Source organism: Chenopodium album, chromosome 7 (genome assembly GCF_948465745.1).
Source record: "Chenopodium album chromosome 7, dcCheAlbu1.1, whole genome shotgun sequence".
NCBI lineage: Eukaryota > Viridiplantae > Streptophyta > Magnoliopsida > Caryophyllales > Amaranthaceae > Chenopodium > Chenopodium album.
This window is the reverse complement of record NC_137840.1, coordinates 7725319-7797407: the sequence shown is the minus strand read 5'-3', so window position 1 is coordinate 7797407 and position 72089 is coordinate 7725319. Positions and strand designations below refer to the sequence as shown.

Below are 72089 nucleotides of genomic sequence, written 5' to 3'. Positions count from 1 at the left end.
TTCCAACGGATAATTAATACGGTCTTCATTAATCAAATTGGGAGGAATGTGGAGGCGTACATTGATGACATGATAGTCAAATCCAAGCTACAGACGGATCACCTTGCTGATCTCCGAGAAACATTCACCACCCTCAGGCGGCATAAGGTCATGTTAAATCCAAAGAAATGCGTCTTTGGTGTTGAGTTTGGAAAGTTTCTCGGATTCCTGATTGATCAAAGGGGGATAGAGGCTAACCCCGAAAAGATACAGGCGGTGATTGACATGAAGTCACGCCGTTCTATCAAGGAAGTGCAGAGACTCACCGGTTGTCTGGCCGCCTTGGGGAGGTTCCTCAGCCGGTCAGGCGACAAATGCCTCTACTTCTTCCAAGCTATCAGGAAGAAGACCAGATTTGAATGGGGGGATGATGCTGAGGCGGCATTCCAGAGGTTGAAAGAGCATTTGCAGTCTCTACCTAGGTTGGTCAGTCCTTTGCCTAGGGAGACGTTGTACATGTATTTAGCCGTCTCAGATCATGCCCTCAGTGCCGTTCTCCTTGCTGAGCGAGACGGCGTGCAGCTCCCGATTTACTTCATTAGCCATGTTCTTAAAAATGCTGAACTCCGGTACCCCATGGTTGAAAAATTTGGCCTTGTTTTGTATATGGCATTCAAAAAACTAAAGCCTTACTTTTTGGCACATCCGATGGTGATTTACACCGACCAGCCACTCAAGCAGCCAATGTCTACCTTGGAGTCATCCGGCAGAATGTTGAAATGGGCTATTGAAATGCAAAGCCTTGAAATCACTTACGAACCAAGAAAGGCAGTGAAAGGTCAGGCGTTTTCCGACTTCATTGTTGAAATGACTCGTCCGGTGGCTCCGGATAATCTTGATCAGGTTTGGAAAGTATACGTAGACGGGAGCTCCACAAAGAGCGGCTGTGGTGCAGGCGTAATCTACGAGTCTCCGGAAGGGGACAGATTTGAGTATGCACTACGCTTCAAGTTTCAGGCTTCTAAATATGAGGCAGAATATGAAGCCTTGCTAGCCGGCATTCGCATGTGTAAGGCGGCAGGGGCCATGAAAATTGACGCCTACTCTGATTCCCAGTTGGTTGTTAGCCAGTATGAGGGAAGCTACGAGGCTACTCATCTGGCTATGATCAAATATCTTCAGGCAGTCAAAGAAGAGGCCGGCGCACTTGAGGAATTCCGGCTGAATTAAGTGCCTAGGTCGGAAAAAAACCAGGCGGATGCATTGTCAAACCTGGCGTCTTCCGCCCGCCATGATACGCCTCGGTCAGTCTTTTGGGAAGTTCTTGAAAAGAGAAGCATCTATGAAGATCCCATTGGACTTCTAGACCGAAGCTCTACCTGGATGGATGGCATCCGGGCCTATCTTTCAGACAGTACACTTCCTGATTCGCCACAGGAGGCAGCCGTCCTGAAGAAGCGAGCTGCAAGCTTCGAGTTGAAAAATGGAGAACTCTTCAAGGCGGGGTTTCTTAAGCCCCTGTTGAAGTGTGTCAACCCTGAAAAGGGGAAGGAAGTTCTCGAAGACCTGCATTCGGGATTCTGCGCCTCCAACATAGGCGGTAGGTCCCTAGCCGTTAGAGCCAGACGACATTATTTTTGGCCTACTCTTGAGGCAGACGCCAAGGAGTTGGTAAAGAAATGTGACAAGTGCCAAAAATTTGGCAGACTTATTCACCGTTCGGCTACTGATCTGACGACCATCCACAGCCCTATCCCGTTTGCAAAATGGGGCATGGACATTCTAGGTCCTTACACGCCTGCTCCAGCGGAAAGCGCTACATCTTGGTGGCTGTGGATTATTTCACCAAGTGGGTGGAGGCTGAGGCGGTTAAAAATAGCAAAACCTCAGACGTGATTTCCTTCATCTGGAAAAACATTATCACCCGGTATGGGGTACCTATGTTTATGGTGTTTGATAATGGTCCTCAATTTGAGACGCCTCAGCTAAAAACTTGGTTGGGAGATCAGGGGATCTCAAGCTATTTTGCATCTGTTGGCCGGCCCCAAGCAAACGGCCAAGTTGAAGCCTTCAACAAACTTATCTCAGACGGCATTAGGAAGAAAATAGAAAGAGTCGGTGGCTTATGGGCAGAAGAGTTAATCCATGTCCTATGGGCCATCCGGACAACAGCGAAGGGGGCAACCGGTGAAACCCATTTCTCATGGTTTACGGTGCTGAAGTCGTCTTGCCCATCGAACATTACGAGCCGACTCTTAGAGTCATGCTATATGATGAAGAGGCAAACTGGGAAGCAATGCGCCTGGCATTGGATTCACTCCCAAAACGCAGGGGCAATGCCGCCTTGCGTCATGAGATTTACCGTCTGAGAATGACTAGAGCCTACAACAAAAAAGTACACAAGCGTCCTTTGAAAGTTGACGACTTAGTGTTACGGAAAATGGAGGCAACCGGTAGGGCCAATGAGCTGGGAAAGCTGACTCCAAATTGGGAAGGCCCCTACCGGATATACGAGGAAGTAAGAGACGACACCTACCGCCTGGAAACTCCAGACGGCAGGCGCCTGCCTAGAACTTGGAATGTAGACAATTTGAAAAAGTACTACTTCTGAGAATGTAAGTTTTTGTAAACAGTAAGTCAATTAATGAAGATTCAGACTTTGTTTGCAAAATTGTTTTGTTGTTTTTTTATTATCCGCCTGGGAAATACTCAGACGGATTCTTCATTTACCTAACTAAGTTTGATACTTGGTAAAGGTTACATTTGTTTGACCGCCTAGGTAATACTCAGATGGATCCTTTGTTTATTTAATTAAGTTTGATACTTGGTATGATTTAATAATTGCCTGTCCGTCTGGGTAATACCCAGACAGGATTTTTTGCTTAACCAACTAAGTTCGACACTTAGTGTAAATTCACCGATTGAAAACTAAGCACAAAAACGCTTAGTGGCTATACAACCGGTCCTAAACAAGACCAAAGGCTAAAATGACCGGATGGTTGCTCATTTTATAAAATCGTCTATCCCAACATGGACAAAGGCGTCCGGCGACACCCCTCCGGGTGCAATCGTCGTAGAGAACAGACTATTTGTCGGTTTTATGTACCTATGAAAACGGCAAAAATTGAATGACCGAATCGGTCAACTCATAGCCGTCTAACCAGAATGATTTGTGAAGAACGATCAAGTTACCGAATACCGGATGCCCTGGGGCATCAGTCGGTCACCGACTGAAGTTCTCACTTTAAACCAATCACTCTCTATCCCAATTGGGGCAAAAGAGTTGTTCAATGGCTATGAAATCTCTACCAAGACGGACAAACGTCGTCTGGGTAGTGACTGGAACGCCTATTGGTGTTTGGCTGTGCACTTGGTTTGGGGCAATCACTACTGCGATTGATTGAATTACAAACGTATCATGCTCTTTGCAGCATCAGACGCTTCCAAGTCAATCAACCAACTTCACTTGAAACCAATCACACAGCCGTCTAGGGGCAAGGACAGCCAGGCTTTTGATAAGTTAGGCAACAAATCGCCGCATGCTTTTGATAAGTTAGGCAAGAATGAAAAAATTAAAATCCGCAAAAATTGAAAATCAGACGCAAACGCAAAATGATCAAAACCGACTTAGTCGGTGCATTTCATAAAAGTCCACCCAACCAAACGGTTGTGGTGGATCAAATGTTAACCGGACCCCGTCCGGGAGAAAAGAGAAATTGTTAATTAACCCGGCTCCATAGCCGGTAAATACAAAGATACTCGGCACGCAGGCCGGAAAAGCAAAGTTATTGGCATACTGCCACAGATTAAAGAAAAAAAATAATAAAAACAGAGATTGGCATACTGCCGCTGAAAGGTCACTTCTCGCCTGCAGACGGTGCCTCCTAGTCCTTCTCCTCATCATCTGAGGGTATCTCTTGTGCTTCACCCGGACCAGGTAGCTGAGGCGCGGCAGGCTCATTGTTAGAGTTGACCCAGGCTTCAAAAGAGTCAGGCTCTGGCTCGCCTCTATCCCTTAAGTACACCACATACTCGGCATAGCTGTGAGCCAGTGCCCAGATGCTGTGATCCGCGTCTGGGTACAAGGCAGCCCAGGCGATCTTCATACAGGCATCATTGTCAGCGTCACTCTCAGCAACTAAGCGGTTCTGCTCCGCCTCCAGGGTTGCTGCAAAGTTTTTCTGAGCCTGAGCAGCCTCCTTCTCTAGCTTCTCAACCTTGGTCTTCAGGTTGGTGTTCTCTTCAAAAACACCCTGAAGTGTGCCAAGGTCCGCCTGGGCCTTCTTGAGCGTCTCATCAGCCTTCTTGGCGCTCTCATCAGCCTTCTTCCGGGCCTCCTCTGCCTTCGTCTGGGCCGTCTCAGCATCACTCGCCCGCTGTTTGGCCGTCTCCAGATCCGCCTCCAGCTGCTGGATTCTAGACGCTTGTGTCATTATGATTGCTTTAGTTTCAAGTTCATTTACGATAGTTGAGTGTAAAGCAATATTATCAGCATCTATGGCGGACTTCTTGGCCCTTTTTACCTCTTCCCGTCTGCGGGAATAAGGACGTTTGAGCCCGTCCACCCGCAGCATAGCCTGCAAAAAAAGCAAGCGGTATGAGTATTGCAGGCGGGATAAAACACTTGGAAAAAATAAATTTGACAAGTTTCTTACCTCAGCCAGAAGAGATAGAATGCGTTCCATATTGAACGTCTCTATCCCAGGGATGCTGTCTTTATCCCTCTTCCGGACGGCGTCAAGCATGGCCTTGGCATGCTTCTGGACGTCTAGCCAGCGGAGAGATTGATCTGCACCACAATTAATACGTGATGAGTGCGAAACTAAGGCAGCACCTATTTGTTGCCGACCGTATGAAGATGACGTCTGTTGAGAGTGGGATTTCACCCGCAAAGGCCACCCCAGCCCAAGCGGGGATTCAAAAGGGTTCTTACCTTCAGAGCCGGCCAAGCGGGAACCGCTTGCAGGCGTGGTGAACCCCCCGGCTGCTTATAAGGGGTTGACGAGATCGAGGCACAGACTGCCGCCTATCCTCTCATTTCGCCCCGCTATCTGCATCTGTTGATTCCCGGCTGAGGCGCCAGGAGTTGAGGCGGAGGTGGATTTTTTGGTTTTGTTGAGAACGGTGGGGGTCTCCTCCCTAGCCCGTTTGAGATGCTTCTCAAACGTCTTTCCAACCTCTCCCCCCTGCGAAAATAACCAAGTTAAAGTTAGCATCCGGGAAAAATAATCATTAAGACCAATTCAAGAAAGGGCCAGGCGTTTATTACCTTGGCCTTGACCTCAGCCGCAGCCTTTTCTGCAAGCTGCTTGCGGATGAGTGCAGAGGATCGCTGGGGAGTATTCTCCGTCTGCAGCATGTTTAATGCTTCTTCTGCAAAAAAAGAGAGATTGGTCAATATCATAAATCAATTCTGATACAAAAACACTACAGACGGATATAAACTCAGGCGCATACGTTTGGTAAACATGTGCCCTAGCCCGCAGGCGGCTAGAAAGCGCTCATCCCTGAACCAGGCGCTTTTGGGGATCCAGTTCTTGGGAACTTTTATTGTTTCCCCGGTTGAAAAAGGTCGCGTGTGTGAGGCCGAAAAAGTATACCTCAATTATCTTGTCAAAATCCTCCTCAGGGATCCGGGGAAGAGCGCACTTCTGGCCCATCAGGTCGGGCTTCTTATTATATTGGCGGAATTCATAATTCTCCCGCCTGCTGGGAGCCGACATCAGGTAGAACCTGTGATTCCAGGCGTCAAATTTGGAGACCTTGTCCAAGGTCATCATGTATTGAGGATGCTTGGGCTTCGGCTGAGATAGTGCATGCTAGCAAAAGCCTCCCAGCCGGGGTTGAGCCCCTGAAATTCACAGGCGGCAACGTACCCCAAAATATTTGTCCAAGAGTTGGGGGTAAGTTGCCAGACTCCGAGGCCGTAGCCTCTCAATATTGCCATCACCGCCTGGTGAAGGGGAAAGCGAAGACCGGCCTTGAACGCCGCCTCATAACAGCCAAAGTAGCTGTTGGCGTTCTCTTGATCATCCTCCCAGGCGATGGTGCCATTCTCAGGCGGCATTCTTATTCTATACCCGTCTCCTAACGGGTGCATTTGCGTAAAGTTCTTTAAGTTCTCCTCCATTTGGAGTCGGTCTTTAGCAGAGACGTGGATGTTGAAGGGGTCGTCCTTCTCTCTCCACTTCTTCCTCTCCTCCTCCTCGCTATCCTCAAGCGGGGGCAGGTCATCGCTGCTTTCAGAGGTGGAGGCGGAGCTGTCGCTCTCCGTCTCCTCCTCATCTTGGGCCAAAGGAGCTGAGACGGCCTCATCGCCGCCTTGATCGCATTCTTCCAAAAAGGAATCTGCGGGAGTTGAAGGGGCGCGCGGAGGGGATCTCTCCAGAGCCGTCTGGTCTTTCTGACCAGACGTTTCTCCCTCAGGCGTTTGGCCGCCTGAGCCCTCGCTTCTGTAATTTGGATATGTGGCCGTCTGCATAGTCTGAGCCATTGTGTCCTTCACAGACACATAAATGGTCGGAATCCAAGGCAAAGGGTGGTCCCAACACCCCGAGACGACACTCCCAGTCCTAGACTCAGCCGTCCCTGGTGACCGGCTGGACTCTAACCTAGGCTGTGCCGTGTGTGTTGGTGATGCATCCATTTATTGCAAGAAATATGTACAAGCGGTGAAACAAGAAAAAGAGCTGAGAGAGGTAGAGACGGTACCTTTGGATGTAATATTTGAAGATAGGCAGGTCCGGCTAGGTTGATGGAGAACGAACTTTCTTGCTTGCGCCTAACTCAAACGGATGACTTCTGCTCTATCAAAGTTTTCTCTCTAGAAAATTTTTGTAAACGTACAAAATTATGAGGGTAACCGGCTATATATAGAGGGTAAATACGGGGGCATTTCCGTAATTTACTCGGAAGGTGAACGGTTACTTCTTTATGGTAAAATTACCGCCAATCGGAGCGTGACACATGTCACAGATGCCACGTGGCGTGCCACGTCACATCTGTGAGGGGCAAATGTTTAGGGTAATTTTACCCCGCCACGTGGTCCAACCAGAGGACGACACGTGTCAGCTTCAGGTTGGCTCAAAGTGGACCAATCTCTGCCTGACACGTGTCACTCCAGAAATTAAGGGAAAAAGGCGGCCTTCAGGCCCAAATCCCGAGAAAGCCGCAAAGCGGCGCAGCCCACCAATGATTATGGTTCAGTGACCTAATCAGGGGCACAAATCCCAAAGACCCTATAAATAGGGAGAGGTCCCTCTTTTTGAGGGCACGTTTTACCATTTATTACACCTGCATTCTCTCACACCAGAGAAAGACTTGAGCTTGGAATCTGAGCAGATACCCACCTAAATTTCCGTTCTCTTTATTCTTTTTCAAGTTACTAACTTGACCGTCGGAGGCGGAGCTCCTACCCCCCGGAGTCTCCGTTATTTTGCAGGTACAGCTCAGCCGGATCAGACTTCGTGTTGTAACTCTCCCGAGTGACAAAAACACCCAAAACAGCTGATTTGGTGGAAACCTCCAAGGAACTCACTGCATCCTTCCAGCAAAGCACTTCTACTATCTCTCAAGGTCAAGCTGATTTGTTGAAGAAACTTGAAGAGATGGTCCTTGAAGCAGTTCCAGATGATAATGCAGTTGATGAGCACCAGTCGTCAGCACCTAAAGCCTAATCTTGTTTTTTTTTTTCTGCCTATCCTATAAAACTATTTCTTTTGAACTTGATCTGGATAAAACTTTGTTTTATTTTGCTTCTTTTGGTCTGTAAACAATTAAACAAGGTATTTTGATTTTGTTGATGTTCTGGAGGAACATCAGTTTGTTTATATGGATGTTGCTTGCTTGCTTTATGACTATTTGCATACTATTTCTACCTATATGTGCTTTGTTCTGTGCTTTGGACACAAACCATTAAAATGGTGCTGTGTTTAGATATATATGTGCATTAATTTTGATGAACGCCAAAAGGGGGACAAGAAAGGCAAACTCAATTGTTGACAAGCTCTCCATATCCATCTAAATAGAGGTATATTTTCTTTTCAGTTCCTTGTTTAAAATTGTCTAGTTCATTTAAGTTTACTTAATTTTTTTTACTGATTGTCTTCTATTTATTTTAAGTGAGTTTGCTTAGGTTTGTCATTCATAAAAAGGGGGAATATTGTCGACCTTAAGTTTTGATGATGACACAAGGAACCTAAGCAAACCCTAGGTGTTTTAACTTCTGTCCATTAGCCTTGATTTATTGACAGGTTCATATATGCAACGAAGTTCTAGAGTCAAAATGGAGCATGGAACAAGGTCAAAGGATAGGCTATGGATGAACAAAGAAGACAATCAGAAGTCAAGTTCCTTTATTGAGGAACTGAAGCTCCAGAGTCGAAGCTTCACAGTGTCTCAAGGAGTCTAATGTATTTTATCTTTATTTTAGGCTTCTTGTATTTATGTTAAGTACATTGTCAATTGATAGGATTTAAGTGGATTTAATTTTATTTGATAAAGATTTTATTTTCCATATTTTAACTTGTTTTAATTTAATTTCGAAAAATATATTTTTGAGTTATAATATCTTGTTAATTAAAAAGATTTTCTGTTTTGATTCTATCCTATTATTTTGGAAAATCTGACTCGGAAAATACTCTTTTAAAAACGGCTGTTCTACTTGGTCAAGGAAGTTGAGAGAAAATAGGAAGCAGTAAACCACTTCCTTATAAAGTGTTTTAGCTTGCTGCCCAAGCACCCACGAACTGCACTTCCTAGTTTTATGGAAGTTGTGGCTTAGTGGGAGTTAAGGCAAACGACAGTGTTTTAACTTCCCTTTTCTAGTATAAATAGGATTGGTTTTCTGTTGGGAAAGTACACTTGAGCATTACAGTCTTTTAGCTTTTAAAAAGAGCCATAATCCACTTGAGTCCTTGAGTGTCTTTGTACTTAGTAATTTAGAGTTTAATCTTGAGTTGTATTGAGTTAGAGTTTGGGGAAACTCTAAGAGTGTTTTATTGCTTTGAGTGAAGCAAGGAGAAAGAGAGAGTTAGAGAGTTCGACTAATTAAGAGATCAGTTGAAGGGAACTTAAGTTCATTGAGGAACTTGAGTTTAGAGTCTTAAATTGTAATAGGTTGTTTGCCCTATTATTATTAAGAGTTGAGTTTAAAATCCCTTGTGGTCGTGGTTTTTCTTCTTGATTAGGGCCAAGAAGTTTTCCACGTAAAATCTCTCTTTGCACTTTTAGTTTTTATTCGAGTTCCTTTATAAATTCCGCAAAAATTACCCTAGTTCCTCTACAATACAATTCACCCCCCCCTCTTGTATTGTTCATTCAAGTCAACACATTCTAAAGCAGGGCCAGTAAGAGTTGCTCCGAAAGATTTGCAGAGGACAGGCTCGAGCAGGTTGCGCGGGATGGAATATTGCCACATCCGCTGCTTGTAATGGTTGACATGCTCCAACGGACAGGTGCTTCCATCATAGAGCTTTGCTGGTGGCGGAATGTTGAGTCTGCGAGGGATATCGGCCATTGCAATCTCGTCCACAAACGGCGACGCGGCGTATCCATCAGGCTCTTCCGTCACGGTTGGGACTGGTGCTCCTGGCAACTTCTTCAGTAGTCAAAGTAGCTTGGCGTTCTGGGCTTCAATCTGCTTTAGCTTTTGAGCCGTTGGATCGGTTTCTTCATCATCGAAGGCGTCGTCATCCTCTTCCTCTTCTTCTTCTTCACCATCCTTGTTGCCCGAATCGTCTTCTGAACCCAGGTTCATCATGGTGGAGACATCTTGAGTATCAAGGCGCTTGCCCGGAGTCTTGCTTCAAACGAAATCCAATTTCTTCCACAAGGAATCCACAGTCTTCTGACTTTCAGTTGCGAGACACTTGTTTTCATCCTTCTACTTTGCGAACTTCTTGCACAAGCTGCTCCAACGTCATATCCCCTGAAGAAACCATGGTTGCATAAAGGGTTTTGTTTGGGAAGATAGTATTTTAGGATTTTATGAACGGGAGCTAGTCGTCAGCCCCACGGTAGGCGCCAAATTGTTAATGCTAAAAATCGTCAAGGAACGACGTTAGGCTGGGACGTCGACGGCTAGACAGCCATGCTATAATTAAAAGAATCCGAAATATAAAAGTTGAACAAAAAGATATTTTGTTGACGTGGAAAACCCAATGAAGTGGGAAAACCTGCGGGTGGGAGAGATCCACCGATTGCACTATGAATAATCAATTGTTACAGTGTAGTTCTTAAGAGCTTAATGAATACTTGAGAGAGAGAGTAGTTTGTATTCTATAGCTAAAATACATCCCTATTTTTAAAAAGAAAACGACAGTCTAAGTCTTCAAGGTATCCGTTGAATCTTAATGATTATCTTTTCCATGAAATAAGGAGGTCAGTTTATTGACTCATTCTTCTGATCTTGCTAGATCTAAACAACGGTATTATATTACTGAATATACCGAGATTCTTGGGTTGTGGAATTAGTCCAATGATTCCCTGGATTATAGGGACGTCAGTTGTGAACTTAGGATGACGCTTCTGCGCGGCGCCTGAACCTTTCGTCATGAAAATTCTGCACTAACATTTACTTTCTCTAATTATGAGGATAGTTTTTAGGAAATCCACTCTTTGTAAAATGTTACGGAGTACTATTTTCTTTTGGAAGTAAACTTTTTAATGAGATATGAATGTATCTTGATTATATTGTGATACTAATTTTGGAGATTATCTTGTGAATTTGTTAATGTGTTATATTGTAAGAAGTTGAGATATTTAGGAATATTAGAGTTTGATATTCCTATTGTCTATATATTGTAATATAATTTGTCCAATTATTATAAAGGAGACATTTAGATAATTGATTTGAGACCTAGAAACTAATTTAACAATTTTTTATTTACATATAATAACATGATTTTGAAAATGTGGAAAAAGTAAAAAGAGACATTTCCCCTCCATTTTTGTTATACAATAATTGTACAAGGTTCATGCTATAATGTTAATACATAATCAAATGATAGTGCACAATATTAGTGTTGGTTTTATAAATTACTGATGAGAATTGTTATTGAGGTAAACATTAGTAATAATTGGATTTTATTTTATTAAGTGATATGTTGAGTCAGAGACCTGAGAGTGTACCTAACGTACCCCAATGGCCGAATCAGCTTCGTCTGGGTTGTTTTCTAGCTACTGTACTTTCGAAGAATTATATGTCACGAGAGACATTGTGTCATAGTGTCTGAATCAACAAGTCCCTAGCAACATTAGAAACATGCTTGAAACAATTTTTACTCTTTACACAGCAAACAGTCTTTCATAAACTATATAACAGATTCCTGACTTGTATAAAAGCCCAAGTTTAGTTGGTTAAGTACGAATACTGAACAAGTGAGTGTATTGAAAATGTTAATGTAGAGTCACGTTTGTTGTTTCAGTAATAGATAATCAGGCTTCCAATTACTTAATCAAGCATATACTGTTAAAGAAATGACCAAATTATTTAAGTATTGTACATAGAATTCATTCTGTACAATGTAAACAGCACTAGAGAAGAAAATTAACATTTTTCCTTGAGATGTAATAATCAACAATTAAAAATATCTCTCTATCAGTGAACTGAACAACATGGAAATACAAATGAAACATACTTGAATAAAAACTTCAAAAAAATTAAACAAAAACCAGTACTTTCAGACTTTGAATACAGAAACTTCTAGAAATGAATCTAAGCACTGGAGAATTGAGGAAAATTTTGATCAATTAATTCATAATGCAATAAGTAAATAAACTTCTAGAAATGGTGTGGATGACAAAATCAAGAGAATAATACAGTGGATAATTCTTCATTTTGATTACAGAATAAACATTCATACATGTCAATGAGTTTGCAGTCAAGCACAAAAACTTACAAGCTGATCAAACACCAGTAGAAAAAAGCTGCATAACTTGCCTAATTATATGCATTACCAAAGCATTCAGCTCTAGCTACCCAAAAAAAGACACAGAAATTTCAAAATACAAAAGGCCAAAAGGGCATACAATTAGCAGACTACTAACATAGGTTTAATGGGACATACTACTTCCATAGTTCCATTCATTTACATACTAGTGGTTATAGCAATTCTGTCCATGATATTAGCCAGCACATCCTTGGACTCCTTTGAGCAACTTTACACTCCTGCTTAGCTTCTCCCTTCTGCCGGCCACAACAGGCGACTCCTCTAACAACCTCTCAATGCTGCCACCGTGACCTTGACCGCCCAACAACTCACGAATAACCTCGTTTTCGAGCTCCTTATCAACCAGGTTATGAATACTCAGTAGCAAATGCAGTGCCATGAAGTCCACTAATCTCCTTAGCACAATCTTCCAATAAGCTGTCACCCTCACTTTCATTTCAAAGGCAGGCTGCAGAATATTGACAGACGTTCGTAAATGATCTGACTGCCTCTGTCCCAAAGCCTTCGATATCTATATAACTATCCGCAGTATCATTCACGACTTTAGTTAATTCAGCTAGACTGTCCATAAGCTTGTTACACATCACCATGTACTCAGGGTTGCAAGTATAATCAGCAACTTTTTCCATCTCTATTATCTCTTGTACTCTACTCAATGTTTGTTGCTTCATTTTCAGAATCAGATTCTGAGCAGCTCTCCTTATTGATGATGCAAGTTGGGGGTAATTCTCTGATTGTTGCCCTAGAACAGAGAGGACAATCTTCTCGACATAATCCCAAACTTTGCAAGCAAAATCTTCTGGTATTACTGATATCTGGTTGATCTTGTTTTGCATAATGTTGAGGAAAGCTGAACGAGGGACAAAGTTGGGGAGCCCGATTCCTTTCGCCTCCTCAAGAACTCGAATCTCTTCCTCCAAGAAATTAACATCCTCATCAATAAAATTACAAATTTCATCATTCATGAGTTCATCGGAGAAGTCGTTAAGGAATTCTGCAAGACGAGCAGTGCAGTGCATTTCTTTATCATCAGGGTACTCCTCATATTCTCCTCTGACAAGAATTTTCCTGAGGGACTCTTTAGATAATCCCAGCACCCTCACAAACGCTGTCATCGCTTCTGCAGGAGAAGACAGAGAACCCAGAAGCTTATTCAGCTCCGCAACACTCGAGTTCAGCTTGTCATTGATCTGCTTAACAATACCCGGCAAGCATTTCGCAATGCTAGCAGCCTGAATCGCAGTAAGCTTCTCAGCAAGTACAGGTACACCCACCATCGATTTTTCGATCCTCGAAAGCATAGGATGAGACTGAAACAAAGCAGCTTCTTCTGCTCTAGCTTCAACATAACTCTCATCACCAATCCTGTTTCGAACACAAACATAACCCAATCCGATTCGAACATCATCAGTCATAACCTTCTCAAGCAGCCCTTCAGGTGCTTTATCAGCCTTGGTTACAACTGCTAGAGTTCTCTCCCCTGATTTATCCACCTTCTGCGACATCCGAATGGATTAGCAGGTGGCGAAATCGACAGCAGCGGAGAGCACATTCAGAATGATGCTCTCCGCTGGAGTAATGTGTTTAGGGTAAAAATACCCTAGACACGTGGACCAATGAGAGGAAGCCACATGTCGAGCTCAGGATGGCCCACGTGGCCTAACATCCTCTTGACACTTGGCGCTCTCAGATATGCCTCTGAAATGGCGGCCTTCAAAGGCCCAAATCCCTAGAAGCGCCGTAAAAACGGCGCAGCCCACTAAAATCTAAGTCAAGTGACCTAGGTAGGGGCACATTATCTAACGACCCTATAAAAAGGGAGATATTTCCCCATTTTGGGGGGACACAAAAAAATCATTAATTACTCCTTTATTCTCTTACATCAGATAAAGACCTGAGCTTGGAATCCGAGCAGATACCCACCTAAATTTCCGTTCTTTTTATTCCGTTTCAAGTTACTAACTTGACCGTCGGAGGCGGAGCTCCAACCACCCGGAGTCTCCGTTATTTTGCAGGTGCAGCTCAGCCGGATCAGACTTCGTGACGTAACTCTCCCAAGGGACAAAAACACCCAAAACATTTGGCGCTGTCTGTGGGGAGAGTACCTCGAAGATGGTTCAAGAGTCTGTACCACCTCCTAACCGTCTGGGCGAAGACCCAGAAGTCTTTACAGACCAAGAGGATGAGGATCCTCAGCTCGAAACCTTTACAGCCGAGGATGGCTCGCTCAGAATCAAGAGCATCCGGCCTAGTGATATTCTGGAGCGGGGTGCCTCCCAGGCGGGTCCAAGCCGACCCACTGGGCAGCCGGAAGGGGAAACCCAAACGGCCGCTGGATCAGCCCCTGTCACCCGAGACGAACTCATGAGATTCATGACAAGTTTCAAGGGTGAAATTAAAGAGCTGATCACCAAAAGCCGGGCTGGCCCAAGTAAAGGTCAGTCGGCGAAGAAGACTCCTCCAGAGAAGGGGAAGTCAGTCAGAGACCGGCAGCCCACTACTCATCCAAAGGAGAAGGCAGCCGGGACCATTGATTGGTCAAAAATTCTCCTTCCTAGGAAGAACACCAATAACACTCGCCGGACTCAGCAGCCGGTAAGAAGTAAAAAATCAACTCTTGATGCCCGGGAGATCATCAACCGGAAGAAAAACCAATCGCTGTCTGAGTCGGCTTCAACGTCGAACTTTCCAGACAGCTTCAACAACATTTCTGCAGGGAGTGCACCCTCCTTGCATGAGAGCCAGACAGGCGGTAATACCGTCCATTCTGGCCCTCACATGATTGGAGCTTTACCGTATGTGCCTACTCAGGCTTACGGACAGTATCCTCCTCACTTCATGCAGCCGGCCTTCTTTGGAGGTCAGGCGGCGTATCCAACTGTCCAGCCATTGGACTGGCAGCTTCGTCTGCTACGCCTGGGTGAACAGCCTTCTGCGTTCACCCGGGAGATAACCGAGGCGGCCCAGCCGGCCAAGGTTAAGAATGTATTGGTTGGTACCTATGATGGTACCACCAATCCGGAAGACCACCTCATGGCTTACACCAACCTCATGTATCTGCAGGGGTTGGATGATGCCACTTGGTGTCGATGTTTCCCGGCTACATTGAAGGGCATTGCTCAACAATGGTTTGGTAATCTGCCAACCGGGTCCATCGATAGCTTCAGGAAGCTAGCCTTCCTGTTTGCTTCCAACTTCTCAATGAACATCCCTGCTAAGAAAACAAGCCTTGATTTGAGCACTGTTAAGCAGGGAGAGAGAGAAGGGCTGCGCTCATATGTCAGGCGGTTCAATCTGATCAGAATTCAGATTCAAGGACTGTCTGATGAGGTAGCTTTTACAGACTTTTTCAAAGGTCTAAGAGACGGGTCTACCTTTAAGTTCGACCTAGTCTGAAAAGGGGCTTTCACCCTACAGGCGGCCCTGAGGGAGGCGGAAAGCTACATTCAAGCTACCGACCTCTGCTCGCCTGGTAGCCAGTCGGACTCTAAGAAGTCCGACAAGCAGAAAGACAACCGGCCTGCTCAGCCGGCTAAAAAGAAAGAAGAGAGCAAAAAGAGAAAAGAAATCTGGGCGGTTAGTTATTCTGACCAGCCGTCCTAGAAGAAGAAGAAAGAGTTTAAACCGTACGTCCCCAAGTACAAGCTTAACAAGGACTGCAATTCCATCCTCATGGAAATTAAGGACCGACTGTCCCTAGAGAAGCCGAATCCAATGAAAAGTTCCATTCAATCAAGGAACAAAAATAAATTTTGCCAATACCATGAGGAAGTTGGCCATGACATCAACGACTGTTTCATCCTTCAAAGGGCGTTGGACCGTCTGGCTGACAAAGGAATGCTGAAGTCCTATATTTCTAAGTCCCCAGCCGGGGCAAAGAAGAAGAATAAGGGTTATTCCTCTAAGACTACCCCCCAGCCTGCTAGTAGCTCGGATACCGACAAGGAGCCGGTCTACACAATAGCAGGCGGGTTTTCCTGTGGTGGCCCTACCATCCGGGGCACCAAGAGCCATCTTCGAAAGATGGACAAGGATGATGATGAGCAGGCGTCTGCAAGCACCTCCTTCCCATACGTCTTGATCACTGAGAAGGACAGGGGCAGCGTTCGTCGTCCGCATGATGACCCGGTCGTCATTGAATGTAAGGTTTCCAACCAACTGGTTGGAAGAATCCTTATTGACACCGGCACCTCATCAGACATCATCAGCCTCCGGTGCTTGCAAAAGCTGAAATACAATGTCAGCAGCATACATCCGGTCACCCACCCCTTGGTTGGTTTTGGGGGTGGGATGGTCTACCCAGCCGGAAGAATTGACTTACCCATCCGGTTGGGAGAGAAGGGCCAAGGACGACACATTGTCGTCAGATTCTTGGTCGTTGAGGAGTTGACCGCCTACAACATTATCCTTGGAAGGCCAACCCTCAACGTAGCCAAGGCAGTAATCATCCCATCTCTCATGCTCATCAAGTATGAGAGGGATGATGGCCCTGTTGGTTCCCTGAATGGGGATCAGAAGACGGCCCGAGAGTGCTATCTCTCAGCCGTCAGAGACACTGTAACCGCAGGCGGTCAGGAACCAATAGACCTTGACAATGTCAAGGATGCTGACCCAGCGCCTGCCCCACCAGCCGCCGGAAAGAAAAGAAAGGCACCTATGCTGGTGGAGGTGAAGAAGGAGAAAAAATAGCAATCACTGACCGGTGAACGGTCAGATGAGCTCCGTCCCCAACTGGCTGGTGAACATATTGACATACCTCTGGACGACAGCCGTCCGGAGCATACTGTGAAGGTGGGGACGGTTGCCTTTGCTAAGTTAGGTGCAGACTTGCACCTACTGCTGAAAGAATTCAAAGACATTTTTGCCTTTGAAGTGGAAGAGATGCCAGGCGTCAGTCCGGATCTTGTTGTCCACAAACTCGCCGTGGACCCTAAAAAGAAGCCCATCCAGCAAAAGAAAAGAAATCACGGCGAGGAAAGAAGTCAGGCGGCAGCTGCCGAAGTAAAAAAGCTGTTGGATGCTAGGTTCATTCGGCCATGTAATTTCCCCGACTGGGTGGCAAATGTTGTGCTTGTAAAGAAGCCGAATGGTACCTGGCGGATGTGTGTTGATTACACAGATCTCAACAAGGCATTTCCCAAAGACAGTTATCCGCTTCCTAAGATCGACAGTCTGATCGATTCAACAGTCGGGCATGCCTTGATGAGTTTTTTGGATGCCTACTCTGGCTTCCATCAGATACCCCTGTGGAAGAAAGATCAAGAAAAGACGGCCTTTGTCACTGATCAGGGGCTATTCTGTTACACGGTGATGTCGTTTGGCTTGAAAAATGCGCCGGCTACGTTCCAACGGATGATTAATACTGTCTTTATTAATCAGATTGGGAGGAATGTAGAGGCATACATTGATGACATGATAGTCAAATCCAAACAGCAGACGGATCACCTTGCTGATCTCCGAGAAACCTTCATCACACTCAGGCGGCAAAAGGTCATGTTGAATCCTAAGAAATGCGTCTTTGGTGTTGAGTCTGGGAAGTTTCTCGGATTCCTGATTGATCAAAGGGGGATAGAGGCTAACCCTGAAAAGATACAGGCGGTGATTGACATGAAGTCACCCTGCACTGTCAAGAAAGGACAGAGACTAACCGGTTGCCTGGCTGCTCTGGGGAGATTCCTCAGCCGGTCAGGTGACAAATGCCTTTACTTCTTCCAAGCAATCAGGAAGAAGACCAGATTTGAATGGGGGGATGAGGCTGAGGCAGCCTTTCAACGGCTGAAAGAGCACCTCCACTCTTTGCCAAGACTTGTTAGTCCACTGCCTAGGGAGGTGTTATACATGTACTTAGCCGTCTCAGATCATGCCCTCAGTGTCGTTCTCCTTGCTGAGAGAGACGGTGTTCAGCTTTCGGTCTATTTCATTAGCCATGTCTTAAAAAATGCTGAGCTCCGGTACCCCATGGTAGAAAAATTTGGCCTTGCCCTGTATATAGCTTTCAAGAAATTGAAACCTTACTTCCTGGCTCATCCGGTGGTAATCTACACCGACTAGCCCCTTAAGCGGCCAATGTCTACTTTGGAGTCATCCGGCAGAATGTTGAAATGAGTTATTGAAATGCAAAGTCTTGAAATCACTTTTGAACCTAGAAAGGCAGTGAAGGGTCAGGCGTTTGCCGACTTCATTTTTGAAATGACACGACCGGTGCAACCGGATAATGTTGACCAGGTTTGGAAAGTGTATGTGGACGGAAGCTCAACAAAGAACGGCTGCGGTGCAGGAATTATACATGAGTCCCCTGAGGGTGACAAATTTGAATATGCACTGCGGTTTAAGTTTCAAGCCTCAAATAACGAGGCGGAATATGAAGCCCTGCTAGCCGGAATCCACATGTGTAAGGCAGCAGGGGCAACTAAAATTAACGCCTATTCTGATTCACAATTGGTCGTTAGCTAGTATGAGGGAGCATATGAGGCAACTCATCCGGCTATGATCAAATATCTTCAGGCAGTCAAAGAAGAGACTGGGGCACTTGAGGAATTCCGTCTGAATCAAGTGCCTAGGTCAGATAACAACCAGGCGGATGCATTGTCTAAATTGGCTTCTTCCGCCTGTTGTGATACTCCTCGGTTGGTCTTTTGGGAAGTTCTTGAAAAGAGAAGCATACATGAAGAGCCCATTGGAACCTTAGACCGAAGCTCTACCTGTATGGATGGCATCCGGGCATATTTAGCAGACGGCACGCTTCCTGATTCATCACAGGAGGCAGCCGTCCTGAAAAAGCGAGCTGCAAACTTCGAGTTGAGAAATGGAGAACTCTTCAAGGCAGGTTTCCTCAAACCTTTATTGAAGTGTGTTACCCCAGAAAAGGGGAAAGAAATTCTCGAAGAATTGCATGCCGGATACTGCGCCTCCTATATAGGCGGCAGGTCCTTAGCCGTCAGAGCCAGACGGCATTACTTTTGGCCTACTCTTGAAGCAGACGCCAAAGAGTTAGTTAAAAGATGCGACAAGTGCCAAAGGTTTGGTCCACTGATTCGCCGCCCGGCTACTGATCTGACGGCAATCCACAGCCCAGTCCCATTTGCAAAATGGGGCATGGATATCTTGGGTCCATATACGCCTGCACCAGGCGGAAAGCGCTACATTTTGGTGGCCGTGGATTATTTCACCAAATGGGTAGAAGCTGAGCCGGTTAAGAACATCAAGACAAAGGATGTCATCTCCTTCATCTGGAAGAACATCATCACCCGGTTTGGGGTACCTATGTCTATGGTGTTTGATAATGGCCCTCAGTTTGAGACCCCCCAGCTCAAGACTTGGTTGGGAGATCAGGGTATCTCACATTGTTTTGCATCAGTCGGCCGACCCCAAGCAAACGGCCAAGTTGAAGCCTTCAACAAACTCATCTCAGACGGCATAAAAAAGAAAATTGAAAGAGCCGGTGGTTTATGGGCAGAGGAATTAATTCATGTCCTGTGGGCCATCCGGACTACTGCTAAAGGGGCAACCGGAGAAACCCCATTTCTTATGGTATACGGTGCTGAAGTCGTCTTGCCCATTGAGCATTATGAGCCGACTCTCAGAGTTATGCTCTATGATGAAGAGGCAAATTGGGAGGCCATGCGGCTGGCATTGGACTCCCTCCCGGAATGCAGGGGCAACTCTGCCCTGCGCCATGAGATATACCGCCTGAGAATGACCAGAGCTTATAACAAGAGAGTGCACAAGCGTCCCCTGAAAATGGACGACTTTGTGTTACGAAAAATGGAGGCAACCGGTATGGCCAATGAGGCTGGGAAGCTAACCCCCAATTGGGAAGGCCTCTACCGGATTTATGAAGAAGTCAGGAACGGCACCTACCGTCTGGAAACTCCGGACGGTCGCCGCCTGCCTAGAACTTGGAATGTAGACAATCTAAAAAAATACTACTTCTGAGAATGTATAATTTTTGTAAACAGTAAGTCAATTAATGAAAATTCAGGCTTTGTTTGCAGAATTATTTTTCCCTTTTTTATTGTTCGCCCGCCGGGGTAATACCCAGACGGACCCTGTGTTTAACTTACTAAGTTTGATACACAGTTTGGTTTAACATTATAACTGCCTGTCCGCCTGGGTAAACCCCAGACGGACTCTTTATTTATTTATCTAAATTACGTTTGATAGTGTAATTTAATAATTGCTGGACCGCCTGGATAATACTCAGATGGACTATTCGTTCAACAAACTAAGTTCGATATTTAGTAAATTCAATGTTGTAATTATGCTCGGCCAAATGATCCGATTAAAAACTAAGCACAAAAACGCTTAGTAGCTATACAACCGGTCTCAAACAAGACCAAAGGCCAATATGGCCGGATGGTTGCTTATTTTATAAAACCGCCTGTCCCAACATGGACAAGGGCGTCCGGCGACACCCCTCCGGGTGCAATCGTCGCAGAGAACAGACTATTTGTCGGTTCTACGTATCCATGCAGACTGCGAAAATTGAACGACCAAATTGGTCAACTCATAGTTGTCTGACCAGAATAATCTATGAAGAACAATTAAGTAACCAAGTACCGGATGCCCTAAGGCATCAGTCGGTCATTGGTTGAAATTCTTACTTGGGTTATTTATTCCAAATTTGCACTCACTTCCCCTATTAGGGCAAAAGGTGGGGTAATGGCTACGCGCTAACCCCAGACGGAATTGACCGCCTGGGTAAGAAGCTCAAAGCACCCGCTATTATGACCGACTGTGCGCTTGGTTTGGGGCAATCACCATTGTGATTGATTGGCCTAAAAACACTCCATACTTTTCTTAGTATCAAGTGTTTTCAAGCCAATCAATCAGCTTGACATTAAACCAACCACGCAGCCGCCCAGGGGCAAGAGCACCCGGATTGCAAATTGTCGCATACTTTTTTAAGTTAGGCAAAATATTAAAGAATTGCAAATAGATGCAAAATTCAAATTGAAAACACAAATATATATAAACACCGACTGAGTCGGAATACTTCATTAATATTTAAAATGGCACAAGGGCCAGAGTAAGTGTTAATCGGACACATCCGGTGAAGAAAGAAAGATAAAATGTTAACCCAACTCCTTAGTTGGTAAAGATACAACAATACACGGCATACAAGCCAGTAAAGAAACAGAATGGCATACTGCCGTAGAAAGTGGGGAGGCCCGCCTAAGGCTGAGGTGGAGTCTTCTCCAGATGAGTCTGGCTGGCTTGACCCTCGTGATGATCATCCGCCGGCTCCTCATCATCAGAGACTTCATATCCCTGTTCAGCAGCCCAGTCTTTGAAGCGAGGCGGTGGAGCATCACCCAGTTGCTGGGCATCATACACCGCAGTGGCGTAATCATACCTCAGCTTATAGACCTCAAAGTCTATTTCCGGGTAAAGGAGGCCCCAGGTGATCTTCAGCCGGGCCAAGTTGTCCCGTTCATTCTCCTCAGTCAGCCGGGTCTGCTCCTGGGCCAGCTCATCCGACAGCTTGTTGCGCAGATTCATAAGCTCGACCTTCAGGCGGTCATTGTCTATCCGTAGTTGGGCATTTTCCTTGTCAGCATCCTCCAATGCCTTGAGATCTAATTTGGCATCTTTCAGCTTCTTGTCAAGGTCATCAGCCCGGCTGTTAGCTTCATCGTTTGCAGCCGTCAAACTCCGGATCAGCTCCTCCTGTTTCAACTCTACTGCTTTAATCTTTAAATTACACATATAATCAGAATGTTCAGCAAAGTTGAGGTTTTCTAGGGCCCTCCATTTGGTGTCATTTACCTCTTCTTGCTTCCGCCTGAAGGGGCCCCGGAGACTGTCCACTCTCACCATAGCCTGAGACAATAACAGCCGGTCTATGAGTTACTTAGTCAAATTAAAGATATATTAAAGACATCAAGGTAGAGGGATCATTTACCTCAGCCAGAGAACCCATTATCCGGTCGAAGTCCACGACCTGCAGATCACGTATGGAGGCCTTCTCAGACCGGGTGAGGGTCCTCACCATCCGCTTTGCGAAGCTTGCAAGATCCGGCTGGTCAGAAGTCAGATCTGCATCAAAAGTAGTGCTTTGTGAGATAGAAGCAGCGTAGTCGGCATTCATCCGTTGCCGGCTGTTGACTGACCATTTTGAAGGATCAACCTTGGTCTTGATTCTCATAAAATCAAGTGGCCAAGGTATTTCAGTTCGTTCCTTACCTTGAGCTTCCGGATGGGTCTCCGGCTTATTCTCCTCCCCAGTGGTTGCCGCACCGCCTGTAACCTTAGGTGTCTCGCCACCCTTCGATGCCGTTGAGACATCCGGCGCTTTCTGCTATTTTGAGCTTTCGCTGAGTTTTTTCAGAACAACAGGGGATTTTCCCCCAATCGTTGGACGACCGGATTGGGCAGATGTTTGTTTCTTGGCGGCTTTAGCAGCCGGAGCCTTCTCCAGATCATCTCCCTGCCTTTTGAGCAGCTTGGAGAATGATCGTGGAATCCTCTTGACGGACTCCTAAAACAGAAGCAAAATGTAAGTATACCCAACCGGTATGTATAAAAAAATAATAATAAAAAAAATAAATAAATAAAAATAAAAAAAACTCTAAACATATAAAGTCAGGCGGTCTTACCCCGCCTTTCTTCGTATCCTTAGCCTCGACGGCTGCTTTTTTGGCAAGTACCGCCTCCTTGCGCAGCAGCGCCGCAGACTTAGCAGGAGTTTTATCCTGGTCAACCATCCTCAAGGCTTCGTCTGCAAAAACAAGAATTTCAAGTTAGAAAAAATTAAGGCAAGTTCGCAATAAAAATGAAATAACAATCATTCCGGATGAGAAGTATTCTACCCCTGGGAAACATTGTACTCAGCCCGCAGGCGGACAAGAAGAACTCGTCCTTGAAGAAGTCCGGATGGGGGATCCAGTTCTTGGGAACTATGATGTGAGTCCCATCCCCCATGGGCTCAGTTGTTGTCTCAAAAAATCCCGGCTCTATTATTTGCTCCTGGGCCTTAGTAGATAGCACCGGGAGAGGGCATTTTCGGCCTAGAAGAGCCGGCTCGGTGTTGTACCGGCGCAGTGTCCGGTTGTGTCTCAAAGTGGGGGAAGAAATCAAGTAAAACTTGTCCTTCCACCCGGACCACTTGGACACCTTGTCCAAAGTCATTAGGTATTGGGGCAAGGTAGTCAGCGTATACCATGCCCCATGGCCGCCTGGGGCCTTGCTCAAGTAGTGCATATGAGCGAAGGCGGAAAAGCTGGGGTTTAAATTTTGAAACTCGCAGGCGGCGATGTAACTTAGAATGTTCACCCACGAGTTAGGGGTGAGCTGCCAAACCCCCAGATTGTATCCCTTGAGGATTTTCCTAATCCCGGGGTGGAGGGGGAACCGGAGGCCGGCTTCGATAACCGCCTCGTAGCAGATGAAGTAGTCATCTGCGTGATTAATGTCGTCACTCCAGGCCATTACAGTATCAGCCGGAGGGACAATAATCTCTCAACCCCTTCCAAAGGGGTGCTTCTCTTTGAAGGCCCTGAACCCGCTATTAAGAAGGGAAATGTTATTCGGCAGCATCCGGGTCTTCTTGGGGTTGGAATTGTCAGCAACCTTGGGCGGCTGCTGATACTCAGTCGCAAAATCACCCTGGTCGGAGCTGGAAGATTCCGCTCTTGATCCATGGCCGGCCTCAGCATCACCGGCTTCATTAGAGGAGGCGGCTCCCTCGCCGTCTACCTCCCTTATTCTAGAGCTCCCGGAGGTAGAGGGAGCCTCTTCGTCAGACCCGCTCTCTTCCCAATCCCTCTGTTCCCCTTCCGGGAAAACCTCATCGGCTCGCACTCTCATAGTGCGCCGGCTTTTAGACCGCCTGGCCGTCTGTTTCGTTCTGGCCATTGTGTCCTGCACAGACACAGAGAGGGAGGAATTCGGAGATGAGCATATTGGTTCCGACAGTCCGGAAGAGGCAACCCCTGTTCTAGACTCAACCGTTCCGGGGGATCGGCTGAGTGTCCTAGGCAGTGCCGAGTGGGTGGATTGGGAACTCATTTATATTCTCTTAAGAAAGCCGGGTATACAGGCGAAAAAATGGTATGCAAATTGAAAGGGAGAAAAGCTAAAATGGTACAGGCGGTTACCTTGCTTTAACTCTGAAAAATCTGAAAACCGCTACAGCCGGTGAACCGGGTGATGTATTGCTAGCACTCGGAAGCTTGAAACTTGCTGCTATGCAGGCGGGAGCAGAGAAACATCTCTCTAGAATCTCTCTTTTTCTCTCTCTAAAAAGTCAATGTGAATGTAAGGTGTGAAAAGGAGGGGGGTAACTTTCTATTTATAGAAAGTAAAAGCGGGGGGAAAATTTTGATTTGAAATTCAAAATTTTACCCGTTACTGTTCACCTATGAAAGGTGGACACGTGTCACAGGCCCCACGTGATATGCACGTGCGACCTGTGAGGGGCAAATGTTTAGGGTAAAAATACCCTAGACACGTGGACCAATGAGAGGAAGCCACATGTCGAGCTCAGGATGGCCCACGTGGCCTAACATCCTCTTGACACTTGGCGCCCTCAGATATGCCTCTGAAATGGCGGCCTTCAAAGGCCCAAATCCCTAGAAGCGCCGTAAAAACGGCGCAGCCCACTAAAATCGAGGTCAAGTGACCTAGGTAAGGGCACATTCTCCAACGACCCTATAAATAGGGAGATATTTCCCCATTTTGGGGGGACACAAAAAAATCATTTATTACTCCTTTATTCTCTTACATCAGAGAAAGATCTGAGCTTGGAATCCGAGCAGATACCCACCTAAATTTCCGTTCTTTTTATTCCGTTTCAAGTTACTAACTTGACCGTCGGAGGCGGAGCTCCAACCACCCGGAGTCTCCGTTATTTTGCAGGTGCAGCTCAGCCGGATCAGACTTCGTGACATAACTCTCCCAAGAGACAAAAACATCCAAAACATAATGTACTCCATGATAATATCATGTATCTGTTCATAAATATTATCCGGTTGGCCGTGCACGGCCACCCGGGTAATACCAGGGAGATCGACCATAGTAAGGTCAGGCACCCCATTTTTCTTGACTACAAGAGTCAATGGGGTGTGGGAAATTCCCTTCCCTGACCCCGCGATCTCCCACGTGGCAGACTCGATAGATTCTGCCACGTGTAACTCGTCCATATCCACGGACTTGTTAAGATACTCGAGAGTAAGAGTCGGGGTAAGATTAGAGTGGTGTTGAAGGCGCATGATCAAGGGTACGCGAGTGCATATAACTTGACCTCGCGGGAGGTTAATGCCAGCGAGTGACTCGAGTACGCTTGATTTGCCTGAGGATTGATCGCCTACGACGACAATGGTGGGGAGTTGGATGCCTTCTTTCATGATTTTAAGGTGGCGGAGTTTGTCAATAGCGTCGAGGAGTGGCCGGATTTGGTGATTGTAAGAAGAGACTAAGGGCGGGTTTATTGTTTGGAGGGGTTGTTGTTGCTCATTAGACTGGATAATTGCTAGTGTTTTTGCTTCTTCCATTTTTGTGTGTTTTGTGTTTTGTTATGGCTGTAATTTTCGTTTAAATGTCAAGTCTGGTAATGGGTAGAAGAGTGGTTAAATAGAGGAGCTTTCTGTTTTGTTTGTGAGAATTGAAAAATCAGAGCTAGTGAAGTAGGACAAAGTATGGTGAAAAGTCCCGGGAAAGAAGGGAGTAACTTCACTGATTTTTACAATTTACTGTGTTATTGAGTGTTCAAGAGTGAAAAATTGCTTGTTTGACTAGTGCAAGTCAGACCTGGAGATATGCAAAGAGATTTTGATAAGACATTCCTACACATTGTTGGGTAAGGGTATGCGCATGTTCAAATGTAATGATTCTGTACAATTATAAAATTAATGTACTCCGTAACTTTTCTGATTTTTACAATTTACTGTGTTATTATAAAATATTATGCTTAATCTTGGCCTCTTGGGTTGCCACAATTTTTGGTCTACTTTTTAGGCCAATGTGTGTGTAAAATTTCATAGAACAAGGGAGTGACTTCTATAAACAATGCTAAATCGTAAATTAATTCCTTGCATACATTAGTTGTAAAATATTTCTCATAATACCGTCCATGTAAGCATGAACCCGAACTTCGGGTTTTTTCCCATATAGAACTGTTAATGGTATAAGCGATTTTACTTAATGAAGGACTAATCGTTGGTCCCTGCAGGCACCTGTACGGTGCTTCGTACAACCGTTTTATAGGAAACAACATAATATATAATATAGAAAAGTAATGAACAAATTGTTATAGTGAAAAAAATATACAATTAAAATGTAATGAACATATACCTAGAGTGTAAAGAACATACTATTAAAATGTAATGAATATGTAATGAATATATACCTAGAGTGAAAAGAACATACTATTAAAATGTAATGAATATATACCTAGAGTGAAAAGAACATATTATTAAAATGTAATTAAACATATACATAGAGTAAAAAGAACATATTTGCCCCAAAAAGAGTGAAAAAACCATATGTCCGTGTTATTTGATTGTCAGTTCTATGTGTTTTATTTATGTCATAATGTTCATTGCTTATTGTGAAATATTCTTTGAATTTTGTCTTCAAATTAAGGTGGGTAATATAAATAATGCTCATTACATAATATTATCATATTTATCAATATTACAGATGTTCATTAGATATTTAAACCAAAAAAAAAAACATAAAACTTGATGTTCTTTACAAAATAATTGTATGTACTTTACAAAACATATACATGTTCTTTCAGCGTTTATTGTCTGTATCAAGTATAGTACAGCTGTCTGTACCTTGAAATTTTCAATGAAGGACCACTAATATTATTAGAGGTTCTATAATAGTATTAGCGGTTCTAAAGTCGTTAATCTATATCTTAACAAACTACTTTACCATTATCCCCATACATATTAAATATATTACGTAGTATTAAAACTAGTCAAAACAAAGGTGGAGCACGTATTATTATAAGAGTGCAACAAAACAAGTTCACTTTATTATTAGGGATATAATCATACGAAATACGGAGTATAAATTATGGACGAACAGTAATTTCAAAAGGTTGGTATGTAACTGAAAATCTTGAATTTATGCATAAAAAACATTTGAAAATCATATGGTTAAAATACTGGCTTGATTAATTTTATTATGGTGCAATTCTTGGAAAACATCTACTCTGTACATTGCATATCCTAGTTAAAAGTCATATTGAATATAGAATCTCTAATACCATTAACGGTTGTATATTAAGTATAACTGCCTTTGTTGTTAGCGTTTTATAATAATAATAAAATAAAAAAATAAAAATTAAAAAACAAAGCTTGGATCCGAACCTACGTGAATGATATTGCGAGAAATGGTTTATAAACAAACGTATGTAAGGAATTAGTTTATGATGTAACATTATTCATACAAATTGTTTAGAATAAGGCTATTGGTTACCCATTTTATGTTGGGATGAAGAGAGAGAATGTAATATTTCCTCCGTTTCTTTTTAGTTGACACGTTTCTTTAGGGCCTGTTCTCATTGACTGAACTCAGCTGAATCGAACTGAACTGAACTGAACTGAAATGAATATTTTATAAGTGAAGGAAATTAGGAGCTGAACTGAACTAAACTGAATTAAAATGAGCTGAACTAAAATGAACTGAAAATAAACGTATGAGATTAGACCCTTAGTCACATTTGTCAATGCACAAATTAAATCATTAATATCTTAATTTACCGATAAGCAAAAATTATAAAAAGTTGATATTATGAAAATATACATTGTGATTAATCTAACAAGCAAGATCTCACTTGACTATATTTTTCCTTACATATAAATCTCAAAACATGGTCAAAGGGAGGTAGATAAATATTGCTAAAGTCAAAATGTGTCAACTAATAAAAAACAAAGGTAGTATACAAGTTACAATTAAAAAATAGGAGAGACATATGATTTAAACTGCGAGAGAGCTTTGCCATGGTCATGGTCATGGTCATGGTCATGCTCATGAGCTTAATAAGAAAGAAAGAGGTTCCAAAAACTACAATATGAATGAGTGAATGACTAAACTATGATCTAATAACCAAAAAAAAAAAAAAAAAAAGGTTCTAGTTAGAAAATTTGTCAATTTTTTTTTAAATGCAACGTTTTGGGTAAACTTTTATAAAGCTTTATTGTAAAAAAAAATCTCGAACTTAAAAATTTTATAATCAAAGAAAGCTAGTACCACTAATTCACTTAATTAATATCTAATCTTTCAATTACTCTATAGTCTCATTTAACTATTTAGTAATTTTCGGAAAAAAAAAAGGACTATTTCAGCTTAAATGGCCAAGAAAACTAAAATCGGAGAGAGAAGGGAGGAGTATTTCAATTAAGTTTAGAAATATGCAAATTAAGTGAATAATATATTAAACCAAAATTACCTTAATTAAAGTTTAGATGATTTCAATTAAGTTCATATATCATGCAAATTAGATAAATAATATATTTATTCAAAACTACCTTTATTAAATTTCAATTTTTTCTAAAAACATACTCGTATTAAATATTAAGAGCTTATCCAACTTTAATTCAAGAATCAAGATTATCCATATTTGCTAAAAACATTACCCCAAGGCCAATATAGAATAATGAGAGCTGATACACATACAACCATTGGAGGAATTTTAAAGGGAGGAATGTTAGGCATGTAGAAATGCATAACAAAGGGCATTCATGTAATTATACATATGTACAAACGAACGCATATTCTGGTATCATTGGATGATCAAATGGTACCACTGAATATACAGTGATCCTATATATGCACATAATGGTATTATATATGCATTCAGTTGTACTAAATTTATACATAAATAGTACCACTGAGTTACCAATAAACTTTCAGTGGAACAATCAGCATGTGCATGTGCATTAAGTAGTTATTCGTAACGGGCGTTTCAGGTGCTCGTTACGAATAACTACTTATTCGTAACGGACGTTTCAAGTGCCCGTTACGAATAACTACTTATTCGTAACGGACGTTTCAGGTGCACGTTACGAATAACTGTAAGTGCCCGTTACGAATAAGTAGTTATTCGTAACGGGCACCGTCCGTTACGAATAACTACTTATTCGTAACGGACATTGTAATGTCCGTTACGAATAATCTCCGAATAAGACAAAAAATTAGGGGTATTTGTAACTAGCATTTCAGGTGCTAGTTACAAATACCCCTATTCTTCTTTCCATTTACCACCCAAATTATTACATTCTAAAAGACTTATTATTCAATTCCTTGACAAACAACAATACTAATAACACCTGCATATTTGCAGTAAAATATCATGTAAATGCTAGACAAATCTTGTATTACACACTGTACTACTACTTGTTTTTTTATACTCTCCTATATACACTTATGACTTCCTGTTAAATTCTCAACAAATTTCATCTGACATCATTTGAACAGTTGCTTCTGCATTCTCTTGTCAGCATTCTCTTCCTAACCTTGTTTTTCATATGCATCAGTTGCAGATAACATATCCCCTGCAGCTGTATTGACCGGTCTCTCGGACTCATCGATATTCCCTGAGGTCAAACCAGGAAGATTATGCATGACAGAGGAAGATGGTGGTCAAACTAACTAACCACTCCCATGAGCACACTCCATAATAATAATGCATGACCCAGCACAAGCCTTTTGTTTACTTTCAAGACCTGAAACCAAAACAATATTAATCTAATAGTCCGGATAAACTGAAACAGTAAACAAAACACACTAGTAGAGAAAGACTTCTACATAACACCACATAAAAATTATCCGGTCACAGCCCATGTGAAGAACTAAAGAAGGCATCTTGATAAATATTCTCATCACCTTCACAAGTATATTATCTTTTATAATCCATATAAAACTCTAGTGTATACTCAATTTTAAGCTTTCAATATAACAACTTTATAAGTATAAAATATATATTTAAAATAAATAACTAAATAAAAGCCTTGTTCGTTCTAGCCTATATCTTTTCCCTTGTGTGAGAACTGTTAGAGTATAAAAATCAATCTTGAATTGCACTTTTTTGCCAAGATGCCAACATAAAAGTATTTAGAAGCTATCAAGAACATACATAGCTTAGGATGCAGAACTCAGGGATATCTTAAAGCTACGGGAGATGCATAAATTTGATGAATGAATTACACAGAAAAACACAAAAGGATGAGTACTGACCGACTATGGAAAACTGCAGCCCAAAACCAACAATTCATTGCCAAGACACCATAGATATGCCACAATCCAGAATATTCATAATATATCTTCCGCTTATCCATCAAAGGCAACTTGGAATAAACAAGAATAAAGAATAATATCCAACCGTGAAATTGTATGGCAAGATTGAGGGCAGAAAGAGATACAGAAACAGGTTCCTGGAGAAACAAATGGAAACCAATTAAAGGTATTAGAACCTATGCACTTCTTCAAGGTTGTCAATCAAGCAACTAGGCAAGAACTTAATATCTATCGGATGCTCAACCCCAATACGATGTCATTAGCTGTCCAATTTGCTCAACTTAACAAGCTCACAGGTGAGTAATGAGATAATGGCTTATGAATAGTCCCATATCAAAAAGGTTTATTTACTTTAAACGGCTAGAGTGTAACTTTGACGTTCCCAAAATTTCCAATTGGTTTCAGGATGGAACCACCTTAAACGAACATCTAATAAGTCCAACTATCCACCATCGCGACCACAACACGGGATATAATCCACTTTAACATTCCCCTCCACCACCTCACCCTTCATTGACCACTAAAACTTAAGATCTAATAAGTAAGTAATCTAATTATGAAGGTGAAACAACCCATTGCAAAAGACTCAGGGTAGAATAAAATTGTAACATTAAATCATCGCACCAATTCTTAAAAAAAAAAAGAAACAAGACCAAAAGCATATACTTCGGATATGGCACGGACCAATATAAAGTTAAGAGTTCTTATGACACGCAAATTTAATGTACAAAAGGAAACTGAAAAAGAGTGAGGTTGCAAAGGTTAAAGGACAATACCTCCTGGCATGACCTCAGTTCCTCCAGCACTACCAGCAGCAACATTAGACACAAGATTACCATATAAGTTTGGCGTAACCTGTCAAATGTAAAACACAACAGACCTCATCAGAAAATGTATTATCAGATTGCCACTGTATTTTCATAAAATCATATGAGAATATGACTATATGAGTAGTCAGAGTATATTACATGATATTAAAGGATATAGTCATGAGGAAGAGAAGAAATAGGAATTAGGATATATACCATCACATCAAATTTCTCAGGCTTTGACACAAGCTGCATGCAGCAGTTGTCCACAATGATCTCATTATACTCAATGGTAGGGTACTGTGCTGCAATCTCCCGGCAAGATTCTAAGAAAAGCTCGTCTGCAAGTTTCATGATGTTGGCTTTATGCACAACAATCACTTTCTTTCTGTTGTTCAAGTAAGCATATTCAAATGCATACTTTGCAACGTGTTCAGAGCAGAACTTTGTTATCACCTAGTACAATAGAATTAGCTTTAATCTTTTAGACAATAAGATAAAGGCAATAACTATACAGAGATTTTAAAAACAGACATTAAACTCAATCTTCTAGAACGTAGAGGAAAAAAAAAGCCAACTATCAGCAACACAATGGCTTTGCGTTTCAAACAGAACTTTTAGTAGCATAATGTCAATTGCAAAAGAAATGAGTTCTTATTTTTTTTCTTGACAGCCCTTACAGAGCAATACAAATGACTTCACATTGCAAAGATGAGATGGATTTGCAGACATTTAGAAGCACATCCAAAGATAGCAAGATATAATATAAAAAGAGGCCAACATAAACCAAATTGATATAGAGCTCTAGAAGAATAGTTTGATGTAAACCAAATTGCTTTACATAGAAATGTTACAAAGATAATAAAGAAAACAAAAGAAATTTGGTCTAATATCCCTAAATAAAAAGTAATAAAAAGAATATATATGATCCTTCTTCCTCCTAATAGACATATTAGCATCTATATATCCATAGCATACCTTCAAAAATAGTCAAAAGTCAGACCATAAATCACTGATGGGCATACATATCATTTCCAAGATACCATTAGTCACTACAGAATTGTAAATTATCAATCTATGTGAAAGTAAAAGGCATTATAATACACTTATCATAAAATTATGCATAAAAGAATATTAATCTGACAAACTAACAATAATTCCACACATTAAATTAAAATAATAATAAGAATAGTAATTAATGATTCAGTTGTGCCATGGCTATATGCTTTAGATCAATTAGTTCAATAAGGCCCATATACAGGGTCTGTTACACATCATGCTTTGAAAGGACACATTAAACTTCATTAACCTAATAAAATAAACATTATTTTATTCCAGTATTGAGTAAACTAAATTACGTTACTTGTTCTTGGTCAGGTCAAGCCACCATGCCTAATACATCAGAAAAAGGAAAGAAGCCAGATATTCCCAGAATTCGATTGTTATCATTTTAACAAGGCATCTAAATCTTTTATACTGTGCATAATATAATTTATTTGTTAGAGTCCGCAAACAATTTAGCCTCAACTCATATTTTCCTCCCTCATAATGGATGTGACATACTACCACATAGGCACATACAACTTCAACCATCAATAGAAACAGAAAGGTTAGATGATGATACGAAGAAGAATCATATAAAATGCAGATACACACCATTTTATATATTTCATCATTCTAATCAATCTAACAAACTTATAGAAATTAGCTAGACACTAAGCCCATGAAAATTTCTACTGGTATTTAAATCGATCAAGAGTCTCACCTGTCTTAATTCAAGAGCCTTTTTACTATCATGATCCATGGCTGAACTAAGAATTAAATTAACGACAAACCCTCAAATGTAAAACAGATATTCAATGAAAAAAAAAGGTATTTTACCTCAGATCTGCTTCATTCCAAACTATAGCCAAGATCTCCAGTCGACAGAAGACACCATCAGCGATGAACTTTCGCTTCTTGCTCATCTGAATCGCCATGATTATAGTGATTTTTGAGGACAGAGAACAGAGAAGATAACCACCGAGGAGAGAGAACAAAGAAGAGAACCGAGGAGAGAGAAGAGAGAGACGGCTGCAAGCTTGCAAATGAGGAGCAAAAAGAAACAAAATGAGGGTTTTTTTAAAAACAAAATATCTAGCAAAATTAACACATACCCATAAATCATCCAAATCAAGTCACACATATTAGATCAAACAAACCCATAAAGAAAAAAAATCAAAATGAACCCAGAAAGAAAAATTAAAATAAAACCCCCAAAAAAGAGAAATTAGTTCACCTTCAGAGATAGAATTTTGAATCTCGGCACATTTTGCATTCTGAATCTACCGAATCTTCGCGAGTAATTCACCAACAGGACCCGGAACCACCATCGAAGCATCTTCAGTCGTAGAAGTTAGGGCACTATCTTATGCTTGTTCCGTTGTTTGTATATCCACATAGAGATGAAAAAAATGGAGGAGATTGAGTGAGGAGAAGAGGGAGATAGAGTGAAATGATAGAGGAGAGAGGAAAGAGGAGCATGACGGCTTGAGAAGAGTGAAAGTAAGGAACCCTAGTTATAACTATAAGTCTATAAGAACGGGCTTTTCTCATCAGTTGGGTCAAATTCAACATTTGTAACGGGCGCTATCTTGTCTGTTACGAATAAATAAGTATTCGTAACGGACTGTTATTTTGTTCGTTATGAATATGTTTATTGTAACGGGCATAACTTTGCCCGTTACAAATAGCCTGTTACGAATGACAATTTTTCCACTAGTGGTGGTCCCCCATCACGTGATACAATCCGACCAAAAAATAGGTGGGGTCTACCTATAGACCTCTCTCTTCCTATCTCTCTCCTCTTTTCTTTCTCTACCATGTATTTTTACAATATTTTAATCAATGTTATGTAGTTACAAATACATAACATTCCTCCATTTCCACTTCCTCCAACCATTTTATGTTGTCCATACATACAACACCATTAAAAATTTGACACATCAACAGAAAATGAGAGAAAGTTATGAGTCAAATATAAATTGAATTTAATGGAACTTGTGTCTATTATTTTAGCCAATAGAAACATGACAAATGAGAGTTGTATGTAGGGAGTAGGGACCACATACAACAATTGTATGTGTAGCATTTACCTAGAATAATCTTTAAAATCATATTTCACGTGAATTTTCCCAAAAATAAATCATTAATGAAATACTCTAAAGCTACTTTATTACTTAATTAAAAATTTAAATTCTTATCCAAGTAATTATCCTAATCCTTTTTTTTTTGAATAAATTATCCTAATCCTTATCATAATGTAATTGTTAGCCCATTTAAACCTATAAATACCCCCTTACTTTTTCTTCTTTTCTTACGTACCTATTCGTTGATATAACTGTTCTCTTAGAAATCAAACCATTAAACTTTTTTTCCTTTCTCTTTGTTAATCCAAAAAATAATGGAGCTTGATTTGTCACCAAAGTTGTCAAAGAAGATATATGGAGGTGAAGGCGGTTCTTACCATTCATGGAATCCCTCTGAACTTCCCATGCTTAAGGAAGGTGACATTGGAGCCGCTAAGCTTTCTCTTAACAAACTTGGTTTCGCGCTTCCTCGTTACTCCGATTCTTCTAAGGTTGCTTATGTTCTTCAAGGTATAATATAATCTTTTCTTGAAATACTCTCAATTTATTGAATTTTTTTTTCCTATGATGATTAATGTTTAAAAAGTTTTACGTATTAGTATATCATATTGATTAAATTGTACGTTTGAATTATTAATAATAATTTATTAGTTTTTGAATAATTATATACATTACTCGTATAAATTGATTAACTCAACTTGGTTTATTTATTATTTATACATTACTCGTATTTTTTATCAGGCCAATATAGAATAATCTTTAAAATCGCTTCTTTGTAACTATTATTATGATTGCATAATATGATCGAGTGTATGTAACACACTAACAGTCTAACACAATGCTCTATAAACCGTGGAGATTTACTGTATCATTATTTTTGGAAATGTTACCTATAGTAGTACTCTTATGACTGAGTGTAACACATAAATTATGCAGTATTAAATTGTATGTAAAATATTATGCAGATGCATTAGAGTTTGTGATAATTTTTTTAATTTAGAAATATTGTTAATTGTTTGTGTTACTATCAAGAAAAGTCAATTCAAGACTCGTTTTTGGGTGATCGAAAATTTAACATATAGTGTGATGGATAGTTTGATATTTTAACATGAGCCTTTGATGATTGATATTTTTGATAATAATAAGTCAATTATGTTGTTCTTACACCGCCTTTTTGTTCCTTTTTTTATTCATATGTTTCTTTAGTATGATTTATGTAAACATATGATTTTTTGTTACATTAGGTGAAGGAATTGCTGGAATTGTACTCCCTGAAAGAGAGGAGAAGGTGATTGCAATCAAGAAGGGAGATGCAATTGCTCTGCCTTTCGGCGTTGTCACATGGTGGTACAACAAGCAGGACACTGAACTAACTGTCCTGTTCTTAGGTGAAACCTCCAAGGCTCACAAGCGCGGTGAGTTCACTGATTTCTTCCTCACCGGAGCCAATGGAATCTTCACCGGATTCACAACCGAGTTTGTAGGGAGGGCATGGGACTTACCCGAAGATGTAGTCAACACCCTAGTCAATAACCAACTCTCTAATGGCATAGTCAGGCTTGATAAATCCCACAATATGCCCGAACCAAAGAAGGAACACCGCGATGGAATGGTACTGAACTGCGAGGAAGCACCCTTGGATGTTGACATCAAGGGTGGAGGTAGAGTAGTAGTGCTCAACACTAAGAACTTGCCTTTGGTGGGTGAGGTAGGCCTTGGGGCTGACCTTGTTAGGCTCAATGGGCAAGCTATGTGCTCGCCCGGGTTCTCTTGTGACTCTGCCCTTCAAGTGACCTACATTGTTAGAGGGAGTGGCCGAGTTCAAGTCGTTGGGGTTGATGGTAAGAGGGTGTTGGAAACAACGGTCAAGGCCGGAAATTTGTTCATTGTGCCTAGGTTCTTTGTGGTTTCAAAGATTGCTGATGATGAAGGTTTAGAGTGGTTTTCTATCATTAGTACCCCAAAGTAAGTACCTTCTTTACCTTGTATATTTTGATATGCTTCTTATAAACTGTATTTGAACGCTACACTAGGAATTTCCCTTGTGTAGATGACTTCCTAATGTGTATTTTTCTTACTTGTAAAAAAAGCTATTTATACTCGTTAATAATGTGACATGAAATTTTAATACGCAACTTAATTATTTCTGTGGTGGTTGCAGTCCTATTTTTACACACTTGGCGGGGAAGACTTCGGTGTGGAAGGCATTGTCACCACAAGTGCTAGAAGCAGCCTTTAAGGTGCCTACTGAAATCGAGCAGCAGTTTCGATCAAAGAGGACTTCTGATGAGATCTTCTTTCCTCCAAATTAAGAAGATGAAATATTGCTTACAAGAATTTTACTAATATTGTTTTAGACAACCAAGAATAAGTGATTCTTTTCGCATAATAATAGAGTACTCTGGACTTTAGATATTGTACTCGATAATTTTATTTCATTTATATTATGGAGATTAAACATTGTGTTTTCGTAGAATTTTATACTTCCTTTTTATTTTTAAATCTTGGCTTTCTGGGTTTTAACACTGATTTATACTAGCTATTTTTAAAAAAAAAAAAGAAAAAATAAAAAAAAAAATTAAATAAAAATAATTGACAGAAATAATCTCACTTTTTTTTCCTTTCTCTTTGTTAATCCAAAAAATAATAGTAGACTTGAATTAAAAATGCAACACTTTTAAAATGCAGGAATGAATTGTTGCAAATTTTACCCACTAGATGCAAGTCATGCAACACTTATAATCAAACATTGCATTATATATAAGTAAATATACTACATTTTAACTTCTAGTGTTGCTAATTGAATCAAATTGAACACATACAACTGTAAATTATAGGCATTGCCTCAAAACTATTGCATAAGCTAGTTTTGTAATAGTGGCCGGCTTGGGGGTTCTTCTATGAAATCTCGATCAAGGTTGTGGGATTTGTAATCTCGAGAACCTGTTTTGCAATTTCAATTAACTGAACAAATAATAGGTTCAAATTTTAGTTTCAATAATCACACTTTTATTAATTGAAACACTAATTTGATAGGCATACATCCCATTAATAAAGATATAGTAATTAAAAGTCGGATCTTCGATGCCTTTAGAACCGCATCAACAACGTAAATACATAAATGAAACAGCTTATTAAGCTTTCTCAAAGAGTAAATAAAAATGCAGATCAATCGACAATCACAGAGGTTCATATACAGTTTCATAGATGAAGCCATAGGACTCAACACCCCTACAAATACCATCATCAAACTTAGTTGTAACCCTGTCCCCATTAGCGCGTACATCTGTCTGAATGTAAGAAAATGGAATATCATACATGGCTTCTGTCCCGAGCACCCTTATAGTTACCTTTGTCATAGGAGGTATAGGGACTTTGTATTCAGTTTTGACATCATTGGAGAAATCATTAGATTGTCCGAACTGTATTGCTTTTGACATTTCAGTCCCTATTTCAATTTTTCCTCCAGCGATAATGGGGATTCCGGTTGTCACTTTTGCCTTGACACCTACTGTCAAGGAAGTAGTATTACTCCATGTACTAACCCGAGTTTTACTAAAACTCACCCCTTTCACAATCTCATGCGCCACCGTTGTTCTGTTGGGAACTGTAACATTAGCGGCTACAAGGGGTCTGTTGTTATAAATCCTAGCATCCTCAAGCCGAAATTGGACTTCAATGTTCCTTGAGATCACAGGTTCACTTACTATTAATCGCGCTTCAAGTTCCATACTCGTTGCTGCAGCATTCAAGCAACGTGTCTTGCCTTCTGTAGTCAGGCTTTTGCAGAATCTTTTGTTGCCTCCGTTGCGTAGAGCAATGACATTGTCATCGACCTTAAACACTTCAAATAATGTGTCAGGATTATTAGAACTAGTATCATAAGTGTCAGCCCAAATCCAATTAGGACTACGTCTCCAATACTTTCCAAAGAAGAGAGACTTTACGCGAATCTCTCCGGTCTCAGTGACAAAGATCTCGTAGTGGCTGGCTGTATCCATATCATCCGCCCCGGAAAACTCGTTGTACTCGTGACGTTGAACCCACCTACCACGCAAGTAACGCTCATTCACGAAGCCTTTGAACGTCACGAGTTTAGGCAGTATCACTACAGATGCTAAATCAACTGGCGTAAATATATCTTTACTGCTAGTACAATTTGTTTCTTTAACTCTCAAACACAATTGACCACCTATAGTACTAACTTGTACATCGGAGTTTGACCCAACATGATACAATGAAACTTTTTGGCCATAAAATTTGAGTCTAAACAATGTACAATTCCATGCTGACTTATCTTTCACTGGTTCATCGGATGTCGCTGCAATATAACCACTACTTTGGGATTCGCTGCATACATAAAGATCTATAAAAGTTACAACGCTGCTAGATTATTACAATGATTTCACTATAGGTTTCTTTGAATTATAATTATAAATCCTTAACACAATTGCCAAACGCCCAAGTTATCAAAAATAAATAAATAAATAAAAATAAAAATTGCCAAACGCCCAAACATTACACACATATTGACATACTGCTATATCAATGCACTAGCTAGCATAACAATGAGCAATACCCAGTCAATTCCTTATCTGGGGGTATAATTGTCTTTTCAAGTACCAGTAGGGGTATATGCGTCTTTTCAGGTAATAGTTGAGGGGTACATGTGTAATTTCCTCACCAAACAATAAAAGTAAAAAAGCAAACAGTTTTTGGACAGCTCACGAAAAGTACTGAATAAATGACCCTGCTTTTTCAATATATTTACAAAAATGTCATCAGATTAACAAAAATTCGTTTATCTGGCAGATTAACTTGTATTTTTCCCATAACAATAGATGTATTAAATTAAATACTCTATATTAGTTTATCATGAGGTTGTCTCCATTGATATCCGATATCAACCAAGTTTGTTAATATTTTTGGAATAAAGGAAGAAAAAAACAAGTTTAAAGGAGTAGTTTTTGATTTCTTGTTTGCCCTGGCTGCCAGGGCAATTCCGCCCTGCCGGTAGAAATTAATTTGTAAGAAAAACAAAGAATTCTCTTGTGCCCGGGCAGACCGGGCAAGCTCGCCCAGTCGGGCGTGAGAAACATTTTTTTGCTTGGCGATCTCGCCCGGTTGGGCGCCCGGTCCAGGCAAGTGGGATACCGAGTTCTTGAGCGTCTTTTTGCTTTCTTCTTGGATTCCTTTCTTATTCTCTTTTGATTCCTTATAACCCCTACATTTAAGAAGATGATTATGGTGATTAAATCATCATCTTTATTCTGATTTATTCAACCTTTATTGATGCTTGAGATTCTTCATGTTCTTCCATCCATCTTTATACATTGAAGAATCATTTTCCTGATTTGATACACTTGATAATAATAATCAAACACAATAGCTTAAACACATTTTCTATATTGGGCATAAGTTACTTGTCTCCAACCTTCCACCCAAAAGTGCCTTTGTGTGGAAGTGGTGTGTTAACCTTAGGGAACGTGCCGGCGAATACAATTGTGCACCTCGATTGCGCCGGAATTTCGTTTTCAAGTCAGTGATTTGCATCACGACACACCGTACTCTTTCATTGTAATAAGATCATCTTTTCGATCTTATTATTTTAATTTCATTATAGCCTTGGAAATTCTTCTTATATTACAACAACTTGAAAACAAAATTATTATTTTCATGGCTTCTAATTGGGTATTAATCAAAAGATTAAATGTGCAAAGAAAAATAATTTTTGAAGAAAAATTATGTTCACGTTTTTCTGGAAGCAGTCCCAAAGATGGTCCCCGATCGAAGGTCATTTGTTTTCGGATTTGGCTGAAATTTTGGGATCTTGTTTGGGACATATGAGGCTTCATTTTCAACAGTTGGATCGTTGATAGCTGCTCACGTTTGGGAATTACGGCTTCAAAGTTGAGCTGCATTTTTTTGGAGAGGATTTGTGGGCGTACGACGGAGAATGCTCATCTTTGACAATTGAATTAATTCAAGGGAGGTCCTTTCTAAACTAATCTTAATTTGATTATGCTAAAAATGTGATTTTAATTTTAATAATCATCTTGGCAAATATATGAGTTGTGATTTATGGAATTATAATGTTGGTTGATTATTTTGTCCATAAATTGTTTGTTACATGATTATTAGTTTATAGGCTAATGCATAATCCATGTTATATATGTGTGATATTACATATGGTATGATTATTTATATTTCTTTGTTCTATACTTATGGTTTGAACTTAGTACTTAGAAATATGTTAACTAGTTTTATTTACCAATTTGTTGGTTTTATGAACATTTGGATTATTTTGTTCATTGGGTAAGCATATATATTAGGGCTATTGTTTTAGATCAATGTCTATTAGCAATTTGGTGAATACCTAATTTTTTACATGCCTATTTTGATAGATAGTTCATGTTTATTTAAGACTTGTTAAAATGTAGGTCTTATAAGTTTTACTATGATTTTTGTTACAATGAGTATGATGTGGAGTATGATACAATGTCAAAGTCTATTACCTTTGGTACATACGTGTTGATATACATATATATTTTTGTCTTGCTTGTGGAGACTTTGTTCATGTACATAATAATGCTCTATTTGCATAATTCTTCTCAATAACTTGTGTTGATTCTATCAATTTTTAAATGTGAGAAGTTTTTGAATGAGAATTATGTGATTATCTTGTGAAGAGTCATATGTGTATTTTATCCATGGAGAATATGAAGGAGTTGTGTCTTCGATAAGTGCAATTACTAGATATATCAAGGATCACTATTATGGAGATAATAAGTTCGTTCTCTTGGGGCGTCATCATCTGTTGCTAGACTATGAGAGATGATCTTTGGACTAGTCAAATAGTCCAAAGCCCGCTAGAATGGATCCTATGAGGTCACACACAAGGGTATTGGGTTAAGCAAGTTAGAGGCCCATTAATGGGCCTCATGAGCAATTAACTAATCATGAAATGGATTGGGCTAGCATAGTCAGATTAGAATTAGGTTTTGGGCTTTTGACATGGGCTCTTATTTAGAGATGAGATCTATAAATAAGATCCATGCCTAGGGTTGCATGAAAGTAGTCATAATTCACACACAGCGTATTTTGACATCAAGGCAACCAATCCCAAAACCCTAATTCCTCTCTCTAACTCACGGCTTTCTCTCTCCTCCCCTCGTGGTGGTTCATGGTGGTTCGTGGTGGTTCATGGTGGTTCGTTGCTCGCAGTTCTCCATAGAAGGTCAATTGAAGTGTTCGATTGCAACTAACTAGCATTAGTGGAGGTCTTAACTTGTGCCCGTGGACCAAGTAGAGGAATCACGCTTGGGGTTCTTTATCTCCCATTGTTCTTTCTCGATCGCACATGGAATCACGCTTCAAAGGTACGACTATATGTTCTTTATGTGTTATGCATTAGATATTGGGATTAGGTACTGTATGAATATGATTCATGTTTTTCCGCTGCGTAGTACCTATAATTCCCTTCAGTGGTATCAGTTAGCCTATTGCATTTACGCGTATTGACTATAATTCTTTGATAGTCCACAATTTTAATTCGATTAGGAGGGAGAATAATTTAATTATGGGTCAATTATTATATTAAATGTGATTTAACTCTTGGAATTGATTAAATGTGATTTAATAATGCTCAAAATAGCCATGAAGAGATCCAAATTTTGCCCTAGATTACTCAAAAATTTCGAACCCCCACCCTATTTTTTCGAAAATTTCGAAACCCTAACCCTAAATTATGAATTTTGTGTTTTGGTTTTATTCGTTTACTATGTAACTAATGATTTTAATCTATTTGATTTCATGATAAACTATGAATTTTTCATGATCAAATCATTTAATTTAAGAGTTAAATTAAATTGGGGATTAATTTCATGAAGAATCCTAATTTCAAGATTGAATGTGTTTAATTTTGAAATTAATTGGACCACATTAACATTAATTTAATTTTACAAAATATGTTTTGTTTTATTGAAATTAAAAATCAAAAAATAAAAAAAGGTTTTTTAGCAGCGACAACCGCGGCTGGGTGGCGCAGCCACGGCGGCTGCCGCTGCAGCTGGTCCAGAGGGAGGGGCGGGGCAGGACAGCAGGTCGGGTCAGGGGTGCAGCAACAGCAGCACCGTGTAACAGTTGCATGGCACTACTACTGCTGCTGTGCACCACTGTAGAGTAGCGTACACGTCACGGTGTATTTGGCTAGCCACACCACGGTGGCTGGTGCACGTTTTTCAAAAAAAAAATATTTTAAAAATATTTCAAGATAAATATGATTTATTTTGGATGAGATAAAATATTTTGAAAATATGATCTTTTATTTTGAAAGATAAAATCGATTTTATTTGGATAAAATCTTTTAATTTAGGATAAAGTCAAATCTTTCAAAAGTTGTTATATTCGATATTATCCATTTTAAAGTTGTTAAATTGGTAATTATCCATAATTAAAGTGGTTAATTTTGGATAAGATTTGTTAGGATATTCTGAGCATATTCCAAAAGGATAATAATTGATTTAAATAATGTGATTATCATGATTAATTTTGGATATAATTGATTTAAAATTTTGTGATTGGCTAGTAATTAGGATAGAATTTCCTAACTTTGTTAGGATAATCTTTGAGGATAAATATGATTTATCTTTTAAGATTAAAATAAGATTTGATTCTATCTCATGACTAATTTAAAATATACGATGTTTTATTGATGGTCATGAATAATATATGATATTATCTAATTGCATTAATTAAAATATAAGATATTTAGATGCCATGTTTCCTTAATTATGATCATTCGATGTTGTAGTTTAGGAAAGCATGATGAGTGATTTATTATGTGGCAATTTTATAATATATGATATTGTTTATTGCTATATAATGACTAGTATGGCCCAGTTGATTGCTAAATACGATCTGCGCATCGTGATGTATTTTTGTAATCTAATTACGGTCTACGTACCGATAAAGTATTTTTGTAATTTTATTTCATTTTATTTAAGTAGTAGATAGAATAGAGTATAATTACAGGTTGCAGTTAATCCAAGAAATCCATGGAGTGAAGGCCCAAAGGAGCAAGATAGATGAGATCCATGAAGGTTCAAGTGGGAGTTTTTTGCTTTATTAGTTTTCTTAGGATTAGGGGTCATGCTATGTCTTGTTTATGCATTCAGTTTGTTATGCATATTAGATTTTATTGATGTTTTGAGATGATGCGCTAGAGTTCACTATTTAATCACAACATAATAAATCTAGGTCCCAGTAATATTGAGGTTGCTTTTCCAATCAAAAACCCCATGAAACCTTTGATATTTATGATGGGTCATGCCAAAGCAGGGTGTCATATTATATCTTAGGGGAGTGGGGGTAAAACAAATTTTACACTTTTGATTGGTTATACTCAACAAGGTTACCTAAAGAGTTTAGAACCTTGAATCTAAGGGTTATAATTAAACATGTGATGTGTAATTATTCAACCAAGAGTTACAAAGAGTTGTAATCAGTAAAGAGTTTACTCACCTTGAAAATGCAATACTTGATGGTAGGGCCTCAGTCTAGTCAATTATTGCACAAATAAAGGATCTTGGAATCATTTTATTCAATAGGGATCAAATTAAAATTGAATAAATGCTTTAAAGTTACCAAATTAATTCGCTTATGGTACTTTAAATTTTATTAAACATAATTGAATTTTGCGTTTACTTACAAGTAACATGTCGTTCTAATTTATTATTATATATAATCTCCTCGATTGGAAATAAAGTTGAGAAACGTTCTCAAAAGGTTAAAAGATAATCCATAAACCTATATTCCAATTTTGGTAAGATGGTTCTAAAGGGCAAGTTTTAGAAACCTATGTCATATGTCTAAGGTTAGTTTTATTCAAAATGTTTGAGTAAAATTCCAACACATCTTCATTTTGAAAAGCGTTTCAAGGAATATAATGAGATGGGAGGTACAAACCCTCTAAAAGACAAGTATAGAAGTCCAATAAAATCTCTTATCTTCAATATGATTGAATATTAGAAAGTGATTGGAAATTTATATGATCAAAAGTTGATCAAATGAAGCTATTCTTCATCTACTTTATATAAGAGTTAAATAGTTGATTAAACTCTATTATGAATAATGATTAATAGACTTAGCAAAATCATGAAAAGTGCTTAAAGTAGTTAAGCAAAGCATCATTTTGAACCTAAGAGAAATGTTCTGAGTGGCTCAAATGGGAAAGGTTTAGGAATATATGAGGATTGCATTAAGAAGTTATAGGCCAAGAAGTGCAAACAAGTTTCTACTTCTCAAACTTAGAACTACTTACATGCTAAAAGTTGTTATGAACAACAAATGTTTCAAAATTAAATGGACCAATTCCAATTGATTAGAAACTACCTCATATAGTTGGAAGGTAAAAGAATGGAAATGTTCCAATTTAAGAAGTATATTATAGAAATTAATTTAGCACATTGCTACTTCTTGGACATATGATGTCTTGTTTAGTTCTCTCTCATTGAGAATAAGGTTGAACTAAATGAAGAAGTATGGCTAAGGGAGAAATAAATCTACAAGTTTAGAAGCAAATGTTGCTACTTCACTAATAGAATCTACGAGTCTGGAAGCAAAAGTTGCAACTTTACAAGTAGAACCTATATTTCACCTTACCTTGTTATTGGCTAGAATTAAGTAAATGTTATTCATTATTGCCATTATCAAAACACCATTCAATGTTAGTAATGACTAAGCATCGAAGATTCAAAAACGTGGAATAAATGTTATTCTATGCTTCATTGAGTCATAATGTGTTTTGTATTGCTAAATAAGTTTAAAGTTCTATATGATAGAATTAATTAAACCATTTCTATATATATAAATTGTCTCTAAAATGTCAAATAATTCGAACGAAAATGAATATTGCATGCGAAAGATCCAAAGGGATCGACTTTCAATATCATTAGATTAGGAATCCATTGATATATGTAATTATCATTCTAATTTGAAATTTTGAAAAGTCACCATTTAGAGAAATGATGATGCGAACTCGAGGTCGAATACATATCGATGTAAGAAAACCAAAGGTTCAAAGGCTAGAGACGGAAAATGAAACTTCATTTGTGATATGATCACTATTTATGCTTAGTTGAAGCATGGAAGTGAAAATTTTGAAAAGTTCAAAATGTTCAGTATCAACTTGACAAGATAATGATTTCATTACAATATGATTGTAATTGTGAAAATTTAACTCAAGACATATACTTGGCAACACATTCAAAGTATTGCGATATGATCGTAATAATGAGAATTTAAGTCAAAACCTTGAGAAACATCCAATAGTCGTGAAATCGTTTTACGACAAACTCCGAAAGAAAACCTTGTGAAGTGTTTATGAAGGGAGCTATCAATCTATATAAGATATATTTTGATAATGGATGAAATTACCTATCTTCCAACCATTGTTCGAGGGATATACTTTTAAGATAAGCTAAAAAACTAAACAAAGAAACATAGGTCAAATCAAAATGTAGCAAAGGTTTCATATGTGATATGGATAAGAAGAGTTCTTATAAAGTCTTTCTACAAAGCAAGGAATAAAAGTTGTATTAAATCGTTTAATGCACGATCAATTCCTATACAGAGCACAGGGTACTACTACAAAAATCATACTTAGCACAAAATGTTTTTTGCTCAAGTAGGTGCCCTTATGGAAATTGTTCCAAAAGGTCAAGTGGGAGTAGTATAAATCTCAAAAGAGTTCGAGAAAAGCAACAAACAAACGTGGTTCAAACCATGATTGGTTCACCCTATGCTAAATGTGCCTCCTCAAAAGGCAAGTGGGAGTATAAGAATCTCGAAAAGTTTGAAAGCCTTAAAAAGTTCAAGAAAAGTGATTTCGAAAATCTTGAAGAAATTCAAGAAGTAATCGAATAAAAGCAACAATATGAGCATGATTCACCTCATGTTACAAATGACAACGCGTGGTCTCATTAAGTGTAATGGGAATAATAACCATGTGTCGAAGGTAGTACATTCCAAGTGCACATCCTCAATTGTCGTTTCTCATTGAAAGCTAAACAAAGTTGTTGTATGAGTTTCAATTGTTGCATAAAAACCCACAATGATGACTAGCATATGTAAAACTTAGCCAAAGAAATATGATTTCATATTGACTAAGAGTTCTAAAATATTTATTTTGGAGCATGATGATTATGCAAGTAACAAAGATGATTTGACAAGTTATAACTCCAAGTGGTTTAAAAACCAGGAAATCTGAAATAGATTCTAAATCTGTGAGCAAGTGTATGACACTTGAATAATTTGCCTATTTGGGTGAGACCCATTATAAGTAAAACAGACAAGAAAGAAAAATGTTTTCTAAGTAAGAAAAGACTTGTTAAAGGATTCAACTAATTCAAAGTATGACTATGACTACGACGAAAACTTTACATTAGTCATGTTGCAAAGATCTATTAAAGATATTTTAGTGATTACTACCTTATAAGATTTGGTAGATGGACTTCAAAACATTTTATTGAAATTGTTCATGAAAGAAGATTTGTATATGATACAATCAAAAGTTTGAAGATCCAATAATCCTAGGGATGCATAGCATCATGGAGCTAGTGTTCTTAATTTTGTGAGTAAATCAAATCGTTTGATGTTCTCGTAAAATGAAGAAAAGGTCTTGTGTGTACAAAATGTTTAGTGGGAGCTATGAAGTCTTCTTGGTCTAGTATAAAGAGCAAATTATTCATTTCTTGAAGAGTCAAGTGGTGGGTAGTGCATTTTGTATGAAAAACCTTGAAGAGGATGATGAGTACATTTGGGATTCAAGATCTATAGAGATAGGTCTCGAAGGATGTCTGAGTTTGGTTAAGAAGCTTACATTGATAAGATTCTTATAAGGTTCAACATTATATTGAAAGGAGTTTCAATCCCATGTAACATGACACGTTTCTTAATGATTCAATACTTTGAGAAAGGTTGATGAAATTAAGGTTTTGAGTGATGATCCTTATGCAATATGCAAAGGATGCATCACGCATGTCATGGACTATACTCGTCTATTTGATTCACGTGTTTTTAGAACAAGTGATGATAGATATCAATCAAAATCCAATATAACGTTGGAATACAAATTAGAAATTCCAGAGTTCCTTGCGAAAGGGCGAAGGAAAATTCTTAGCGTATGGAGATGAAAATGATTATAAGATTTAGAAATTGCAAAATTCATGTTTATGAGAATGTCTCATGAACTCTACTTAGTAAACCCTTTCCATTTCCAAAGCATGAGAAACATGCTAATGAAATTGGATTGAGGCAAATGATGTAATTAGAAGTTGTATTTGTTTTTGGGGAAAAACAAGTTACATGTGTAATACATTCATTTGCAGAATTATGTTTATCAATTGAAACAAAGTTTCAATCTTATTTAATCGTGGTTTCAAGATTAAATAAAATGTCCAAAATAATTATGAATTGATGGGCTCATCAGGTTGATGACCTGGTGAATGAAACCCCACAGGTGAACTAAATTCATATATTATTTAAGTTCCTAGTTCGAAATCATTAAATTGGACATAAATGATTTCAATTAATGGACTAGCATGTTAAGATTGATTGGATAGCGCAGTTTCATGGGCTATAGGAGCGTAGTGAAGCTCGGTCAATCACATGGGTATGCATGAATGATGCATGATCGAACTATAGACCTACTTTGAAGTTCAAGTATAGAGCTTCCGGATATATTAGTGGATTCCTTTGACATGAGTGGAACACTGATTCCATTCAATGGCTGATTTGACTGTGGTACATTCAAACGTCTGCCCGTAACTGGAGATTATAAAGGATGTTTCCCGGTTACTTCAAAAGTTGAGTGGGAGCTTTGGTTGCCACAAGATTGGATTGAGTCTACCTATTTAATTAGGAATGTGTCTTGGCCCCTTGAAGAGGGAGAATTCAGAAAATGCATGGTCGTGCTCAAATGCATTACATAGTAATCATTTGTTTTGTAATTCTAACTCGGTTTTCAAGAAAAGATTTGTAGACTAATATGATCACGACATGAGATGCAATCATATTATCAAATCGATACACATTGACTTAAGGAATTTGAATATTGCGCACTTGTCTCAGACAAGTGGGAGATTGAAGGAGTTATGTCTTTGATAAGTGCAATTACTAGATATATCAAGGATCACTATTATGGAGATAATAAGTTCGTTCTCTTGGGGCGTCATCATCTGTTGCTAGACTATGAGAGATGATATTTGGACTAGTCAAATAGTCCAAAGCCCGCTAGAATGGATCCTATGAGGTCACACACAAGGGTATTGGGTTAAGCAAGTTAGAGGCCCATTAATGGGCCTCATGAGCAATTAACTAATCATGAAATGGATTGGGCTAGCATAGTTAGATTAGAATTAGGTTTTGGGATTTTGACATGGGCTCTTATTTAGAGATGAGATCTATCAATAAGATCCATGCCTAGGGTTGCATTAAAGTAGTCATAATTCACACAGTGTATTTTGACATTAAGGCAACCAATCCTAAAACCCTAATTCCTCTCTCTAACTCATGGCTTTCTCTCTCCTCCCCTCGTCCGTACGGCCGGCCACCTTGGTGGCGCGTGTGGTGGTTCGTTGCTCACAGTTCTCCATAGAAGGTCAATTGAAGTGTTCGATTGCAACTAACTAGCATTAGTGGAGGTCTTAACTTGTGCCCGTGGACCAAGTAGAGGAATCACGCTTTGGGTTCTTTATCTCCCATTGTTCTTGCTCGATCGCACGTGGAATCACGCTTCAAAGGTACGATTATATGTTCTTTATGTGTTATGCATTAGATCTTAGGATTAGGTACTGTATGAATATGATTCATGTTTTTCCGCTGCTGATGTGTCCGTTTTATATAGTGTTTTACCCCCGTCCCGTGGTCATTATTAGTAGTGTTTTTGGCCCTTTCGGGCCACTTTTATTACTAATATGTGTTTTCTAGCGTTTTCGTAGTTTTGGTTAAGTTTTGCAGGGAATTGCACCTTTGGAGCATTTTCTCGGGATTTTTATGAAGCGACTACGAGCATTGGAGGAACACGACCACTTTTGGAGCCCAAGGCCGGCTAGAGTAATCGAGCCGGTGATTAAGGGCTCGGTTATTTGGATCAGGAGGCAATTGGACCATGTATTCGAGACCCGAGAGGAAATATGGATTGGGCCGAGAAATCTAGCCCAATCGAAGTCCAAGCCTCGAAGAAGAAGACCGGACCCGATCGGGCAAGCATATGCCCGATCGGGCGGATGCGTGCAAGGGCAGGATGCGCAGCAAGCCGAGGCGCGCCCGATCGTGCGAGGCTTAGCACGATCGGGCGATGCAGCGAGAAAAGCATGCGAGAAAAAAGGCGCGCCCGATCGGGCGCGTGTTTCTGGAGAAGCACTTTTGTCGAGCAATTAGTTTCTAATTAGGAGTTGTTTTTGTTTTAGTTTAAGTACGTTTTTAGGACGATTAATTGAGGTCATCTCTTCTCTTAGACCACTTCTTCTTCTCTTAACCTCTCTCTTAGACTTTCTCTCTCTACTTAGTTTTCTCTCTCTTAAACTCTCTCTAAACCTTTGTTCTTAATTCTTTCTTTTAATTCCAAATTTATTTTGGTAACAATTTCTCTTCCCTTAATCTTAGTTATTTATTTTATTCCTTTGATCATGAGTTATTTTATTATTTTGATTAGTTTAGTTTTTAATATGTGTGAGTAGTTTAATTTCTAGGGTTTATGGGGATCTAATAAATAATATGAAGGGGTAAATTATTGTTGTTAATTATCAATGCTAGATTAATTTCCTATTGATTGATTTAATGCTCTGTGACTAGATTAGGCCTATCTTTTATGCATGAGTTTGACAATATTGATTCAAGAATCGAGAGATGAGAATTAATGTTTAGGTCTAGTTTCAATAGGCAAGTTAATTTATAAATGGTTAAGTCAAGATTCGAGAGATGAGATTTAATACCGGTAATTTAATTGTGTGATTGTAATAAGTAGCGAGAGCCCTTTACAATCTGGTTAATTGATGCATTGATGATTGACTATTATTGATTATTAGTATTGCATGAAAATTTCTTATTGGATTGTTTTAATGTTTTACAATTGCGGCTTGTAAAAGTATAGCAATATTAAATTGATGAATCGAGCAGATGTTAATTTGATATTAAAGGCTATTTTCAATGAGGACTTAGATCTAGTAAATTGCGAGAGCCTGTTAGATCTATGATTGATTAATAAATTGCGAGAGCCTGTTAATCATGTTATTTATGCAATGTCAATGATTGATTACTATGTTTTACCCTGGAGTATTATTTATTGGTGAACCTATGCCCTAGATCCCTTTATATATTGTTTTCTCCCTACTCTTATTCTTTGTAGTTTAGTCTCATACTTAATTATAAATATTGGTTACTTAAATAATTTAGATTATAATAATTAATTGGAAGTAAAAAGACTTGTTTCCCTGTGGAGATCGACCCTACTTCCCTATCTACCTTAGCTAGTGATTTAGGTAATTATTTTTGATTAGGGGATACGACTTTACCTTGTCAGCTGCGTAGTACCTATAATTCCCTTCAGAATATCCTTAGTGGTTGTTGTTTTTGTGACTCTTAGTTGTGCCATAGTTCTTGTCGGGAATGCATGACTACTTTTAGTATTTTTAATACTCTTGAAATTTTTTGGTGACTATTTTTGATTTTTTTTTTTAGTGTGTTAAGTTGTTAACTAAGTTGTGTTAACCTTGTGATGAATTTTTGGGAGTATGATAATGCTTGAATTATTATTTAATTCAATGATTAGATTATTTTACTCTTTTATTTGTGTCACCTTAAGAGTGAGTTTTCAAGAGTTACTAATTCTTGTTGCACGTTTTGCTCATTTTTGTTCTTACTTGGTTCAATTTGGTTTTTTATTGACATTTGTTTAAGGAATCTTTATCGATTTCATTATGTGTGGGAAGTGATTCTTAAGAATTTTACTACCTCTGGTCCAAATTACTCGCAACTTTGGAATATTTTATATCTCACAAATAATACCCCAAAGTTGCGAGTAATTTGGACGGAGGTAGTATTTCTTTTGATGCTATGTTTAGTAAATCTTTACATGATGCCAATATGATTCAAGTAAAAAACATGGATCCAAATGTGCTTCAAATAGCTCAAATCACTTAGTGGATGCGCAATCAATACAAGTGGTGGTCGTTGGGTTGTTCATCATTGGTCACTAAGGTAAATTATTAGAGGCACCATGAAGGTATGTTCACATATTCTTTCCTCCATAATCAACTATGTTTTGATTTTAGACTTAACTTTGGCATGTGGGGGTTATGATTCTATGAGTGTATAGAATTTTGTAGTAGGAATTTAGTCCTTTTATGCCCCATGTGACAGGATTAGAGTTCACCATGTCTAATTTCGATACTTAAGTTGAAGACTTCTATCGTCCAATGTGGGGGGAAAAGTATATGAGAATAATTGTTGGACTCAAAATCATGGTTTATTTGATGTCTTGTTTTTGCTTTTTAAGCAATTGATAGTATGCTTCATGACTTTGTATGTGAATGTTGGATTATTGGAGTATCTCCATGTACTACAATTTTTAGCATCGATCCTTTACTTTAGTGTTTTTTTTTAGCAATTTTATGCATTATGTCATGGTTAAGTGATTGGCTATGAATTTTGGATTTCTCATGTCTCTTGATTGCTATATTCCCATATATGTATTTATTTTGTTTATTGAGTAAACAAGTTGACTATAAGAGGAATAGGAGGCATCATTTTTATTTTCTCTTCTATTTGATGCAAATCATGAAAGTGACTAGTTATGCTAAAGACTCTTATTTATTTGCCTTGAATTGATTTCTCTATGTTTGAAGAGTGTTTGTTTCCTTAATTTAGTGAATTGATGACATGAGTGATTGTCTACCTTGGAAGAACTATTGAGGATAGGTTAGATCATTTCTAACATGCTTAGAATTCTCCTATCTTTTTAAGTATGGAGTGCTTTTCCTAATATCTCTTCTAAAGTTTTTCTATGTAATTTCACTAAGTGTGGTTGGAAGTGTTCAAGGCTAAACTTGTAGTAAAGGTTACTTTGCTTTTCTTGTCTTACTGGAACAATGTAGGTCTTACTTAGATGACTCATTTATTTTGGATCCTTATCCTTGATGATAAGTTTCCTTCTAGTGGTTGAAGCTTGTTAAGTCTTTAAGTGATGACTTATGCTAGTTAATTGGAGAGTTCCATATGTTGAAGATAAGAAATGTGAGTTGGAAGTTCAAGTGTGAGTTGACTTAAAATTATTACCTAGGAAGTGGTACAAGAGTTTAGTTAGTACCTTGTGAGAGTCTAATACTTGTGATTAAGTTTGCTTCTCACTCCTTGCTTCAAGGTAATATATATCTTTTGTATTATTTCTACAATGTGAGTGTGGTGATGTTGAGAATCACATGTGTAATTGTAGTTAATAACTTTCTTGAACTTCTTATCTTTCCATTTTGTTGAGCAATTTTCACGAATTTGAATATGATCGACATGTGTTTTATTATTTTGAGAATAATAATAATTATTATTATGAGTTTTGGTTTTTTCCAAAGTGTCATACATGTTTTGTGATTGGAAAGATTTTTTCGATGATATGATATTTGTTGTTCATGTTATCGTTTAAAGTGAAGTATGTTTTAGCATGAATTATGTGTACTTTAAAGAGGTCTTAAAGTATGTCTTGAGTGGATTATGCTAATACTTTTAGCAATGTGGTAGTGACATGCATTGCATTTTATTTTAACATATATAGCATACGTTTGTGAAATAGTTGTAGTGCAATATTTTACAAATTTAATAGTGAATTACTAATGTTGTTGTTTAAACTTGCTTCATCTTTTACTAAGTATCTTTTTAGGTACGAAGGTCGTGAAATACACTAGCCTCTGGGAAAAGTTATTCAAAAACTTGTCGGAAGGCAAGTGTTGGTAATTGATGGTTAATGAAGAAAATTCACTAATGCGGCTATGTTACTTTCAAGGATTGAACTTGATTAAGATTTTGAAATTTCAAGCTTTGGGTTCGTTGTTGTAGACACCCATTTGTGTCTCCCCAAAACAAAACCCAGTGATGAGTACCTTTCACGTCGAATCATAATCGAATGAAACGAAAGTGTGGAAAGGTCTAGTGTTGCGGAAAGTTTTATTTCTTTTCTTTTCTCTCCTCTCTGTTTTTGAAAACTTTATTTTAAGAAAACAGCCAATCCAGTTTGGTTGGTCCATGACATGGCTCCAATAGTAGTGTAGTTGGATGGGGCTTGCAAAGACCTTTCTAACGATATATTATAAGCCCAATTCCGATGAATATTGAGGGAGTTATGGCCAATTTACTAAACTGGGCCCGGTTTGAGCTTTAAGTACGGCCCAATGATCTAGGGGAGGGCCTAATATGATTTATCATTCCTAATGTAATTAGGAATGGTTTTAGTCTTCTAGAACATTCTAGAAGGTTTTATCATTCTTAATTCAATTAGGATTCTTCAGAGTTTTAATCAGATCAAATAGCATTTTCGACTGAAATTATATTATTTTATCTTCCAGTACGGTAAAATTATCAGATTTTCGAAAACGCGTTGAATTCCGAATTGGCGTCCAACCCCAGGCCTTGGCGCCTGGAACCAGGATTGGCACCAGACGCCATCATTGGCGCCTGGCGCTAGCCATTGGTCCTGGCGCCAATGAGCCAGGGCTGGCGCCAATGTGTTTTTGTGGTCTTCAGACTCTGTTTTGATAAATTATCTTTTTTGGATGATTTTCTCTATAAATATCGTATCAAAAACTCCGTTTTCATTCATCAACAAGCATCAATTATCATCTACACCGATCGTTCACCAATTCTTTTCATTCTCAAGCTTTCATTAATTCTTTAGTATTCTTTTCTAAACTTTGTTTTCAACATACAAAATTCCGCATTCGCAAGATCTAGAAACACCTAGCCATATTCGAAGTTGCCTTCGCCCTAGACGTGAAAGGTTTTAATTTCTGAGGGTTTGGTCCCAAATCTCTCTTTCAATTATTTAATTTAATTGTTTTGATTATTATTTTCCTTGAAGTTACTAACGTGTGTATTTTGTTATTAGAAAGAGGTATGAGGCATCCACGTAAGTACTTTATTGGTTTTAATTGATATTATGATGTAGAAATTATGCTTAGGTTGTTATTATGATTCCTAATGTTATGTTAGGGCGTTTTGATCTTCCTAGTATCATGTCTAGGGTAACTCTAATATCAAGTATGATTAAAAGTATGATGTCTTTTATTTTCTTCCTAATATTTATGATTGTTAGTATCATGTTAGGGTTAAAGGTTTGATTTTTATTGCTTAGTGACATGCTAGGGTTTGTTATTAATCTTGTTAGTATCATGCCTAGGATCTTGCTATTTTTATTATGCTTTAATATTAACATGAACATGATTATGATTATAATTGTTATTATTATTATTATTATTATTATTATTATTATTATTATTATTATTATTATTATTATTATTATTATTATAATTATTATTCATGATATTGATTATTTATTATGTTGCTTGATATTTATTTATTGCTTGATCACCTTTATTGCATGTTAAAGGGAATTGGTACTTGCAACCACGCTTAATAAGATAATTAATAATCTTGTTAGGGTTATATGATTATAATTCAAGTGATCGCCAATAATAGTTTATTTGTGCATTAAATTCAACCGACATAGATTAAACAGGTTTAGGGTTAACCTATTGATTGTATGTTAATCAGAAAGCGCACATGAATACGAGCAGAATAAAGTAGAGGCCTATTATTAGGGCAGGTTCAATCTCTTTTAGTTTGGATTTGTACCTTCATCCCCGAACCTTTATTTGGTTCATGACCTTATGGAGTTGACGATCTCTTGGATCGTTAAGGGGTGTAACCTTCACCTCGTGAACGGTTTACAAGTTCCTTAAAAAAACTTGTTGGCAACTCTTTTGCTCTATCTTCTTCCCTTTTGGACGCCACCGTACTTTAGTGTATGATCACAGTGGGGTTCAAGCTAGTGGGATTAAGGCTTGAAATTATTCCCTACAGTTGTCTTATTACTTTATTCACCTAATAGTGAAAGCTAAGTGATATATTTTCTAACCATTTGTGCAAATTAAGTTGATGTTGGTAACATGCTAGTTTTCCTTATTGGAAAAGTATTCTAGCAAAATAATTTTGCACTATGGTAAGGAAATTTGGGACATGTAACACAATCCTTGACAATTTGTGGAAATGTCGAGGGGGACAGGCATTAAGGTCATGTGGAAAAGAATTACTTTCCTATCCCTATGGCATGTGTTGTAATGCTTGATTGAGGTTGAACTCTTTTGAGTTCTTAATGGAACAATAAACCATTTTTGGTTGGTGCTATTTGAGACGCACTTGATTGATCCACCGTTTGAGATTGAGTCCTTTGACTCTTAATGAATCCAATTGTTTGAGTGGATGCACTAAAACTTTGGATCACCGTTGTTTATGATTATTGTGAAGTTGAGCGTTAAGCTCTTACTGAATACGTGGTCTTGTGGGGGTTAATGGCTACAATGTAGCATTTGTTGAGTTCTTATGAACATAATTTAACCCTATTGACTAAGTACTTTTGAGAAGTGCTTGTGATTCACCTATGTGGTTGTGAAGACTAGCCATCTTCTATGGAAAACTTGGGCGGATTTCCTAGAGCTTCCACTAGACCTAAGGTGAATATGCTTGGCTATAAAAGAGCATATCACTTCGCGGAGTTCAAGTAAACTTTTGGAGTGATGTATGTGTTGTGAGGGTCTTGCACTAAATTTTGGAGTTTCAAGGTTCGTCCACTCCATGATCAAGAGTCTTAAGGGTTTCAAGGTTTTTCCACCCTTAGACTTGTAGTTCATTGCCTCATTTCACTAAGCACTAGATTTCAAATTACTTATGTAATAATATCTAAGTGTTAAGTATTACATCTCCTCTTATGCCCATATGTTGATTCTCGGTTCTTTTGTTGACTTTTCTTTTCTCCCTTTAGTGGGGGATTGCTGGAATAAAGGAAGAAAAAAAACAAGTTTAAAGGAGTAGTTTTTTATTTCTTGCTTGCCCTGGCTGCCAGGGCAATTCCGCCCAGGCAGGGCGGAAAAAGGTAGAAACTAATTTTCAAGAAAAACGAAAAATTCTCTTGTGCCCGGGCAAACCGGGCAAGCTCGCCCAGTCGGGCGTGAGAAGCATTTTTTTGCTTGGCGATCTCGCCCGGTTGGGCGCCCGGTCCGAGAAAGTGGGATACCGAGTTCTTGAGCGTCATTTTTCCTTCTTCTTGAATTCCTTTCTTGTTCTCTTTTGATTCCTTATAACCTCTACATTTAAGAAGATGATTGTGGTGATTAAATCATCATCTTTATTCTGATTTATTCACCCTTTATTGATGCTTGAGATTCTTCATGTTCTTCCATCCATCTTTATATATTGAAGAATCATTTTCCTGATTTGATACACTTGATAATAATAATCAAACACAATAGCTTAAACACATTTTCTATATTGGGCATAAGTTACTTGGCTCCAACCTTCCACCCAAAAGTGCCTTTATGTGGAAGTGGTGTGTTAACCTTAGAGAACGTGTCGGCGAATACAATTGTGCAACTCGATTGCGCCGGAATTTCATTTTCAAGTCAGTGATTTGCATCACGACACACCATACTCTTTCATTGTCATAAGATCATCTTTTCGATCTTATTATTTTAATTTCATTATAGCCTTGAAAATTCTTCTTATGTTACAACAAATATTATGGCAGTTTCGTAAATACTTGGCTGGAACTCTAAAAAGTAATAATAAAGTATTGGTATGGTGACTTGGACACCATTTGCCCAATTATTTTAATAAAACTTTACAACGGTACTTTCATCAACAACCGCCTTATTCCATGAAACCAAAATGAAGATCTCACCACACTTGCTTCTTTTTCACTCCATGAACGCCACCAACAACCCCCTTATTCCATGAATATTAGCTGGACGGCGGCTTCGCCGCCAAACTTAGAGAAAACCCTAAGAAATAACACATAAATTAGGGGAATGCTACCAAACTTAGAGAAAACCCTAAGAAATAACACATAAATTAGGGGAATGCTAAACCCAAAATGGTACGTGTCTTCGAGCAATGGTATTTGAGTTTAACAATGGAGCAACTTTGGGGTTTGATTTGACGAAAATTGAGCTTGAAGAAAGCTTCGTGGGTTCAATTGTTGATGAAATTGCTCCAAACTTGGTTTGAAGAAGGTAAAATTGTATCTTTTTCGGTGGTTCGGCAGGAATTCATGATAAATGGTGGTGTGTATGGTGGTGGTGGTTGAGGCAGTGATAATCTGTATGGCCAATTTTTCCTTCTCTCTCCTCCCCTCACATGGCTACTACTTCCTTCTCTCTCCTCCATTCCCATGGCTATGCCCAAGATCGACCACCTTCGCGGATCAAAAGCATCCGGCCGACTGGCCGGCCAAACAATAGACACCCTAGTAGCAAATTATGAAAATTGGGCCCAGACAAACCCCTTAGGGAAGGGGTTAGCTCGTACTTGTGGTGTTACGAGGATCGAATAGTGTGCTCGGTCGGCTGGTGGTGCTAAAGAATGTGCGGTGGTCGACTGGTGAAGGTAAAGGGAGGTCGTGCGGTGGTCGGCTGGGGTGGACTAGTGAAGCTAAAGGTTTTGGTGGTCGGTTGGTGAAGCGGCAGGTGGTGGTCGATTGTTAAGCTTGAAGATGGTGGGTGGCGAGTTTGAGTTAATGATTTTTTCTCCGTTAACTACGACTTTTCCTTTGAACCCTTAGAACGGGGCTGACATAACGGGAAATGAGTTGGATTATTCGCATGGACCACAGTGCCCCTCATTAAACTGACAAAAAGACCGAATTACCCACGATATTAATAATACAAGTTGATATCAGATATCAACTTGTATTTTCTCGTTTATCATACAAGTTTTAAAAAGGTTACATATCAAACTTTATATTAATACTTATTTCGTACTCCCACGGTTTTTAAATACTAGCTCCATTTCTCCATGCGCGGATTTTAAGTAGAAATTGGGGAAAGTAATAATGTATAGAGATGGTGGGGTATATGAAAAAATAAAAATTTGTAAAAAGCAAAAGTAGTGAAGAGAATTAGGGGAGAGAATATGAAATTAATAAAATATGATTTATGTTGGGTCCACTAGGTGAGAGAAATTAATTAAATATTGTAAAAGTTTTCCAAATAAGGAAATTGAGCAAATATTTAAAAACGATCGAAAAAGAAAAGTGAAGCAAGCTAGTATTTAAAAACGAAGAGAGTATTTAATAACATATTTTATACTCTCTTCGTTTCATAATGCTAGTCTCATATGGAATCAATCATATAAAATAAGGAGAAAAAAAAATTGAAATCTAACATTAAAAAACAAAATAATTATTGAAATGTGTCAATAATTGTGAAAAATATGTCGATAAAAATAAGTCATACTATCATTAATTAGTAATTTTCAGTCTTAGTCCAAATTATTTCGTATAAATTAGGTCATCTAGGCCAAATACAGATTATACCAATAAAAACGAGGCATATTCAGAATTAAAAATCAAAATGCAATTCAATAAAACTAAATCATTTTAAAAATATAATTTCATTTTAAAAACAACAAATCACACACTAATACTCTATTATTTGAGAAAGAAAGGAAAAAAATGATAGTAATAAGAAAGAGAAAGCACCTGCACCAAAATTTATTGTTGAAAGTGCTTCGTATATGCACGAGACCACCGGTAGAACGCTCCACAGCGATCTTAGCTTTTGGGTTCACCACCATTTCAGCTTCTGGAGACATCTCAAGGCAATTTTTTCGACCACCATTTGTTACAAGAGCTACAAACCTCTTGTTAAAATCTGTTCTCAGAGCCACAAATGGAGGCAAACTCATCTTGGTTTTTAATATTTTCTCTATTTCTGGACTTTCTTTTGTGAGTTCGTTTTTTTTTTTTTTAATGGTTTACTATAATGTTTCACCACTTATAAAAAATTATTTTATGATATATACTGAAAAATGTGTAAATCGTTTTTGTTTTTAATACACTACCTCCTATTCTTATTATTTATAATTTTGGAATATTTTATAACTCACAAATAATACCCAAAATTACAAATAATAAAAATTAAAGGTAGTATTATTCAAATCGTAATGCCTAGGTGGTTCGTGAGTTGATGGCCACTATAAGAAGACTCTTATCAAAGAAGGAAAAAAAAATCCCTAATCCTCACTTTTGCTCTTCCATTCCCTTTCATCCACCTCCAATTTTTAAATAAAGAATTTTTTTATTTCACCAACAAACCTAAAAATTCTCTCAACATTCTCTGGGCCACATCAAAATTAGCAAGACAAAATATGAGAAAAAAAATTCTAAGGAGATTTTTTTCACAAAATCTCTAGAATTTCTTTGGTAGGGTGTTATTTAACCCCAAAAATTAATTCTAGAAGAGAATTTTATCTTTGTTGTAAGTGGTCTAAGAGCAGTTACACCAACGAATAAATTCTGTTATGGAACCTTTTTTTTAGTGATTACCCCACCAAAGAAAATCCCTCCAAAAAATATAGAGATTCTCACTTTCTCTCGTGGCGCACAATAGTTCGGAGTGCATGATTGCTATTTCTATAGTGATAATCCTATGGATGAGACACCCATACCGTCAGTATTAACGATTTGGCTAACCGTTAACCAATCAATTCACATAAGTTGGTGGGAAAAGTTAGTGATTTCAGTTTTCAGTTCTCTACTTTGCATTTAGATGCCAAGCCTTCGAGTCAATCGCTTTGTCTTCAACGACTTATTTCTCATCCACGGTTTAGGAAAATGAGTTCTTTGGTGGATCGACCTAGACTATCTATAGGTTGCTGAGCAGTTCGTGTGGGTGCAAAGCGTGATCGCGGGCCTAGTGCGGATGCAAGATTTCAAGTACTCCAACTTGGATTGAATAAAGTTTGCTCGCAAGTGTCTTTTTGGAATTTTTGCATATTGTAGATTGTTGGTAGTCTTTGTTTTCTGTATTTCTTAATATCAATATGTACTATTTGCCCAAAAAATCAATAGGTTTAAGATTCAACTACAAAAGTTAAATGGAATAATGATATTGAAAACGCTTTTAAAATAAGTTACAACCCTTTTAGCCTCTCTCTTAAGTCTATCTATCCTCTTCTGAGGAATGAGGAGATAGAGGAATGGTTAGTCTCTGTCTCTCCATCTCTCCTATGTGACGGGGTTTGATTCCTCATAGCCCTCTTTTCTTTGATAGGTTGGGGCCCTACCTCGTAGTTTATATATATATATATATATTCTCAGCCAAAGAAAGTGTATGTTATTTTTTGATACATATATTCTCCCCTCACCCTTTCCTTCCCTTCTCAGTCTTTTTAATTTTCAATGCATCACTTGAGATTTTGCACTATATATTTATATGTACTGTTACCTTTGACTTTATTTTTTTACTACTACTTTCATTTCATATTTTTTGCAACTTTGGGGTATTATTTAAGAGGTATAAAATATTCCACATTTGCAAAAAAAAAAAAAAAAAAAAATGAAACGGAGGTAGTACTATATAATTTATTAACATGATTAGGGGGTGTTAAATACTACCATCATTTCAAGCAAATTTGGCGTCCGATTGTCAGTTTGCTTGAAATGATGGTGGTTGCGATAAATTTGGATGGCGGTATTTAGCATTTCACTTCTAATATTGTTAGATTTGTTACAATGTCTAGCTACTTTAATATATACTTCCTCTGATATTGTTAGATTTGTTACAATGCCTAGCTACTTTAATATACACTTCCTCTATTCTTTTAATATTCCACCACTTTCTTTTAAGGATATTTCAAAAATATTGCACGGTTTTGGTTTTCTGACAAAAATCATTGTTGTTCACACTATAAATGCCCAACATGCCCTTAACTTTTCACATTTAGGCCCTGTTCACTTCACCTTATAAAAATAATTTCAGTACGGTAAAAATAAGTTCAGTTCAGTAAAAATAATTTCAGTTGAGTTAAATTAATTTCAGTATAGTAAAAATAATTTCAATTCAGTAAAAAATCAATAATTTTAAAGAACAAATATAAGGTCCCATTCACTTCGCCTTATTTTTGTTGAACTAAAATTATTTTTATTGAACTGAAATTAATTTTGTTGAACTTAATTTATTTTTACTGAACTGGAATTAATTTTACTGAACCAAAATTATTTTTACTGATTTTCTATTCTATTTTTTCTTTGAAGTTACTGATTTTTACTTAACTAAATTATTTTTACTGAATTAAAATTATTTTTGCTGAACTAAACTTATTTTTAATGAATTGAAATCACTTTTACTGATTATTTTTTGGAAATTTTGATAATTACCACCTTCTGTTATGTCCATTTTAACAATTACCACCTTCTATTTTTTTTTTTTTTTAAATTACCACCTTCTACTTTCAAAAACATCAAAAGTTACTACCTTCTTACCCCCTACTACCACATGACGTCATTTTGGGCCCATTCTTTCCCTTCCCTCCCTATTTCCCTCGCATTTCTCATTCCTATTTGGATTCTCATCTCCCCTTTCATTTTTTTCCCCCAAACCACCAATAATTGTTCGTCAATTTTGATTTGGAGGAGTGAATTGAAGTGTTTTTGATTGTTTGGGGGGAAAAAAGTGAAGGGGGATGAAAATCGAGTTAGGAATGAGAAATGTGAGGGAAATAGGGAGGAAAGGAAAAGAATAAGCCCAAAATGACGTCATGTGGTAATTGGGAGGCAAGAATGTGGTAACTTTTGATGTTTTTGAAAATAGAAGGTGATAATTTTCAAAAAAAAAAAAAAAAAAAAAATAGAAGGTGGTAATTGCTAAAATGGACTAAACAGAAGGTGGTAATTGTCAAAATTTCCTTATTTTTTTTTAAGGTGAAGTGAACAGGACCTAATATAAGTTGAATGTAAAATTTTTACTGATTTGCTGGCTACTATCATGGACAGGATTACTGTAACTACTATCAGATAATTGAATGGAAGTATTAATATTTAGTCTCGTTTAACTTGTGCTTACTAGTCTGCTAATTTGTATGCTCTTTTGTTACTTGAATTTCTAAGTAAATCGTTTGGTAATGCATATTGTTATTATGTAAGATATGCAGCTTTAATCTATTAGTGTGTGATCAACTTTGTTTCTGTTGCTTGTAAGCCATGTTTCTGACATGTATGAATGTCTATCTTGTGATAAAAATGAAAGTTAATTACTGTATTGTTCTCTAGATTTTGGTTATCAACATCACTAATTAATTTGGTCATTGCTTTATAATTATTTACTTTTATTATATGCTTGATTAAGAATTAAGTTTAGCCCTTTGCATGAAAAGCTTGGTCCTAATTGGAAGCCTGATTACCTATTACGGAAACAAAGAACGTGAATTCACTCTATTTTGGCCATGCTCAATGTACTCACTTATTCGTTTCTCAAACTTGACCAACTAAACTTGAGCTACTCCCTCCGTTTTTAAATACTTGATTCATTTCTATTTTGTGCACTATTCATTTATCCTATTTTTACTAATATTTGTGATTTATACATAAGAAAAAATAGTATTGTGGGTACTTGTCGGAATCATGTCATTGAATAGATTATTAATTTTCAATTGTTAGAATTTATACTTATTGATAATTAAAGATATTAGTGATCAAAGATTAGCATCGGCATGCGTGTCCAATAGAAATGGAACAAGTATTTAAAAATGGAGGGAGTATTATACAAGTTAGTAATGTGTTCTATAGCTTATGAAAGAGTATTTTCTGTTAACTCTATCGTGATTAATTCTATCAGGTTCTCAGTCTCGCTCTCAGTCTAATGATATACCTTTTGTCAAATCTTATAATATTGACAATAGATTTATTGCATCTCATGCAAGAGTTTTCGAGTTGATTTGGGAGGCAATGCTCATCTTTGTTCACTTTCATTTTACCTTTCACTTAAGTAGAATTTACTACTTCCCCGTCAAAAAAAAAAAAAAAAAAAAAAAAAAAGGTAGAATTTACTACTTCCTCCTTAGAGGCTAATTTCATACGAATGCAATCAACTTCCGCGAGTATGTTCTAAACAGGCCATGGCCTATAAACAGATTGAACATAGACAATGAGACAAGCCATTAAAACTCTGAAAAAACCTGGTCTACTTCTAATATTACTATGTTGACTGAGACAAAATTCTTTTCATTATGTTTACAGAATTCTAAAGTGAATTTTCTTTTTCCTGGTGACGGTAATCAGAAACTCAATAAGACGGATCCTTTAGGCCTATGATATGATCAATATAGTGGCATTTAAGTCATCTATAATTCGTCTTTCACACCGTCAGCTTCTTCCTTGGGTGAAGAATCATCCTCCTTTGTTTCGACTTCAGGCTCCTCTGTGTCATCTTCTTCCTCTACGGCTACATCAGGGCTAATGTTGAGGCTGGACTTCACAGAATCATAGACACGAGAAGCAAAATCCTTCGGGTCGTCCAGCAAGAAGCCACTCTCGAAGAGAGCTGTCTGATACATAAGCCGTGCTGTTTGCTTGACGCTGTCATCCTATATAAAAAGTTGGTAGAAATATAAATTGATAGCCAATAAGAACAAAAATTCAACGAACATTGGTCAAAACTATTTAGCTTTCTGATGCATCTTATCCACGGAAATAAGGGGAGATTGCAACAGACATAAATGTAGTGATGAACAAACCATTTTCAATCAAGATATGTTTTGTTAATTTGGATGAGGAACTCAGACTAGCGACATAAACCAAGATCATCAAAAAAGGACATGGCATAGGCAGTCACTAGAGTGATAAGGATACATTATTTCACAGCCACTGTTCCACTAACACACCCCCACACACACACCAAAAAAAATGAAGGAAAATAGGGGGTGATAAAAACCCATATCAGATATGGTTGCGTTTAAAAACAACCGAGGGGCATTTTTGAGGAGGTTTTTGAGGAGGTGAAATAAGGGGCATTTTTGAGGAATAGTGGAAATACAGAGGGAGATTTTGGGGAAGGTTGAGGTGATATTGGATTGTTTGAGTCAAATAGATTTGGATTTATACTTGCTATGAGTTTATACCTTACAAGTTACATATGCACAATTATGCCCATGGCCCGTGCCATGATATTAAACATGTCAAAGAAAACGAGTTTTACAGGATCTTACCTCTGGATTTGTCGCCACTCTCTCTCGGAGCTCCTTGACAATAGGGTGTCTAGGGTTGATCTCAAGAACCCTTTTACCACGCATATATGCTTGCTTATTAGCATCACTGAGTGTTTGCGATTGCATGATTCTCTCCATGTTTGCACTCCACCCAAATTTCGAAGTCACAACAACACAAGGAGTGTCTGCTAAACGGTTGCTTATCTTGACATCATCCACCTTCTCACTAGCAAGAGTCCCTTTCCACCACTTAGTCAGCTCCTTGTAAGACTCCTTGATCTCCTTGTCTTTAGAGTCCTTGCCCAGTTTCAAACCCTCCTTGGAAACATTTTGGAATTTCTTGTCTTCATAGTCCATAAGGTATTGCATCAAATACTCATCCACAGGATCAGTGAAGAAGATGACCTGAAGCACAAAGATGTTCATTAACAAAATAGTTTAGAGTAAAACCAGAAGCTGAAAAGGAAATCCATATCAAAGCAAAGGTTAACAAGTTTCGTTGGTTACCTCATAGCCTTTCTTTGAAAGCCTTTCAAGGAATGGGGATTTCTCCAACTGCTCCTTGTTGGTACCTGTTATGTAGAAGATATCCTTCTGCCCAGATTTCATTCTTGAGATGTACTGATCAAGGGAAGTCAATTTTCCATCGGACTTTGTACTGTTCAAGAAGAGAGCCAAGTTAGCAAAATTGTTCCATAGAGGAGAGACATGACAACCATATGTTCTAAAGGCAGTAAAGCCTTAATTTCAATAACTTACGTCTCAAATCTTAGAAGCTTGGCCAGACGGTTTCTGTTTGTGGCATCCTCTATAATTCCAAGTTTGACTGACTTGCCAAATTCATTCCAGAACTTTGTATACTGACCCTTCTTCTCATCATCATCAGACTTCTCAACATCTGGAATAAAGATTAAACCAATGATATTTTAGGAAGGCAGCAGCAAAGAAATTAAAAGTGGAAGTAATTAGAGTTAATAATTTATTTCATTCCAATAGAAGTAGCTCAGGTTATTTGTGGGGTTAATATACAATGCTGGAGTAGCCTTTTGATCAACCCATTGTCCCATTCAAAATAGCCTTCGACATATGTTAATCAGCAGAATTATAGAATAACTGACAATCTACTCCATGCATAGAGAAGTGTTCTGAATTTTAAAAACAACTTACCCTTCTTATCCTTGCCATCATTTTCATCAGGATCCTCTTCTGCAATCTTGCGAATCATGTCAAGGGCCTTCCTTATCAACTTCTTCTTGATTGTTTTTAGACTACTGTGCTGTTGAAGCATTTCTCGTGACACATTGAGTGGGAGTGTGTCTGAATCAACAAGTCCCTGGAAATAAAGACAGCATCATCAGAATCATGTTAAAAACAATTAAGCTATTACAAAACCAGTTGCAGAACTTTCATTACCTGCAAGAAGCTGAGATACTTGGGCAAAAGCTCATCAAATTCATCGGAGATGAAAACTCGCCTAACATATAATTTGACACTGGCTTTGTTGTTGTTGTAGTAGCTCTCATACAAATCTTGAGGAGCTTTTGGAGGAACAAAGAGAACAGCCTTGAACTCAACATCACCTTCAGCATTAAAGTGACTCCACGCCAAAGGCTTTTCATCACCAAAATCCTATACGACACATATTTGGACACCATTTAATAATGGATACCTTACAGAATACAAACCCCAAGCTAAAATTATGCTTACCTTAGCCAAAGAATGGTAGAATTTTGTGTACTCCTCATCAGTAACCTCCTTTGGATTACGTAGCCATATGGCCTTCACATCATTCAAAAGTTCCCATTCATTAGTTGTTTCTTTGATTGTTTTTGTCTTTGGTTTCTTCTCAGTTTCCTCGTCTTCTTTATCTTCTTCAGATTCTTCCTCGGAACTGCTTTCAGCTGTTTTTCAGCAGACACAAAACCTTAAAACATTAATCTTCTTCAAACTCAGAAATAGACCACATTAAATCATCACAAAGTGATTTAAGAAAATGCATACTGGTTTCCTCTTCATCACTCGTGTCATCGTCATCTGCTGGAACCTCTTTTTCAACTTCCTTGGTTGCCCAAAGATAAATGGGGAAATTAATGAATTCAGAATATCTTTTCACCAAATCCTGTAGATCAAACAGCCATAAACCAAAATTAACCAACAATTTAATCAAATAGATCTGCAATAGACAGTTCCCAGATTACAAATGCATGAGCTCGAAAAAAAAAAAAGCCAAACGAGCAGCAAACACAGAAATAGTTCAAATTGAGAAAATAGTTTGATGAAACAGCAGGAGTAAAAAGAACCTCCAGAAAGAGAAACAATCACAATATTGAGATGTCTAGATCATTCAGTTATGCCTCAAAGAAAAAGGAGGAAGAAATATGAAACAGATAAAGTCTGAAATGGAAAAATGCATAGTGATAATTATGGAAAGAGAATGCATCAACACTAACAACAAAGTCTAAAAATCTACTTGCATAAAACAGAATTCAGAAGAAATGCTAATTAAATGTGTGACAAAGATGAGTACAACTATAGCATGCAATTCTCATACTAGAAAACATTTCCTTCAAAGTAGATATAGAAATAAAATACTACTACGTAGTGTGGAAGGAACAAAAATAGTGTACAACGAAGCAATAGTTTCAGTTTGCCATACTCAACTTGGGTAACTCCAATTAGATGAATGAAAGTAACTATCATATTTGTTAAGTATAAAACGAAAACAAAAAATAGTACACAAACCTTCAATTTGGCTTCTTCCAAGTATTCTCCAGCTTCTTCTCGAAGATGCAATCTAATCTCGGTACCACGACCTAGAGGTTCATTCCATGTGTCCTCAGAAATAGCAAATTGCCCATCAGCCTTTGATTCCCAAACATGTCTGGATAACAAAGATTCGTCAGGTATGAGCAAGAGTAAAAGCAACAGATATTCAAATATGTGGGGACTTAAATGCAAGCCAAGAAGGCTGAACTCACTGTTTGTCATCGTTGTTTTTGCTGATAACTTCAACATAGTCAGCAACAAGATAAACAGAGTAAAACCCAACTCCGAACTGCCCAATCAAGTTAAGGTCTCCACTTGTCTGCATCTTCTCCACAAAGGCTGTATCAAATAGTAGGCAGTGGAATCAGTCTTTTTCATTCACATAGCATAAACATTTGTCCAAATTGTAAAGCACACATTCGAATATGACGGTACATTTATTCCACATATTGAAAATACAAAAGAAGATTGATGTATACCTGAAGTGCCAGATTTTGCAATGGTCCCGAGGTTCTTAATAAGGTCTTCTTTTGTCATTCCTATACCTCTGTCCCGAATCGACAGAATCCTCTTCTCTTTATCCAATTTAATCTGTGATTGTTGCATAACAGGTCAATCACCAAAACCATTGTATACACAATAAAATAAAATAAAATAAAATAAAATAAAAAAAAGAGACAACAAATAAACAACAAAAACTCACCAAAATTTCTAGCTTTGCATTGTCACCTTCACCTAGGACCTCTTTATCAGTGAGTGACAAGAACCTAATTTTATCCAATGCCTGAAATTGCACCACAATTACACATTAAGTGAAAAGGACAAGATATCGAAAAACTCGAAGTCATAGCTTTTGAATACAGAAAATAATGACAGTGATCACACCACTTACATCTGAAGCATTGGAGATAAGTTCTCTCAAGAATATGTCCTTGTTACTGTAAAGAGAGTTGATAATGATATCCATAAGCCGAGAAACCTCAGCCTGAAACTCAAACTTCTCCGCCGTGTTGCGAAGCGTCTTTTTCGACATCGATTCCGACTCCCTACAATCCATAAACCCCTCACAATCATCAACAAACAGTTCAAAAATCCAATCAAAAAAAAAACAAAATCAAATCAAAAATGAAGTAAACCTTTTAACAACATCCGAATCAGTTGATAATCCATGAGGAACTGCTCCAAGGTTATCCTCAATCTTGGGTGGATTCGCTAATTCATCCGAATCCTCTTCGGCATTCGCGTGTATATTCCTACCTAAATAAACCAGATCCACCATTTCTCAAATTCAAATTCATACATAATATGTGCAACATTCTATTAAATGTATCAAACTATACAGAAATTCAAATTCATACTGAAAATTTGCTGCAATAATCAATATATTCATCGGATCAAAGCAATCATATATTCATATATTCAAAATCACACTTAAATATACAACAATGCAACATTAATCTAGCTATAATACGAATCAAAGTATTCAAATTCATACAAAAAAATGCGCAACATTAACCAGCTATTACGCAGATCAAAATACAAATAAACTCAAATTCATACTAAAATTTTGCAACATTTATCAAGTTATCAAGCGAATCTCATACATTTATTCAAAACTATATCGAAATGTGCAACATTAATCAATCAGATAAACGGATCAAAGTAAATAAATCAAAATTGATACCAAATCTTATTACATTGATCAAATAAAATGATGATTAAATCAAAATCTGAGAAAAATACCTTGATCTGGGAGAAGAAAAAGGAGGCATAAGAGAAAAAGGAGGGACGTAAGAGTCCATTTCTTCATCGTTAATGGCTACCAAATGGAAGTTGTTCTAGTAGCTTCCACACTCACACAGTTGAATAGTTGATAGTTTCTCTCACTTCTGTGATTTCTAAATCTTATGTTTTGTTGTGGGGAATGTGATGTGATTATATAAACTGGGGATAAAAGGAGGAGGTAGGGAGGTCACGTGACCTATGAGGTGCCACCGTATCATGCGGTTTCATTGGTTAGAAGGTGACAGCGTGGAGGATCTGACGGTTCATCTTTGTGATGGAGGACGTGGCGATGTGTTATTGGCTAGTGATACTAACTTAGACGTGGAGAATTAATTGGGTTTGTGACGTGAGTCAAGTCAGCTGTATGGAAGACTTACGAATTTTCCGATTAATTTACAAATTTTGGACACATGAATATTTTAGGAAAAATTTATCAATTACAATTTACAACAATTTAAATTTTGTATATTATAAATTATAGGCCATGTTTGGTAAATGGCTTTTTGGTGCCTTTTTTGTTAGCTTTTGGCTTTTGGCTTTTTTATGAGGTCAAACAGCCATAAAATGTGTTTGGTAATTGGCTTTTTAGCCAGTGAAAAAGCTGCTTTGAGTAGCTTTTTTGTTGGCTTTTGGCTTGTTGACCCACAAATTATCTAATAAACAGCCAACTACCAACAATTAATTTACCAAACACTTTTATAAACAGCCAGTTTTAACAGCCAATTTCAAAAGTCATTATTAACAGCCAAACATATCAGCTGGTCAAACAAGCCAAGTGAACCAGCCAACAGCCACTTGCCAAACAAGACCATAGTCATGTGAAAAACAATTACCGTACAAATTTAATAAAAAATTAAAAAATTAAAAATTAAAAAAAAAACTTTAAATTGCAACCATAAAGTACTACTACGTAATAAATTGTAAATCATTACCCAATTCTATTTTCATCAATATGCGTGTAAAAAAAGTTTCGTCAAGATTTTAGGAGTAATTTTAGTTTTAAACTATCCCAATTGTGCTTGGAATTGGCAAAAAAATTAACATATGCACCTCGTTTTTATGGCAAAAAATATAGTTGCACACAAATCAATATATTTTTTTAGAAAAAATTGATAATTACCACCATCTATAGTAGGCAAAATTGGAATTATCACATCAAGTTTTTTTTTAAAAAAAATTACCACCTAGTTTTTTCCAAAACTTTTTAAACTCTCACCTGTTTGACGAATGTCATCATCATGGGCTCAATTCGCGTTTTCCCTCTCTCCTCCCTCGAATTCCCCTGTTTCCTTGCCTTCCTTCTCCCTTTTTCGAATTCTTCTTTGAAATTCGATTTCAATTACTCAAATTAGGTTTACATTTCTACAATCTTTCCTATTTCGAATTGAATTGAATAGTGTAATTAGGGTTTGGGGGTAATCAATTTGGGGGTTTTGCTAAAATTGAAAATTTAGGATTTATAAAATGAAAATTGGACAATTAAACAAGTAATTGGGACAAAAACACAATTAAATCATGCAATTTGGGCAAGGGAAACAGGGTAATTCGAGGGAGGAGAGAATGAAAGAAAGGGAAAAAGAGGGAAAACGCGAAATTAGACCCCATGATGACATCATTGGTCAAACATGTGGGAGTTTAAAAAGTTTTGGAAAAAAATTAGGTGGTAATTTTTTACAAAAAAAAAAAAAAAAAAAAAAAAAAAAAAAAAAAAAAAAAACCTTGAGGTGGTAACTCCAATTTTGCCTACTATAGATGGTGGTAATTATCAAATTTTCCCATTTTTTTTATGCGCAAAACGAGTCAATTACGTTATTTATTGTTAATTTCGAGCTCAATTCGAAATCTGAAGGACTAAAATGACCCCTAAAACCTTTATGGAACATTATTCAGCACGCAAATCGAGGAAAAACATTAATTTGGGTGGCAATTAACAAGTTATTAGTACTTTTTGGGCTACAATTTGAAATTTTTTTAATTAAATGACTGCAATGCGCAAAATACAAACTTTAAATATCTGCAGTTGACAAATTTTCCTTGAATTCTATCGTTTGGTTGGTTTTTAGATGAACATTCATCAAACATTTGCGTGTATCATGCATCATTCGCATGCTACAACGCACAGTTTAAATACAAAGGTTAAAAAGTGCAGATTGAACATCGCATACAAATATAAATTACTTGAGCAAAAAAATTCAAAATGATTGCCTCTTTAATTTAACAAATTGATTTGTTATTTATATTCCGTAATTTATGGAATTGATTTATTATTTACATATATACTTTAGGTCAACCGAATTTCATTTTTGTTGTATAAAGAGTAATTGATTTTAAATAGAGAGAGAAACCAGATAAATGTTTGATTTCGAAGTGATACAATGTTATTACGGAGTTGGTTTTTTTTTTTTTTTTTTCAATGAGTCTTCCCTACCTTATAAAAAGTACTCCGTATAAGATTGTTCTTATGAATAGTGAATGGACTTTTATACCTTCAAAATGTTTTTTTTTTACCTTTTTACCCAATTTGTAATTTTGTACTCCAACTTTTCTTACACGTTTTAGCTTTCTGCATTTCCTTACTAATTAATGAATTTTGAGATTTCTCTCCCTTTCTCTCCATTTTTGTAACTCTTGAGAATTTTTAACTTTCTCTCTTCTTCATCTTTGTTCACCATCTCCCATTGTAATACTAAATTAGTAAATTCCACTTTTCCACATATACCATATTCCCAAAATTTGCATATAAATAATAATAAAAATCATGTTGGGGAAAAAAGCTCGTAATACCAAGAAATAATCCAACATATAGCGGGGAAAAAAAAAAGAAATGTTAAACACCTTTTTGCGGTCGAAGGGATGGAAACAGGCACGCTGAGGAAGGGGGGCAGGAAAACCTTGAGAGAGGAGAAGGGGAGACTGTTGAATAGGGCGGCCGGAGTTTTTTAAAGGTGGGTCACCGACGCCTCCAGTGACTCTTTCTCTCTCCTCTATGCTTTTTTATCTCTCCATTGCTACTACTTTCTCGAGGGTGGAGTTTTGCTTCTATGACTGTGAAAATAAATGTTTTGCACTCATGAATTAACAAAGTATTAGCTTTTGTACTTCAAATTAGAATCCTATTTTGA

General features: G+C 38.0%; 4 protein-coding genes and 1 pseudogene across 5 annotated transcripts; 1 reads left to right on the top strand and 4 right to left on the bottom strand.

Annotated features, from left to right (window-relative positions):
- Positions 1–12068: 12068 nt before the first annotated feature.
- Positions 12069–25435, bottom strand: LOC145639952 (dynamin-related protein 4C pseudogene; annotated as a pseudogene).
- A 3670-nt stretch (positions 25436–29105) lies between these two features.
- Positions 29106–33594, bottom strand: LOC145640868 (isocitrate dehydrogenase [NAD] regulatory subunit 1, mitochondrial-like). 2 transcript variants are annotated; one of them, XM_081692100.1, is made up of 5 exons: positions 33267–33594; positions 32870–33068; positions 31205–31444; positions 30120–31034; positions 29106–29608 (listed from the first exon to the last, which is right to left on the bottom strand). In XM_081692100.1, exons 3-4 carry the CDS (start codon positions 31340–31342, stop codon positions 30942–30944), a joined length of 231 nt encoding a protein of 76 aa, XP_081548226.1. In that variant the 5' UTR covers positions 31343–31444; positions 32870–33068; positions 33267–33594; the 3' UTR covers positions 29106–29608; positions 30120–30941. The 2 variants fall into 2 exon arrangements, with proteins under 2 accessions (XP_081548226.1, XP_081548225.1); XM_081692099.1 differs by having other exon boundaries at positions 32870–33061; positions 33267–33586.
- An 836-nt stretch (positions 33595–34430) lies between these two features.
- LOC145640867 (11S globulin seed storage protein 2-like) lies at positions 34431–36428 on the top strand. Its single transcript, XM_081692098.1, has 3 exons — positions 34431–34626; positions 35361–36081; positions 36278–36428. The coding sequence occupies exons 1-3, from the start codon at positions 34431–34433 to the stop codon at positions 36426–36428; spliced, it is 1068 nt and encodes a 355-aa protein (XP_081548224.1).
- A 789-nt stretch (positions 36429–37217) lies between these two features.
- On the bottom strand, positions 37218–59247 carry LOC145640866 (uncharacterized). The gene is made up of 2 exons (XM_081692097.1): positions 58913–59247; positions 37218–38466 (listed from the first exon to the last, which is right to left on the bottom strand). Exons 1-2 carry the CDS (start codon positions 59116–59118, stop codon positions 37296–37298), a joined length of 1377 nt encoding a protein of 458 aa, XP_081548223.1. The 5' UTR covers positions 59119–59247; the 3' UTR covers positions 37218–37295.
- A 3991-nt stretch (positions 59248–63238) lies between these two features.
- LOC145638877 (endoplasmin homolog) lies at positions 63239–69090 on the bottom strand. Its single transcript, XM_081689933.1, has 15 exons — positions 68926–69090; positions 68319–68439; positions 68075–68228; positions 67886–67966; positions 67662–67773; positions 67395–67521; positions 67159–67297; positions 66418–66535; positions 66124–66317; positions 65830–66045; positions 65584–65749; positions 65176–65314; positions 64924–65074; positions 64417–64821; positions 63239–63795 (listed from the first exon to the last, which is right to left on the bottom strand). The coding sequence occupies exons 1-15, from the start codon at positions 68990–68992 to the stop codon at positions 63553–63555; spliced, it is 2433 nt and encodes an 810-aa protein (XP_081546059.1). The 5' UTR covers positions 68993–69090; the 3' UTR covers positions 63239–63552.
- Between the last annotated feature and the right edge of the window lie 2999 nt (positions 69091–72089).

Coding starts and splice junctions, on each gene's coding strand:
- LOC145640868 (XM_081692100.1), bottom strand. CDS start 31,342: ATGAAACTTGCAGACGAGCTTTTCTTAGAATCTTGCCGGGAGATTGCA. Junction 31,035..31,204: donor CTGAGAAATTTGATGTGATG/GTATATATCCTA, acceptor TACATTTGACAG/GTTACGCCAAACTTATATGG.
- LOC145640867 (XM_081692098.1), top strand. CDS start 34,431: ATGGAGCTTGATTTGTCACCAAAGTTGTCAAAGAAGATATATGGAGGT. Junction 34,627..35,360: donor GGTTGCTTATGTTCTTCAAG/GTATAATATAAT, acceptor TTGTTACATTAG/GTGAAGGAATTGCTGGAATT. Junction 36,082..36,277: donor TCTATCATTAGTACCCCAAA/GTAAGTACCTTC, acceptor TGGTGGTTGCAG/TCCTATTTTTACACACTTGG.
- LOC145640866 (XM_081692097.1), bottom strand. CDS start 59,118: ATGAGTTTGCCTCCATTTGTGGCTCTGAGAACAGATTTTAACAAGAGG. Junction 38,467..58,912: donor AACAATAAATTTTGGTGCAG/GTGCTTTCTCTT, acceptor TTATGTATGCAG/CGAATCCCAAAGTAGTGGTT.
- LOC145638877 (XM_081689933.1), bottom strand. CDS start 68,992: ATGAAGAAATGGACTCTTACGTCCCTCCTTTTTCTCTTATGCCTCCTT. Junction 66,046..66,123: donor TCTACCATTCTTTGGCTAAG/GTAAGCATAATT, acceptor TGTGTCGTATAG/GATTTTGGTGATGAAAAGCC. Junction 65,750..65,829: donor AGTATCTCAGCTTCTTGCAG/GTAATGAAAGTT, acceptor CTTTATTTCCAG/GGACTTGTTGATTCAGACAC.